General features: G+C 42.4%; 1 protein-coding gene across 1 annotated transcript; it reads left to right on the top strand.

Moving 5' to 3' along the window:
* Positions 1 to 17500: 17500 nt before the first annotated feature.
* On the top strand, positions 17501 to 64866 carry GREM2 (gremlin 2, DAN family BMP antagonist). Its single transcript, XM_077811863.1, has 2 exons — positions 17501 to 17567; positions 64359 to 64866. The coding sequence occupies exon 2, from the start codon at positions 64360 to 64362 to the stop codon at positions 64864 to 64866; it is 507 nt and encodes a 168-aa protein (XP_077667989.1). The 5' UTR covers positions 17501 to 17567; position 64359.
* The last annotated feature ends 7223 nt before the right edge of the window (positions 64867 to 72089 follow it).

Raw genomic sequence — 72089 nt, 5'->3', positions numbered from 1 at the left:
GGGCTAGCTCCATACTACAGAATGAGAGTGTGTACTAGGCTTGGATAACTCAGTCACTTTTCTGAGGGTAACTTCTGCAGCAGTGTCAGAGCTGAGCCATCCAACCTGGCTGCTAAGGGTTCTGTTCCTCTTCCCAGCCATTCATTTGAGCTATAATGTTGAGCTGAGCCAAATGAGCCTCCGAGGGACTTTTTCCCTCAAGGCTTTTGCATTATTTGAGGTGGGACTGCCTGATCCCTCTCTTCTGGGCCTCTGGGGGTTACAAATAGGGTAGAAAATGGTTGTAAATGTCCAGTCCTACCCAAGTCTTCTGATTGGCCCAATTCTGCATCCAGGTGGCTGCCTTCCACTGTGGTCTGGGACCCTTTGGTTTCCTTCTGCAGCTGAATTTTTAGCTTCCTAAATCCTTTCTGCACCTCATGTCAGTTAGCAAGGTCCAGATTGGCCAAAGCCTATTTGGTCTCCCCTATTTTGATGAAAAACTTCTGGTCTGTGGCAATCAGATTGCTGGTCGCTTGATCAATCCATTTTACCATTCCAGCCTCTGAATGTTGCAGCTGGGTTTCCCAATCTATCTGGGCCCTTTGTAGTTGCTGCTCCAACAAGGTTCTCATCACAGCCTGCAAGTCATCTCTGAGCCTTTTCTGGGAAACTTCCAGCTTTTGTTTTAGATCTTGTTTGAAGTCATGTTTAAATTCCTTTTTTTTTTTTTTTTTGAAGTATCCACCTCCTGTTTTAGATCTCCCTTTGATTTCTGCAAGTATGGCCATCATTTACGCCATCTTGGGTCAGCAGAAATACCAGCTCATAATTTCTCTCCTTGGAAACAGGATCTCCCCATTGACATGAATGGCTAGCCAATGTTTGGGGCCCTGGGTATGTTCCATTTGGAAGTAGAAATTGATGGAGTCTGGTATTTTCCTTGATTTACCCTTGGTTATTTACAAGAAATGCATAAAGTTCTAAGTCTCCAGGTGCAGGAGGAACCAAAAACAAAAGGAGAAGTTTCTTAACTTATGCTCCAAAGCTTCTTTCAGCCAGAATCCCTGACTTTGAACCTCTCTCTAGGCTTTCCTATAGCCATTCCCTGTTTATAGGCTGCTGCTTGGCCTTCTTGCTCTCTTCTGAGTCTTTTATTAGTTTCTTGTCTGCCTCTTTCCCAGCTTGATTTTTTTTTTTTCCCCACACACTGATACACCCACCCACCTAGTCCAAGGAATACCCAGTGGAGCCCTCCGCCTACATGGTACTCATTTTGGGGCAGATGCTATAAGGCTTTGTTTTAGGCATGGCCCCTTAACTATCTCTTACAGGTATGTTAAGTGAAGTGTGCATTCACACCTCACTTCCAATATAGTTTAACACAACCCCTAACAAGGTTCAACCCAGCTCATGACCATACTAGTAAAAATCCCATACACCCAAATAAATGAATAAAGTGCTAGGAGCTTTGAGAGTGAATATGACGGGAGTACACAAAATAACAAATGGTCTTGGGATACTAGATGGGGGATTTCTGTTCACCCTGTCTCATCACACAAGAAAAAGAGGACAATCAGTTAAAATGGATTATGTGCCTGGTGTTTGTAATATACAAGCTTCTGTGCTGTATTACTGAGCACCTAGGTTCAGGAGGAGCCTAATCTCTCCTGTGTTGTCTATTAACAGCCTCACTTGTCTTGTATGCCCATAAGCACCTTTGAAATGTAGAGAAAGGGCATTGTCCACATGAAGCCAACGCTGTCAGAAAATATTTCCCAAAACATTCAATTCCATGATCAAAATGGGGTAATGCCAACTTTAATTAAACTAGCCGGTTGAATTGCACCATTTGTGACATTAATACATTTCCCTTTCTTTTGTTTGCTGTGCATATTAAATTGCTACCACATGTATGCCATATTTCACAAATCTCATACAGGACTCTTGTCACTTTAAATTACCATGCAGTTAGGAGAAACACTACTTTTTATGTTTTTTGATTGTTTGTTTTGAGTATCCTCCCTCATTGTCTCCCTTCCCCTTTCCACATAATGCAACCTTCTTCAATGTCCCAGGGGCTCTCTCTGCAGTGGCTGATAAGCATATGAGTCAAAGAAACATGCTCCTAGTCCCAGACAACTGTAGTAGTTCCCAATGGCAGTAAGGCAAGGTGCAAGATAAAAGCCTAGATTGAAAGACAGCAGCTAGACAGGGTCTTTTATGAGGAGGTATTTTAGGAGGTGGTTCAGGGATGTAGCAGGTGGTCTTCTCATATCATTTCTTTATGCCCCATGGAAGGACTGGGGATGTCTTCAAGCTGTGGCAGCAGGTCCCAGTTTGGGTGGTTTTCTAGGGGCCAGTCCCTTTATGTATTATCTCCTTAAGTCTCTCTTCCTGTGGGATGGTCAGGAGTGTAGCAGCACACCTTCCCTTTTAGGTCTTCCTGGGAAGGCTTTCAAAAATCTGGTGTTTAAACCACTGATGATTTGAATCACCAGAAACAAGAAGCCAGGAATGGGATAAGAGGAAAGTTCCTCTGATGGATCAGTAACTGGTTAAAAGATAGGAATAAATGGTCAGTTTTCACAGTGGTGAAAAGTAAATAACAGCCTCCCCGCCCCCCAGGATCTGTACTGGCACTTGTGCTATTCAACACATTCATAAATAATTTAGAAAAGGGGGTGAAAAGTGAGGTGGCAAAATTTGCAGATACAAAATTACTCAAAATATTTAAATTACAGCTGCCTGTGAGGGATTACAAAGGGATCTCACAAAACTGGGTGACAAAATGGCAGATGAAATTCAATGTTGATAAGTGCAAAGTAAAGCACATTGGAAAAATTACTAACTATACAAAATGAGGGGTCTAAATTAGCTGTTACCAATCAAGAAAGAGATCTTGGAATCATCGTGGATAGTTCTCTGAAAACATCTGCCCAGTATATGGAAGCACTCAAAAAAGCTAACAATGTTAGGAACCGTTAAGAAAAGAAGAGAGATAATAAAACAGAAAATATCATAATGGCACTATATAAATCCACAGAACACCCACACTTTGAATACTGTGTGCGGTTCAGGTCGCCCCATCTCAAAAAAGCTATATTAAAATTGGGAAAAGTACAGAGAAGGGCAATACAAATGATTAGGGGGATGGAACAGCTTCCATACAAGGATAGATTACAAATACTGGGACTGTTCAACATAAAAAACAGATGACGAAGGGGGGATCTGAGAGAGGTCTATAAAATCATGAATGGTGTGGAGAAAATTAATTTGTGTTATCTAATTCTATACATAACACAAAAACTAGGGTCACCTGATGAAATAAATAGACAGCAGGTTTTAAACAAACAAAAGGAAGTACCTCGCACAATGCACAGTCAACTCATGGAACTCATTGCCAGGGGATTTTGTGAAGGCCAAAAGTATAACTGGGTTCAAAAGAGAATTAGAGAAGTTCATGGCAGATAGGCACGTTAATTGCTATTAGCCAAGATGGTCAGGGATGCAACCCCATGCTCCAGGTGTCCCTAATCCTCCAACCGCCAGAAGCTGGGACTGGATGGTGGGATAGAGCACTTAAAATTGCCCTGTTCTGTTCATTCCCTCTGAAGCACCTGGCATTGGCCACTGTCAGAAGACTGGATCCTGGGCTTTATGGACCATTGGTCTGACCCAGCATGACCATTCTTGGGTTGTTATAGTCTCAAAGCACCAGCTAAGCCGGATCAACACAATAACATCCAGGGTTGTAAAACTCAGGGGCTGAGGCAGAAAACAAGCAGGAAGTTAGGAGGAAGGAAGACACTAGGAAATATCAGCCATGGTGTAGCTGGAAAAAACTGCAAGCTTTCTAAAGCTTCAGTTTTACTTTTTCTTCTTTTTCATTTGTTTGAGCTAGTGCTGTTTGGGAGACAGGAAGCAAATCCACACACTGGACACTGTTTGTAAGAATCTCGCTCAATACACTTGCAGGAGGAAAATAATCAGGGACCTGGCTAGTTACTCACAGTTCCCAGAAAGAGCTACACTGGCCCAGTTCCTGTGGCCACACATGTTGCCTTTATTAGTCATTATATGGCCAGCAAATCACACATAACAGAGCTGGTTTTGCTCCCATATTGTGAGGTTATCTGGTCCTGTTTAGCAAGGTTCTTTGGAATCCCAGATGTCCCACCAGGTCCTTGTGATAGAGGAGGAGGATAAACTCTGTTCCCAAATGTAGTTCTGCTCTTTGGTGTCTGTCTCCTGTCTCTATAGCTAAATACCCCTCATTTCAAATATGGGGAAGGAATAGAATTACAGGCCCTACTCACCTTATATGAAGTCTCTTTCTTCTAGGGAGCCTATTGTAATCTTCACTGAAGATAGGCCCAAGCCAACATCCAGATTTCACAACAGCTTGGAGGAGGTGGGGATTTTAATTTTTGTTTTAACTCTTACAGTTCTCGAATTGAAGTAGAGTTAGGCTCTGGATGGGAGGCCTCCAAGGAACAGCTTGATAAGGCAGGCAGAGACGTTAGCTTGTGACATTGCACCGTTTAGAGAAGTATTGAATCAATATCCTGTGTGATGTGAGGGGGGGGCCCTGTGCTTGTTGGCAGTACCATTTTCTGAGTGAGACATAAAAGAGAGCCCCTGGCCATTTGTCATTAAAATTCCTATGGCACTTTTTCACAAGAGAAGGGTTATTAACCCAGTGTCCTGGCCTACATACATTCCAGTTTGGATCATTACTATTCTAGGTTTGTTCAGCCATAGTAAGAGCTCTAGGTGCTATGAGCCTCTTAAACTATCTTTTCAAAAGTGAAGGGTTTTCTAAAATGAGTTCATATTTTAATGGACCTCGTAAAACAGGTTGAGAAGTTCGCCCTAGGTACCTTACCTTCCTGCCATCCTGACACCTGCCAGAAAAGGGCAGTGAACATTGCTGACCCCACCCTGATTCCATCCTTACAAGTGAAGGTGTGGGTATCCCGCAATCCACATATCTCTTGACTCTCCCTAAGCCTCAGTTTCCCCCTTTCTTACCATGTTTTGTTGGGGAGGGGCGGAGTCCTTGATGATCCACCATCCTCTCCCACACTGCCTTTTGGGGCAGAAGGCTGCTTCCTCCTCCATTATATTATCTTTAGCAAGAGGGCTCACTTTAGGGAGCAGATGGCCTGTCCACCTGACACTACCATCTGGCAGAGGTGGGAAGGGAAATATTCCTCCTCGCCCTGGTGCATTGTGTCTTCAGCATTTATGTAGCAATATGTGCCACAGTGCACTAAGCTAAGTGGAAACCTCACTCAGGCTGAATGACAATCCCACTTGTCCTGGTCTTTCCTAGGCTGTGTGGAAACCCTGCTCTGGTTTTTATCTGGTGGATTGGGTCAGTGGGACTTCTTGCTAGTTTCCAAAGAGAGAAGATAGAGGAGGAGCAGTCTGCTGCTGCAAGAAAATACATAGAGGACAGGAGTTGGCCCCCCCCTGAAAAATCTTAGTGGTAAGAGAACAGGGCCATGGTGGTTGATGAGGGTGTCTGGCTGGAGCCAGGTCCAAATGTGGAGGTTGCCAGGATTGTCTCTCTTCTGCAACTGGGAATAAAGAAGGGGAGGATAGTGGACAAGGAAGTGCTAACAATGTGTGTGTTTCTCTCTCCTCCCTGTGAAGCCAAGAGGTTCTTCTTTTTCCTTCCAATTGGATGACAGAGGAAAGGCTGTGAGGGCTTGTGTACTTTTTCTTTAAATCTGAAGTCAGGCATGGGAGGGGCAGGGGAGGATTCTAAACAGAAACAGAGAGAACAAGAGACCCGGAAAACACCTTTATTCACATAAAATTATAATATATGCAGAAAAAGACATGAATCAAATAAAGCAAAACATATCAGAAGTGAACATTAAACACGGATCACTAAAGCACGATCACCCCAAGTTCACTCAAAATATTATTAACATATCACAGCAACCAAAAAGTGTCCAAGTTACAAGCCAATTTATAGAAAAGGTAATCAGGCTGCAGCTGAGCCACAATCAATGCGCACAACAGTTCTAGCACATCACACCACTTTACACTGGCCATTCTGTTCTGGTGAGATTTCAAAATGACTAGGTTTGCCTGACCCAACAAAAACTTAGCCAGGCAGGAAACCAGGCCAATACAAGCAGCATTGTATCTCATGCTGAGAACAAACAGGGGCGTGGAAAAAACCAGTCAAAACCACTGAAAAGCTACTGCAAAAAAAAACAATGCTATGAAGCTATGCAGGACCTTCCACTGCAAGTCACTGGAGCACTTCAGAAGAGGAGGTTTGTACAACATCCTCCAAGCCAGGGACACAGAGTCACCCAGAGACAGAGGGAATCATCCAGGCTGTACTAGGGAGATAAAAGAGGGTGGCATAATGCTGCACCATGACACACATGCCATAGAGCTACTTCTTGGTCATAGGTGTAAAAGTAACATTCACCAAACCCTTCGAGGACAACAATTTGCCTGGTTGTACAAGGAGCTCCTGCACAAAAGGGGAGTGAGTCAGCTAGTGAGGGAAACACCATTCTGTCCCGGAAGAACAATCCCTGCAAAAATTCTCTGCAAATACAGATCTTCCCAGAGCCATAAACTGGAAAATGACTGATCCAGTCACGTACTTTGCAGAAATTGCCAGGCATTAGATGTACTGTTGTAGACTGGAAGCAAATCTAGACTCGGTAATCAACCAGGTGCCAACAAAAATAGGCGGGAGTCAACGCTCATCCCTCCAGGACTAGGAAGGAGAGAGAAAGCAAGGGACGTCCTGGTCAGCAGGGAGTCAGAATATAGCAACCGCCAAACAGACTGGTGGTGACAGGGGGCCACCTTGCTGAATAAATCAGTGAGCTTTGGCCCTCTTCATCTAATGGCAGGAACAGCAAAAGCAAGGTGCAACCAGAGGTAACTATTTAAAAAACAAAACAAAAAATCCCACCTGGTTAATATGTGTCTGAATCTAGTCCATAAGGCCCAGAGGAGGGTTCAGAAATACTAGCTGCTGCCACAACATTGAGGCCACAATTTGGCAATCAAGTTATTGGCAATCAAAACCCATTCCCAAAAAGAGAGTCCAGGAAGGAGCCAGTGCCATTTCTACAGCAGCCTTGCATCGTTTCCTCAGCCCCCTTCCAGTTCCTTAATGTATATTATTCAGATCCGAAAGAGACCCCCCAACACCTTAATCCCAGTGGTGCCCCATTAAATTGTTGGGGCAACAAAGGGGGACCACTACACTGCCAAGAGCTCAATAAGATCAAATTGCTCTTAGCTCAGCTTATGGAGGCAGTTAAACAAGTGCAAAGTACCTGCACCTCACTATCAGATGTGATAAAAACTGAGATATCAGCATAGGCCTACAGATGTGGGAAAGCATCCATCCCCTCTGGCACAGAAAGGCCAGTCAGATGGCTTCTAAGGAGGTGCAGGAATGGCTCCAACCTAAGAGCATGCTCCAATCTAAGAGCATACACCATCCAGACAGAGGACACCTCTGATGAATGCCCCTGTGAACTGGGAAGCAGCAGCTAACATCCCCATCAAGCTTTAGGACATTAAAAATGTTTTTATGGTATGATAAAAAATATATGAAGAGAACACTGGCCCAATCCCAAAAGCTTCTATCATTTTAAAAACATGACTATGGTTAATGCTATCAAAAGATTTCTCCTGGTCTATTGAAACAAGCTCCACATATAGATTGCAAAGTTTGTTAACCATGAAAACATCAGGAATTAAAAAAAAAATGCAGTGGGTGAGAATACAGTATGTTTGACCAGGGTGTATTGCAGAGTCCAGACAGTCCTTCAGCCTTTTGGCTAAGACCCTAGGTAAAATCTTAGAATCAGAGCAGAGAAGGGAAATAGGTATCCGGCTCTGTAAGTCACAGATATCCCCTTTTGTGTGCAGCAGGGTGATCACAGCCCTGTTGCAACTGAGGGGCAGCTCTTTCTCCTGAGAACACTCCAGCACCATTAGCAAAAAGTCAGGACTGATAAGATGCCAAAATGGCTTGTCAAATTCAGATTCTTATTCCTGGGGGAATTCTGCACCAAAAATATTAAAAATTCTGCAACCAAAAATTAAAAATTCTTCACATATTTTGTCAAAATAACAAAATATCACACACCAGTTTCAACTGTTTTTGGTCATTTATTTCAAAATACCTATCAGCAGGTATGTCTGTAACAATACAGACAACAAAAGAGATTCAGAAAATGTTTTTGCCAAATAGATTCCTTATGAGGCATATTAACGTGTCTCTGTGCCCCCTCTCAGCCACTCCTCTGCCCATGTGGACCTGCACCTCCTTCCCTCCAGTGGCTCTGTGCCTCCACTCCCATTCAGCCCCTTTCCTAGTCTGTCCTCCCCGACCAGCCCTTATGAGCCTCCGTCTGACCCCCAATAGCCCCTCTCTCCTGATCTGGCATTGTGAAGGAGGCAGGCTCTTTCTCTTCCCTAGCTGAGAGTGGTTGTTGCATTCTATTGCCCCAGTGCCCTCTGCTGGGCAAAAGGCAGCAACTTGTAAGCAGAAGCTGTTTCTGCACAAAAAATTAAAAATATGCGTGGCTCATTAATTATGTGCATGTGCAGTGGCACAGAATTCCCCCAGGAGTATCAGAAGGCAGCCCCCTGAAACCTGGGCCTTGCCTGTAAAGAACTGCTGGACTGCAACAGTAAAGAACTGCTGGACTGCAACAAAGAGCTTCTGCAGAGACAACAGGGCATCCAGGCACCGCTGTTCCTCACCAGTCAGATGGTATAACCCCTGGTGCAGCGCCGCCACTGCCAGCATGTCACAGGCTTCAGGAGAATATAGAGTACTGTAAAAAGAAACTGCTGTTTTCCAGATCTCAGCAGGATCAGCCATCAGATGACCATGCATAAATGTTGATAAATGCAAAATAATGCACATTGAAAAACATAATCCCAACTATCCATATAAAATGATGGGGTCTCAATTAGCTGTTACCGCTCAAGAAAGAGATCTTGGAGTCATTGTGGACAGTTCTCTGAAAATGTCCGCTCAGTGTGCAGTGGCAGTCAAAAAAGTGAACAGGCTGTTGGAAATCATTAGGAAAGGGATAGAAAATAAGACAGAAAATATCATATTGCCTCTATATAAATCCATGGTATGCCCACATCTTGAATACTGCCTGCAGATGTGGTCGCCCCATTTCAAAAACGATGTATTGGAATTGGAAAAGGTTCAGAAAAGGGCAAGAAAAATGATTAGGGTTATGGAACAGCTTCTATGTGAGGAGCGATTAATAAGACTAGGACTTTTCAGCTTGGAAAAGAGAAGACTAAGGGAGGATATGATAGCTGTCTATAAAATCATATGTGGAGACTGGTGTGGAGAAAATGAATAAGGAAGTGTTATTTACTCCTTCTCATAACACAAGAACTAGGGGTCATCAAATGAAATGAACAGGCAGCAGGTTTAAAACAAACAAAAGCAAGTATTTCGTCACAGAATGCGCAGTCAACCTGTGGAACTCTTTGCCAGAGGATGTTGTGAAGGCCAAGACTATAACAGGGTTCAAAAAAGAGCTAGATAAGTTCATGGAGGATAGATCCACCAATGGTTATTAACCATCATGGACGGGGATGCAAAACCGTGCTCTGAAGTGTCCCTAGTCTCTGTTTGCCAGAAGCTGGGAATGGGTGACAGGGGATGGATCACTTGATGATTACCTGTTCTGTTCATTCCCTCTGAAGCACCTGCTTTAGCCACTGTCAGAGGACAGGATACTGGGCTAGATGGACCACTGGTCTGACCCAGTACGGCCATTCTTATCTTCTTCTCTGGCAGCCATAGGCAAAAAAGCTGCTGTCTGTCTGTAGACTTTTTTCTCCAACCCAAAAAAGAATCTTGTGGGAGTGTTAATTTCATGCAGCTGTGTAAAATGGGCCTGAATCAGGGCTCCTTGCACATTCTCTTCCAAGAAGCATCACGGGAGCTGGTGCTTCTCAGTTAAGGTTTGGTGAATCTACTTTGGCTTTCCCACATCAAGGCTGCCAGGAAGGCCCAAGTGGTCTCATTCGAGGGCAGTCATAGCCTGATACAAGGATTGCGTGGCAGCCTGGGTATACTGGTGGCAGAACAGTTGGATACGGACCTTTCTGACATCTCACCAGTGTCTCAGGGACTGAAACAGGGGCTTGTGCTGCTGCCAGCGCTCCCCGAACACAGCAAACATCTGGGTGAAATTCAAGTCCTGTAATCATTTGGTATTAAAGTGCCCGTGGGAAGCATGGGCAGGAAGACAGAGAGACACACTGACAGATGCATCATAATGACCAGACAAGTGAGTGGAGACACAGAAGACCAAACAAACATATTCACATTGGCCTTCATGGTATAAAAGTGATCCAGTCTAGCCCCTGAGGCCTGGTTGGGAGTAGCCTTCAATCAAGAGTACCGCCCAGCAGCGGGGTGAGAAAACTTCCAAACATCTACTAGCACAAAAGTCTTCAGGAGACAATACAGTTCCCTGGCTGACTGAGGGTGCGTCTACTCGTGGTTCCTGTCTAAAACATAATATACGGTGCAATTGCAATCCCCTGATAGGGTAATAATAGTATCAGGCTCATAGCCAAGCGTAGCATAGGAAAGTGTCTGCAGAAAAGAGGCACAATCTCACCCCAGATTAGGGACATACACAGTACAAAGATTAAACAGAGTAGTGCCAGTACATGTTTCCACCTGGAGGAGCGGCCCCACACAATCTCCTTCACAGAGAGGATCTGTGTCCCTGCATCCTGGAAACAGAGAACAGTTACCCCAGCAGTGACACGAGAGCCATGACTCAACAAAGATTCCCTGCCCCATTCCTTCAATCAGTTCCCCTGATTATCAAGGTCTGAATGTGTCTCTTGCCTAAGGACAACATCAGCCTGTGTCTGTCTGAGAAATTCAAAGAGTTGTGCCCTTTTCTTACCCTCCTGGCATCCGTTAATGTTTAGAGAGCCAAAGTTGAGCAGCACCATAGAGACTAGAAGGTCAGCGCCACACAGCAGAGAAACCATAGAAAGCGGAGGTAGTTTGAACAAAGCAAGGTTGATATATCTTGAACAATCACAGCACACTTCCTCAACAACTCTTTGAGATGGAAATGTTTCCTACAATCAACTGAGGTATATCTCAAGACAAGGACAGCCGAGTGTACAAATTGCTATAGATTGGGGAAATATGCCTCAGTCTCAACTCAGCTTGCCTTTAATGCTATCCAAAAAGTCACTAATCTCCTTCACCCCATACCCACCCTTCCCATCAAGCTGACTGGCTGGAACATCAGGAGTCAGAGAGAGCATTAAAAAGAAAAGGAGTACTTGTGGCACCTTAGAGACTAACAAATTTATTAGAGCATAAGCTTTCGTGAGCTACAGCTCACTTCATCGGATGCATACAGTAGAAAATATAGTGGGGAGATTTTATATACACAGAGAACATGAAACAATGGGTATTACCATACACACTGTAACAAGAGTGATCAGGAAAGGTGAGCTATTACCAGCAGGAAACCTACTGACCGCTATACTTACCTACATGCCTCCAACTTTCATCCAGATCACACTACACGATCCATTGTCTACAGCCAAGCTCTACGATACCACCACATTTGTTCCAACCCCTCAGACAGAGACAAACGCCTACAAGATCTCTATCAAGCATCCTTACAACTACAGTACCCACCTGCTGAAGTGAAGAAACAGATTGACAGAGCCAGAAGAGTACCCAGAAGTTACCTACTACAAGACAGGCCCAACAAAGAAAATAACAGAACGCCACAAACCCCACAGTTTTGAGTTCTGTTTCTAATTTGAACACATGGTGATGGAGCGGGCCCCATAGCATGCTCAATTTTCTCTAAATTCATTCTGCAATTTCATCTGGACATAGTGTTCTTCTGCATGTCCTGTCCCAAACTATTATGCAATGTTAAACAGTTGCTACATTCTACCCCAGAGATGGCTGTATTTTACTGGTAGTTGAATTATCAGTACCTGGGCTATAAGCCAAATTTCTTGCTGGTGTCAAGTGACTCAGCTCCATCAGAAATTCAAACGAGATACATCAACAATATGAGATTAAGAGTTGGCCCTGATTCAGCTAGATACCTAAGCATGTGTCTAACTTTAATTTTAAGCGTGCGTTTAGACCCATTGATGTCAGTGGAGCAATGCCAATTTATACCAGGGGAGAATTTGGATAATATCCTATATAAGGATAATTCAAGCACCACTGATATGAAGCCAGCATAGGGTAAAATTGATGACACTGCTTATGTGCTTAAAAATAGGCATGTGATGGCTGAATTGGGGCCTATATTACTATCAATTTGAGAGTGTACTGGCATAAGTATATAGCTGGGGCCCTACCAAATTCACGGCAATGAAAATCTCATCACGGACCGTGAAATCTGGTCTCCCCCCCGTGAAATCTGGCCTTTTGTGTGCTTTTACCCTATTCTACACAGATTTCATAGGGGAGACCAGCCTTTCTCAAATTGGGGGTCCTGACCCAAAAGGGAGCTGCAGAGGGGCCGCAAGCTTATTTTAGGGGTTGTGGTATTGCCACCCTTCCTCCTGCGCTGCCTTCTGAGCCGAGCAGCTGGAGAGCAGCGGCTGTTGGCCCCACCAGCAGCAGTGGAGAAGTAAGGGAGGCAATACCGCACCATGCCACCCTTATTCCTGCGCTGCTGCCTGCAGAGCCGGGCAGCCGGAGAGGGGCGGCTGCTGACAGAGAGCCCAGCTCTGCAGGCAGCAGCGCAGAAGTAAAGGTGGCCATACCATACCACGCCATCCTTACTCGTGTGCTGCTTCTGGCTGAGGCTCTGCCTTCAGAGCGGGGCTCCCGGCCAGCGGCCGCCGCTCTCCAGCTGCCCGGCTCTGAAGGCAGCGCTGCCGCCAGCAGCACCACAGAAGTAAGCATTGCCGTACCGCAACCCCCCCCTTCACTAACCTTGCCACCCCCTTCCCAACCCCTTCTTGGGTCAGGACCTCTACAGTTACTACACCGTGAAATTTCAGATGTAAATAGCTGAAATCATGAAATTTATGATTTTTTAAAATCCTCTGACCGTGAAATTGACCAAAATGGACCATGAATTTGGTAGGGCCCTATATATAGGTGTAAAATCACATACCTAAATAACATAGTTATACTGTTGCAAAAACTGTGTGTAGACCAGGCCAAAGGAATAAATATCATATCTTTTATCCTCATCAGCTAAAACCTGAGGCACCTGGCACTTCTCAATAATTGCTTTGCAAAGGAATAAAACTCCTGTGAGCACAAAATACTTAATTAGCCTTATGACTAGATATGCTGAATGAATAAACATGAATATGTGAGTAACATAAATGTTACTAACTGAGCAGATAGAACAGACAGCATTTCTGCTTGAAAAAGAAACAAGCCAGATAATGAAAAAACAAAAATTATTTACTACAGGCCAGTCAGCCTCACTTCAGTCCCCGGAAAAATCATGGAGCAGGTCCTCAAAGAATCAATCCTGAAGCACTTACATGAGAGGAAAGTGATCAAGAACAGTCAGCATGGATTCACCAAGGGAAGGTCATGCCTGACTAATCTAATCGCCCTCTATGATGAGATTACTGGTTCTGTGGATGAAGGGAAAGCAGTGGATGTATTGTTTCTTGACTTTAGCAAAGCTTTTGACACGTTATCCCACAGTATTCTTGTCAGCAAGTTAAAGAAGTATGGGCTGGATGAATGCACTATAAGGTGGGTAGAAAGTTGGCTAGATTGTCGGGCTCAACGGGTAGTGATCATGGCTCCATGTCTAGTTGGCAGCCGGTGTCAAGTGGAGTGCCCCAGGGGTCGGTCCTGGGGCCGGTTTTGTTCAATATCTTCATAAATGATCTGGAGGATGGTGTGGATTGCACTCTCAGCAAATTTGTGGATGATACTAAACTGGGAGGAGTGGTAGATACGCTGGAGGGCAGGGATAGGATACAGAGGGACCTAGACAAATTGGAGGATTGGGCCAAAAGAAATCTGATAGGTTCAATAAGGATAAGTGCAGGGTCCTGCATTTAGGACGGAAGAACCCAATGCACAGCTACAGACTAGGGACCGAATGGCTAGGCAGCAGTTCTGCAGAAAAGGACCTAGGGGTGACAGTGGATGAGAAGCTGGATATGAGTCAGCAGTGTGCCCTTGTTGCCAAGAAGGCCAATGGCATTTTGGGATGTATAAGTAGGGGCATAGTGAGCAGATCGAGGGACGTGATCGTCCTCCTCTATTCGACATTGGTGAGGCCTCATCTGGAGTACTGTGTCCAGTTTTGGGCCCCACACTACAAGAAGGATGTGGATAAATTGGAAAGAGTCCAGCGAAGGGCAACAAAAATGATTAGGGGTCTGGAACACATGACTTATGAGGAGAGGCTGAGGAACTGGGATTGTTTAGTCTGCAGAAGAGAAGAATGAGGGGGGATTTGATAGCTGCTTTCAACTACCTGAGAGGTGGTTCCAGAGAGGATGGTTCCAGACTATTCTCAGTGGTAGAAGAGGACAGGACAAGGAGTAATGGTCTCAAGTTGCAGTGGGGGAGGTTTAGGTTGGATATTAGGAAAAACTTTTTCACTAGGAGGGTGGTGAAACACTGGAATGCGTTGCCTAGGGAGGTGGTGGAATCTCCTTCCTTAGAAGTTTTTAAGGTCAGGCTTGACAAAGCCTTGGCTGGGATGATTTAATTGGGGATTGGTCCTGCTTTTGAGCAGGGGGTTGGACTAGATGACCTCCTGAGGTCCCTTCCAACCCTGATATTCTATGATTCTGTGATTCTATTTATCAACTCAAACTATTTTATAACTATAATGACCTTCCACAGGTTTTTGTAATCCTTGAAGGTATGTAGGGAATTTAAAGATTTTAAAAGAAAAGATTAAATAAGCACTTAAGCAGACACAAATAAAACAGACAGCTTAAAAGCTATTAAAATGAACTTGGGCTGAGGGGAAGCCAGTCAAAGTGCAAAGGAATTCAACAGCACATCAGTTGAATGGACAATGGGATAGAGCAGCACACGGTACACAGAGTCATGTTGAGTCAGAGGTTATTTTACCATAAGGAGTGCTTAAGTCAGATCAGAGAGCAAAAGAGATTTACTAAACTAAGATTGCTGTAGGAGACTCAGAGCATTTTCTCACTGCCAGGCAAGACATAAGGAAAAAAATCTATGTAGCGTCAATAAGCAAGATGAATGGGAACTGAGGGAGGGGATGGTACAATGGATCTTATCAGAGCAGCCTGCCAGGCTGAAAATTTTTGCGTCAGCTAGTGCTCATCATTTTCTGGGGGAAAAACAAAAACAAAGTACCAACCATCCATTAAGGTGGAAAAAAGTGGAAATGGTATCATTCATGCATGAGGATGATACGGTAAGCTTTGCTCAGTTTAAAGGTAGTTTGGGGAGAGTTGGTCCACAGAGGCAAGCACAGGAGGATCTGAAAGAGAAGTTGTTGCATTTAAAATGGGACAGTTCAGAACACTCACTGTTGTGTAACTTGGGAAATAAAGAAGAGAAAGGAAGATACTGTAATTTGAAACAGTCACATGAAGGAAGAAATACAGCTGTTCTTGAAGTAACAAGGAAATGTAAGTGTGAGCTGGGGCATAGAGATGAGCAGTGGCCACTGTCCAGATGTGCTGCTGATGTAACTGTTCCAGGTGCTGTCAGCCAGGCTGCTGGAAATGCATCTTTGGCTCCAGGCTCATAACTTAATTTCATCCATTGAGCGGAAGATAGGCAATAAATAAAATAATTAATAATAGAGGACCTGATGAATTTCTGAATTATTCCTGTTTTACAGTGGAGCAACTCCATTGAGTTCAGCGATACTGTAGCCAGTGGTGAATGAAATCCCAGTGTAGTTTTTTCTTAATATCTCTATTTTAAAATTTTCTCAGTACTTCTATTTCCTATATTTATTTTTCTGACTTTTGCCAGAAAAAAAACAAAGTTTATTAAAAAATTTAGTACACCCAAAAGAGACAAATGATATACCTACTGAACAGTGAATAAGGAAGACTATCCAACAGTCTGATCACTAAAGAGTAACTGCTGAAATAAGTGCTACAGAGGGCACCATTTCAGACTCAGCATTTTCCCACCGTTAGCATACAGGTGTATGCCAGGAACTCTATTTCCCTGTATTTCAGGTGCCATGGTGTGCTAAATTTGGGAAAATGGTGACTTTTAATGACAACCAATGCATCTTACTTAATTCAACAGCCCCAGTCAAGTGTGTGTCATAGCCTAAATTAAGGATGCATCTGTTATCACGGATACATTCTGTTCTCCCTAATTTTCATATGCAACTGTGCCAGCATGTTAACAGGAAATGTTACAACATCTTCCTGCACCGAGAGAACCCAAAACAACCTATTTATCTGTGTCGACTATACTCTTGTTTAAAAATAGGGTCATACTAAAGGCACAGGACTGTCAGTTTTCTCAGAAGAAAGGACTCAGAATTGAACCCAAAACTGTGCACAAACCCTGGTTGCAAAAGAATCCTACCCCACAAGCCACCGTGACCCATCCTGTGAAAGAAAGAGCAGCCCCAACATTCCAGCAGGAAGCAGGAGTCATTTCAGTTGCTCTGATGAAATAAATTCAGACCCAGGGAAGAAGCGCTTTCACATCATGGTTTCTTTTTCTGTGTAAATGGCATGATTTGATGCAGATTATAAATGGCTTCCTTTCCTTCAGTAAACAAATATTGGAATAATAGCCCAACTTCTACAAGGAAAGCACAGGTAATGAGGACTTTGTTCTGCCTCAGCTGAAGATTTCACCTTTTTATTCCCCAGGTAATTAGGCTCTGCAAACTTTTAATTTTACTAGTAAGGGACTTTTTAAAAAAAAACTCAAGAAAACTAATGTGTTTGAATGTCAAGCATTGCACACAATCACAATCTTCATGTATTCTTAACATTGCAGGTCCTTCAATAAAAGGAAGAAGATCTAAAGGGGCTGTTTTTCGGTGGGTTAGTACAGGGAGGATTTCCCTACAGAAACAGGAGGGCTTGGATTGGAAGTCTGATTTAAAAAAAAAAAATGGTAGAGCTGACCACAAGGTTGTAAATCCACAGCCTGGAAGGAGCAAAGCAGAAACACAGCAAGCCACTGAAGCGTCTGTAGCTGCAATGTTTGTGGGTTAGATGAGAAACAAGCGCTGAGTGGAGAGGGGGGCGGGTGGAGGCAGGGGGTGGCTGGTGTGATTTGTTTGGTGATCAGAGCCAATAGAAAGCTTAGTCTTTGATGATATCCCCACGCAGTGCCTGAGAAGATTCAGTGCTGAGCCTCCAGTGTTCCTTTCATATCTGCACCAAAGCTAGCCTGAGACCCTGCAAAGCAAGGCGTGCTCTCTTCATTCGCAGCTCTTTTAAATTGAGCTCTTATGGGCATCTGCAGCAGCCTGGTTGAGTCAGAACTGAAAGCAGCAGAGGGAGACCACACTTAATCACTCCATTGGATATAAAATAACCTCCAGGATACAGGGAACTGAAGAAAACCCCTCAGCTGGTTGCAGGTATGGAGATCATCATAGCTTATCTGAAGCAGAAGAATTTGATGTTAGTTACTGCATATTTATAAGGCATTGTTATTTATTTTGCAGGAATTATTTTTTTCCCCTTAAAGTTCTGTCATTTTCTACTCCTATTTAGAAAGGAGGAAAAAATACACCTCATCTCTTAATTCATCCTGCAGATTTGGAGGAAACAATACTTGTTCCTGTATTAAATTTGCACAGTTCAAGAAGAATCACAATAATCAGTGGGGGAAAAAAACAGATTGTAGCTTTTCCTTATTTTAAAGTGATTCTGTGTATGCAATAGTTATATCCTTGTGAAAACTTAATGGCCCAGTTTTAGCACATTCAATTTGAAATGATCTGCAGGGCAAAGTTAAGTAGCAGTGTCATCATTTTAAAGTAATAGCTTAATATTTTCTGAATATCATATATTGTGCTCATATGTCCTTTAAATGTGGCAAGTTCCCATGAGGCATGTAACTAAATTAATATGAGCAAGCTATCAGGTGCCTCTAGATCTAGGTTTTATTTTGAACAGGATTCTAAGATAAGTTAACTGCATGGCTTAAAAAAAATCCTTTGGGTTTAAGTATCATGAAAAAATCCCTAGCTGAAACCTGTGCCCCTTTGTACCTTTCTTTCTTTGCTTTGGGTTAATTATGGTTTGTGATTATGAAACCCCATGAGGGATCAGCTCCAAGCACAAATAGTATTATTTTTTTATAGTCATGAGTTAGAAATACATATGCAGTATTCCCCCCCCCCCACCCCCATGCGAATGAGGATTATACAAATACAAACCCATGTCTGTCCTGCAGTGAGATCGTGCTTGATTGTCTGATAAAGCAACAGAAATATTTGTATTTCCATACCTCTGACAAAATTGGAGTCCCAGGTCTTAAAAAAAAAAAAATTGCAATGGCATTTGGCTGAGCTACTCCTATTTTTAGTACAGGTTTGTAAAAGTGATTATATAATTTTATTTCTGGTGGATTTTAGAGGACAAAATTAACAGCTCCTAACAAGTTAAACCTTCTGTGTTCAAGAGCCCCCTTCCCCCATCCCCCCCAAAAAAAGCAAAAAAGAAAAGCTGAAGTTAAAGTCCTGTTGAACACAGTTGGCTGAACTTCAGTTTTAAAAGTTTAACTGCACAAATAACAGTGGAAAGAGTAGTTTCTGTAACGAAAACTTAGATTAGGAATCTAAACAATCCTGTTGAATAACAAGCAACAGGTGCAAGAACAAGCAGAATTCACTCACTGAGCCCTAATTAGCACTCTTCATATCAAAGCACTTCAAGGCTACTGCATTCAATACCACTATGAAATGAACATCACTTCAGGCTCATTTACTTCCCACCAATGTATATACGATATAGGTACTGTGTTTCTCTAGGGGATTTATTTTCTTCCTAATGTCTAAAGCCAGGAAGCAAGTACTGTCCAAAATATTTGTTAAAGCTGTCTGCTGTTGATTATATTTTTATTGTTAACCTTGAAGTATATTTCTTAGAATGCCTTCCTTTTTAAACATTAAAATTAGAGAGAGGTGGAAAATGACAATTTTTGGTAGCAAAAAAAAAAAAAAAGTTAGATTGCACTATTCATTTCTTAATTTAACAGAAGTAAGGTTTAGTGGTCAGCATACTAGGCTGAGATTCAGGACATCTGGGTTCCATTCCAGTTTGTGCCACAGACCTTGAGAAAGGGGCTTAATCTCTCCATGCCTCAGTTTCCTCACAGGAATAATACTCCTACTTCCATGGAAGATCCTGAATGCAGCAGCACCAGTGTGTTTTTGCAGCATATGAAGAGGGGATGACTGAGGACACTGAATGCCCTCGGAGTGTCCAAAGCCAATATGCTATGAGTGTTCTGTACATGTTAGAATAGAGAGGGGCTTAGTTGTAAAGACATGGACAATGTATCTGTGACTTTGTAGATCTGCTGGCGAACTTTGTAGATCTGCTGGAATGTTGCGTTTGGGGGAGGAATGGGGTAGATTCTACTCCCCGCAACCCTCATAGATTGCCACAGTAACCTCTTACACAATGCTCGGTCACTTGGGCTTTGCACAGGGAAGAGGATTTATCTGTTAATGACAGTTAATACTTCACACTTCCATAGGAAGACATCTAAGTGCTTATGTGGAGGAGTCAAATCTGATCACAATGAAGATAGAAAAAATGCACAAAGTGAAAATCCATTAACCTGCAATACAGGATGTAGTCCTCTGTATTCCAGACTTATACATTCAGTCGCTTCGGGTGCCCTGAGTCACTCTTCCATCCCTCTTTAAGATCTACTTAATTTGCAATGTTTATTATGTTAGAAGGGATTTAAACTATTTTGCTTCCGCTGCATCAGATGGAAAAGATTTGAATGAAAAAAATATATCTGAGATGTCCATTGAGCATCCAGGGACATACTGACTAATGGTGGCCAAAGCTAAATCTAGATTCCAAGGATAGAATTTATGAAGGTGTAAACCCACTAGACCCAGATAAACTCCATTTGGGGTAAACAAAACCACAGCAGGAGAAAATTATTTACAAACACCTGGTGGATTCCCCTGATGCTATATAGTTAAGGAGTCTGCAGGAAACTCTAAACCAAATCCTGTGGATCTATGGCTGAATTCGGGGAACTGCACGCCTCTGTGGATCAGACCCCACTATTCTCCTCCAAAACAGCACAACAGGATTATACATCATGGTGCTATTTGCTTCCTTATTACAGCTGCACATCTGGGGGAATCAATGCAGATCAGACAAGCATGGAGCCCTAGAAACTTGCTGCAGACTCTAGGCTCCCTTCCCAGAGAGCGTGGCTACCCCCTGGGTCTTGCTCAACTGTCCACCGAGCCTCTTCTTATGGAAGAGTTTTTGCCAGGTTAGCAGAACAGGAGCCTGCAGCTGTCGCAGCTGCCTTCTTCACATTCCCTGTCCCACTTCTGCACACACATCTCTTCCCCACTGCTAAAAGGGTAGAAAATTTGACATGAATTACTCTGGTCTAAGACTTTAGATGCATTGTCTGGCAGCAGGTAAATCTGCTAGATGACGAGCAATATAGTAAGAATTTATTTGAACAGTGATGTCCTGTGTTTGTCTTGGGAGTATAAAAATAGAATTTGGGATTGTGAGTGGAAGACTGACTAAGTGATTGTTGGTTTGCTTGTCATCCTTAGTCCATAGCCAGTGGTAGAAGCTTTTTAATTATATTCACTGCTTTTTAATTGTATTCCTGTCCCACCCTTCATGCAAGATCCTGCTGTTGGAGAGCTGGTGAGATATATTTTTTTCATACACATTTTTGTGATTTTTTTTTTTAAGTGAAAATTCTAACCTAACAAATATTGGCCAACACCCAAAAATATAAATTTGGAAATGTTGGAAACATTTGACAGAACACTGAAAATTTCTATTCAGAAATGTGCCATGTTGCCTATTGGAAGTTTACTTCAGTTGCCTCATACCCCATTCTATCCTACAGTCCAAGATCCCTGGCTGGACTATGTCACCCATGATGCAGCATGGCCTCCCTTCTTTATGAGCTGTTGCAGTGCACTGTGGGGGTTCCTGGCTGTAGCACATCATGAGAGATGTGGTCTGGTTGCAGAGTGTGGACCCTAGTGGAGAGTTGGGGTCATGAGGTCCTCCGAACAACAACTGCCAGAAGGCCCTGTGGTGGCATTTCAGATTTGAAAACTTTCAGTTTTCAGCCATAAACGCAAAACATTTTGGTTTTGAGATATTTGAGGTCTTTTTTTAAAAATGAAAACTGGATATTTCCACCAAAAATTGACCAGCCCTATTATTAGGGGACCAAAACCATTTTAATCCAGCAGCAGAGGACAGCTGTCACGCTGTGAAATAGTGGGTATAGTCTTTTCTTTAAAATATCTGTATTGTACATACTGTGCATATACCCTCCACTATATCCCAGGTATAAGTTGTTCATATAAAGCTGAGAAGTCAGTGCAGAGCCTCATAGTTGCCCTAAGAATGCCAGAATGACTGTACTGACTATTCCTAGGAATTATAATTCACTAATTGCAAAGTCATAGACATTCAATATGGGAACAGCTCTATGACTAGAGATCATCTGCTCCGTTCCCATTGTTCTCAGAATTGCTGCAGCCTGCTTCAGAGGATGCACTGTGCTCTCTTATAGGAACTATTTCTTGTAGTGTTAGTCTGCTTTGCTACTTGTGTATGAAAACATAACACAATCTACATTTAAATATCATAAATGGTGTAGTTACCTAAGCTACCCTTGCAAGACTATTCCACACGCTATTTCCATAGAAAGCCTACTTGTTTGTTCTTCCCTGGTCTGACCCCCCCCCCTTTTTTTTTTTTTAACATTGGTCTTTATAAGAGTGAGACAGGGACAAATGCGAAGTTATTGCTAAGGTACTGGAAGATTTAGCAAAGTCTGCTTTCCCTGGATACTGCATCACCATTGTCATATTAATTTTAATATGCACGTCATCTTCAAAGGAATGAAATAATAAACTCCTCTGCCATTTCAGATTATTTTAATATCAATATTTAGGAGACATTTATTTGAAGACATTCATCCAGTTATAAGGAAAACCAAAGGAAATTAAAATTCTAATATTCCAAGTACAGTAACCCTCCTAAAGATCAGTTATCTCTGGTTACAGCATACTAAGAAAGCAGCTCTAAAGACAGAAATGAGGATAATTGAAATACCCTAAGAAAAGACAGTATTTACCCCCAAAATTTCATTTTTTGAAAACCGCTTTCTCTAGTGTGTGATCACCACAGCACAAATATAACGTTCATGCTATGGATTTATCAGCAGTGCAACATTAAAGCTCTCTTCTCTTATAATTTATTTAAACAGTGAGGTGAAAAAGAACACAGAGAACACCCGAGAGCTCATGCAAAATGCTTAGTTGACTTTGTCTTGTACAAACATTGTTGACATGAAAAATATTATTCAACCCAGTGCTAGAACTGTGATTCTGAAGTCTAAAGGAACTTAATCTTATAATCCATTGAAAACTAGCTGCCTTTCTTTGTTTGTGTGGAGGTCTATCATGGATTACAACCCCGAGTTATCCTCTATGCTACCTTGCTATAATAATAGCACTTAAGGGTAGTAAAGCAATGTCTGATATTTTGCTTTCGCACTAATGAAAGATAAACAGAAGTGTTGTCAGTGTACTATAGAAATAATCCTGACAAGAAACAGTTTTCCCTGGTAAAGCCAGATCTTGCTTCCAGTGAAGCCAAAACCAGTTGGATTGAAATGAAGCAGAATCTGCTGCCCATAAACATCAGGACACTGGCCAATCTCCATGTGGATGATATCTGGAAACTAACAATGTTAAGATTTTGGTGAGCAGGTCAGAGAGGGGTTGTCAGAGGAGGCAAAAACTCATATACAAAATATATACCAACCCAACTTTCTGCTGACCTATGCCTTCAGTCCAGGCATGCGCTTCTTACATGACCCACCTCCTTTGTGCCAGTTTCTGACCTATTAATGCACTGGGCACCAGCAGCTGGGCATCAGGTTGGAATGCTGGTCCTAGGAACAAGGAGGTGTGTCAAATGAAAATATGATAAAATATGTTCAAATACATGCATTATTGGATAGATCCGTTTATCAGCCACATGGTTTTTATTGGGAAATTATCATTCAGATTTTGACTAAAAGTATCCCTGGTGAAAGCCTATTGCAGTTAGTGGGGCTTACACCGGGGAGAGAATTGACACGTTGGGCCTGATGGTTCCCTACTGATGACCATGGATATTTTGGCATAGACTTCAATGAAGCAAGTTTGGACCATTTATTCTTCAAATAATGACGCTTACAAATTTTAGACAAAGCTATAGGCACTTTATAAATAACATATGTAGACACAGAAGGAGAAATGTACTCTTTCCCAGACGTTTCGATCCGTCACTCTAAATTGATCCCGAAGTGAATTCCTAATGTAGAATTTATGACATCACAAGCCTATCTGTAACCAAAGACTTTAGATGTCACATACATAGATTATGAAAGAAAACTCATTTTAGTCAAAAATAGCAGGGAGACCAGTGAAAATGCTGGAAATGTGCAGTGTGTGTGTGTGTGTGTGTATTTGTTTTGTCTAAACCTTCTCTTTTCTGCAATGACTCCCTCTCCTTGCCAGATCACTTAAGACAGTTGAGCAAATGCAACACTTCATCCGAGATTGAAAAGTCAAAGGCAGAAGAATAGCTTCAGATCATGGACACTATAGTCCAAATTCACCCTACTACCTTAAATGAAATGATACCAGGTATGAATTTAGGTCTTTGTTTAAAATTCTAAGATAAATTCCACCTTTGTCTATCAGAAATTCATTCTAAACTATGAGAGATTTTAAATACAAATTGGACCAAAATAAATCCCTCTTGGCTTCCTTAATTTAAAAATATCCTCTTCTCCTTACGTTTCTTCTTTATAGGGCAACACTGAGCAAAAAGCTTTGTCACAGGCTGCTATATATGATTGGATATGGAATTTTGAGAAGGTGCCAGTTACTATCCTTTAATCCAGGTACAGCGCTTCTAGCTAGAAAATGTTGACAATTTCAGTGTTTCTGTAGTTGCCTTTAAAAATATTGTACATTAATACAATCTGGAATACTTATCAAAAATAATCACTCTGCCCTTTGTAAAATGTGCCTTGGTGTGTGGGTTTTTTTTTTTTTTTGGTTTAAAATGTAATATTGTCTAAAAATTAAGTTTCTTTGGAAAACAGTTTATTGTGCCATTCCAAGTCAAGCCACGTTCTGTGCTCACGGTTTTGTTTCAGACAAATATGATATTACAGGCAGAATTTTACAGTTGTTTGCCAGAGAGCTGCACTGTGTTTACTATAAGAGGATTAAAGGAAATTTGAAAGTCAGGGCTAGCTCAGTAGGAAATTGATATATGTACATTATGCTTGCAGGAACACTCTGCCCAGCTGTATTAGGAAATTCATCATTTTATTTATTTAGCAGTTCGGACTTTATCCTACTAACAGGTATGCTATCCATTTAAAAGTATGCCAGACTTTAAAAGGTTTAACAATATAAACATGATTTGCAGCATCTGAAGTATTATCCTGGCATAGCTCTCTCGTTTGTCTTAGAATTAGCACTCTCATATAGTAGACTAATAATGCTAGAAAACTCTAGCTTATGGATCTTGTTGCTCTCTATAGACTGTGGTTTAATTCCTGGCAGTGCTGCTTGGGTCAAGGATTGTAGCCACAGTCATAAACAACAATTTTCAGAATCTGAGTAAGCTAGACTAGGGTGTAGGTCCTTGGAAAAGATTTCCTGGAGGAAGCAGGAACAGCAATATATCTCCAGATCCACAGAGTATTGGCAGGCTGTTCTGTTGGGAAGCAATGGCTGTCCAGCCTTGTAGTTATTAATGATTGTTTATTTGTGCAATGGCCAATATGTGAAATAGAGAGTGAATTCTAAAAGAAAGATAAGGCCATAGGACTTCTTTTCTATTCTCAAATGCACAGTGTTAAGTCATCAAATGTTTGCATGTATAAATGGGCATAACTTTGAGAATCGGTAAAATGTGATTAGGTAAAATTCCTCAGAAATGTCCCACGTAACTTCCTACACACAAATCAGTGGTGATGAGAATGCAGAAACAAGATGATTTTAGCAGTAATAATAACTTTGGTTATGTAGGGCTTTTTCATCTCCCCCCCCCCCCCCCGCCCTCCCAATGCCCATGTACTTCACAAATTCAGTAAACACTTATTACCAAGTTTATTGCTAAGTACCCAAGTTGTCAATGGGCCTTCCCAAGTAGAAAGCACTATTATAAGGACAGTAGAATGACTGACTGTGGGATGAAGGCATTAATACACACAGGAATCTCCGCCCTGATGTGCTGCTTCTGTCCATGGTAAGGTGATTATCTAGCAAAGCAGCAGCCAGGCAGACTACTGGTTTACAGTGGATGCACTACGTAATGGTGGGAGAAGTCAGGAGAGGGGAGATCTTTTTGGTGATGGACAAATCCCTACTCTTGTGGAAAGTGCCATAGTCTCTTTAATGTCAGCGTATAGCAGATAGTAACCTGGTGGGGTTTTTTTAAGCTCTGTTCTGAACATTCCACATTCAGCAAATTGCATGTAAATCAAGGATCTTCCTTAGAGAACCAGGCCTGAAGAGACCTTCCTCAGTCTCAATAAGTCACTTGTAATAAGGAGAAGAATAACCTGATCTAGACTGATCATGCTCACCTGAAACAGACTCCGGCGATATGCAGAATCTTTGACCAGAGATGATCTTCCCCAGGTAAAGGTGAGGTTTGGGCTATTGATTCACTCTGACTGATCTAGGCTTTCTTGTCAAAATGGTTATCAAAATGAATGGTATCACACTAGTAACTTTGTAGAACTCTGGGCCATCAGAGAGGCTGCTCATGGAGATTGGAGGCCTCACTTTGATTTTTTTTAGTGAGATTGCTCAGATGAAGACAGAATGTTGTTTTCTGGTACTTGTAGGACCCTATTTTCTACTGCTTGGCATCTGATGTTCTGAATGGGGACTGCTGGGTGCTGTGCACATTTGAAAATCTGTATATCTAATGTGGGAACATAAACAGGAGATGAGGGGGCCTGAGCACTTTAGAAAATTTGGCCTGTGCAGTTCCACCTGCAGATTACAAATATAGGCAGCCACAGGTTTCTTTGATTATGATGGAGTGCTTCATATTTGAACTTTTCCATATGGCTGCATTTTCAGATTAAATATAGGAATGGCTGCAATCTGCTCCATTATGTGCAAATTGCAACCCAAGGCTCCGGCAAGTTGCCAGTTCTGCTCCTCCATCTGAACAAAATTGGAGCCTCTGGCTTTATTTACTCATAACTACATGTTTAGCAGTTGGACATGGTTGACAAAAGCTGTTATTGTTGCTGAATGGATAAGACATAAGGTACTTGAGATGTTGTCCAATCTTTTTTTAATAACGGAATTCAGGCCTCTTCAAAATATCAGTGTATTAACCCCAGCATTTCCCATGCTGCTATTGGCAGAAAAGCCTACACAAAAGTGACAAGTGATTTTAGTTTCTTCAATTTTTAGGTGCGCACAGGGAGACACTTTAAAGAAATCCATTTTCACAGGAAGAGCTGAGCACCCACCCATCAAGTGTTTCAAGATGGGCACCAAAATTTGAGGGACCCAGAATAACAAGTAATGTTAAAAAAAAAAAAATGTAGAACAAAAAACTAGATGTGAATTGCTAGCACTTGGCATATGAGGCTGAGATTACAATGCATGTGGTTGTTAATAGTAGCTATCCTCATATCCACTTTCAGTTACCTCCGTGATATAACCCTTCAGGTTTTACTAAGCCATTTGGCTCATAGGGGCCATCTACTGTTTCTATGCAATTGTGTTCTGTGCTAATGTTGCATAGTGAGGTACATGGGTAGCACTGGAGTTAGCGTTCCTTGTCTGATGTACCAGTTATATCAGTCAGCAGCAAAGTTGTTAATAGCTAAGAGACAGCTAGAGCAAAGATTTATACCAAGTGTTAAACACTTTAATAATGAGCAATGATATTTTCCTTGGTATCTAAGGCTCCAGTCCTGCATCAAGATGTGCAAGCACGTTTCCCTATAGCAGTGTGGAATCTGAACCTCAGAAAGATTGTTTGTGGTTAAGGTAGAGAGCTGAAACATAGAAATCTTGGGCTTTATTCCTTACTCTACTAGAGACTTCTTGTGTGACCTTGGGAAAGTCATTTATCATCTTTGTGGTTAGGATATGATACCCATTTTACAGCTGGCAAAACTATCTTTTAGAGACTTTGCGAGGCTAAATGCATTATTGTTTGCAAAGCACTCTGAGACCCTCACACAGAAGACACTCTCTAGAAGTGCAAACTACTACTATATCTCTGAAAACCACATTATTGATGAGCAGAGTTAGTATGAGAACAGGCCACTGAACCTATGTTGCTAGGCATGAAAGCTATTAGGTTAGAGTGGTTTGAGGAGGGACAAATCAAAGATTAACTTGACCAGATTTTCTGAACAACAAAACAGGTTAACTCTGTGATTTTTGTGTGTGTGTGAGAGAGAGTAAAATATAACTTAATGAGATGCCCTCCAAAGAACAAACATTCTGGTCCCCCATAACATTTAATATGTCATTAGTCATTTAAAAAAAAAAAAAAGACATTCCCTATTATCATCTACTTGTTAACTGATCACTGCAATGGGGTACATAGAACATACAAATAGGTAGGCACAACCTGGTAGGTATGTGGTTAAAAAAAAAAAAAAAAGTTTTGATTTACTAAAAAGCTTAGCGGTGTGGATATCCATGCAAATTTGTCAGGCTGCTCTAAATACTGGATAAATTTCATCCCTGTGCAGAGGGCCAGAATAATGTGTGCCTCCCTTAAAACCCATTTTATGAATTATGTTGAAGACTTAATTGTTTAAGTTATGTATGTGGCTTATGATGGACCTAAACACAGTAGAAAATTCCACCGACTATGTGCTGATCTGCTCTTCTCCATTATTAAGTTGTTTCTGATCAGATGTAGTCCAGGTTTTCCATTGTAGTTTGTCCTCAGTAGTCACTTATAAGATGTTTGGTTTTTTTGTACTAAGGTAAGTAGTACTAATATCAAGTTCTCTGTTTTTGGTGGTGATATAACATTTAGTACATAAACTGGGAATAAAAGTAATTGTTTTTAATGAACTACTATATAGTGTTCCATCTTTCAGATACTTAATTACAGGATATGTATACTTCACTATTCCACAAAATAGGAGGAAAAAAAGGAAGCTCCCAACTGACCATATTGTGTACAAACAGATAACTTTTGAAATCTAAAGCATATTCATCCCATAGCAACTATATAAAATCTCAGATTTTAATAGGAATTGTGCTGCTTTAAATCTGGAAAAATTCCATCAGTTTATGTGGCTTTATTGCAGATTTATACTGGTGTAAGATTGGAATCTAACCCCACATTTGCTTGAGACCAGTATAGATATTTTGAGACATGAAATTGCTCAGTGAAAGGCGTCCTAAGTAGAGGTGGTCTAAAGACCTGAAATTAGCACTTCTGACTTCTTTGAGAGTCACCTTATTTATAGTAAGATAAATGCACTTTCATCTTTATTTGCATGGAGCAGAAAAGGCATTCTATGGATAGCATGACTAGTCTGAAGTGTATGTTCTTTCTGGAAATCTCAGAGAACGTCTGTTTAAGAGGAGGTTAGGAAAATTCAAGGGATGCACATTTGTCCAAAAATGTAGGTTGTGTAAAACTCTCATTTACAAAAATCAAGATCAGCAGAACTGTTTCAATTTTTTTTAAATGCAGATGGCTTTTTTTTTTTAGAGTTAATGACCTTCTCTTGCAGTATTTGCAACCCAAACACTGTAATATCCAATCAGTGCCTGAGAGCCAGAAAATTAGTTGAAAATAAATCTAATTAAGCCTTGCGTTTTTAGACAAATGAAAATAAATAGAATTGCAAAAAGTAAACAAATGTGAAGAGTGAAAAACAAACTTGATTTTTACAGTTTTAACATTCTAAGGGGTTATTAGTAAGAGAATCCATTTATATACCAATATGATTTTAACCTGAGATTGTCCCTTTAGCATTTTAAATAAAATAAAACTACTCCACTCACTCCATCACTGAGCTCTTGATTCAGAGAGAGGTCATTATCCTAGCTGAACACATTTCCTAGGAAATACCTGTTAGCTGTCACTCACTTCTTTATTTCAAGATGTCTAGCTCTAAGTGGATATATAGATCGAACCACATCTAAAGATACGTCATTTCCCCCGGGAGGGAGAGGAGGCATACCCACCACCTGCCATTAGCTCACCAGTTCTTATTAATATACATTGATGAGAAAATGAAGTAGGATCCATTACTGAGAAGGCCTGCTTGGTTAGTGTGAGAAAAGAAAACTAACTCAGTTTTAGCTGATGATAGCTTTCAAATGGAGTAAGCTTTGGAAGTATTAATTGTGTCTTTTAGTTCTTGGCAGATGAGTCAATAGTGAATAAGTAACTTTATCCCTTAGGGATGATTTAGCTTTGTCACTATTTTGTAACCTTTGTCCTCATGCTGTGTTGAGACAGAGACTCTGTTTAAATCCTCTCATGATGTGCGACTATTTCACTGATATGGAGTCACAGTTAGGGGTGGCCAGCTGAAATAAAAGGAACGTTAGATTTTTTTTAATCTGCTTTTCAGACTGCAACTATTTGTGTTGGATAATAGCTGCAAAGAGGCTGGTTGTACATACGTAGCTTTCACTAGCTCCTGTTACAGGGGTACTCTCTGATACCTGCTAATGGCTTGGATCTTTGGCTACTTTCCCTGTCACATTCCTGTTGTTGTTTTCCTTTATAGGATTAGACCCATGTTGTATTAGAGAATCAAGTAGCAAAATATCGCCACCAAAGAATCACTACAACATCGCCTCTCAGTCTGGGTCACCTTCCCCTATCAGCTTACTTTGTTTACTTAAAATGTGTCTATTAGCCCTGCCTTCCGTGTGTGTCTAACTTCTAATAAAGGCTCCATATGTGGATAACTTAACCAAAGGAGCCTTATTGCTTTTGTGAGGACACAGAATCCTGGATATTCCAGACAGATGCATTTTGATGCTAGCACATCCTCTGAGCAATGTGTAAAGGCTCAATTTTAAGTCTGAGGGGATGCATGAGACTGGGCAGTGCATAAGGAGCCTTCTTCCCCTTTCTCCCACCTTGCTGTCCTGCACAGACTTTTGAGGTGGGCTAGTGAGCTGAGAAGGAATGGTGACTGAATGGTTAGGGGGCTAGCCTCAGATTCAGCTACCTGGTCTGCTGGAGGCTTCTGGTGTGAGCCTTGGGCAAGTCAGTTAGGCCAGATTTTTAAAAGTATTTGTGTTTCTCCACCTGGTGCTGGAAAGCTTAAGTGACTCGAATGACAGTCCTGTTTTCAAAAGTGTCTTTCAGTGAGACATAGGTTCGTAAGTGCTTAAGTCACGTTTGAAAATGGGACGTAGCCATCTAAGTGATTTTTAGGGCACATCTACACTACAGCCCTAAGTCGACCTATGTTAGGTCGACTTACAGCCACCACAGTAATTACTGCGGTGGCTGATGTCCACACTACCCTCCTTCTGTTGGTGGTGCATGTTCTCACCAGGAGCACTTCCATCAACTAAAGAGGGGCAGTGTGGGGAACTGAGAGCCCAGGCTGTCAGCTCTGCACCGCTCGCTGCTGGGAGTCCAGCTGCCCCACCCTCCCCTGGCTCTCCAGCGGGCTAGGGGTGGCGGGCAGTTTGGAGGCTTCTCACCTCCTGGCGGGCAGTTTCCAGGCTTCCCTGAGTGGGGAGCCTCTGGGCAGCAGCCTGGCTGAGAGTGGGGAAGCGGGTGTAGCCGGACTCTAGCTGCCCAGCTTTCTTCTCAATTTCCTGACTCCAGCCTGGAGCCATGAAATTGACAAGACAGCCGACGCCCAATGTAAGTAACACATTTTCTCATACCTCCTGTTAATTGTGATGGAAAATACATCCACAGCCTGCTTGGAAAATCCCAACCACAATTCTTTGGGACACATCCCTAATTTAGCTCCCTTATTATACATAAAACGCGTGTGTGAGAAAAGTCTTTCAGTACCCCACTGGCCTTTTGCAGCAAAGCTTGAGTCCAGCTGCTTGTTTCGTCATACTCAGAAGTAGTTAACACAATAGCTCTGAACCCACATTCTATCTTAGAGACCTGAACAAAATTCTTACAAGAGGCTGAATTTAGCCCAGTGTTGAGAGATTATCATGAGAGCTCGGACGATGTGGTTTGTCACTAGACCTCCCCAAAATAGAATATCCTTATATTTTATTCGTGCATTTTGCCATGGTTTATTTAAGAAGATTTGTATTTGAAATGTTTTCTCTTTACAGTCTGTATTTCAGAAAAAGCCATACAATGTTTCTTTGAATTTTACCCATATGTACTGTACATACAGTAGACAGATAGGATATTGTGTATTTACAGTATGGGGTAGCAGAGAGAACAGAGTTGAACTACAAGATCATACAAATTTCCATATTATACCCACGTGCGTGCCAGTCTCAATGTTTTTAGCTGTGAAATATGTTGTTAATTTTTTTGGCCTCATGAGGCACACAAATAACACAAGTCCTTTTGTAGAAGAAAGGACATCAAAGAGTGAAATGAACATATTTCTGACATGTCTATATTATAGCTCTGTGTTTAGAAAGCTTTTAAGTATAGTAGATGAAATATCTTTTGGACCATTGCACTTGTATTCATTTTCATAGTATTTGAACTAGTGGGGAATGACTGTGTTTCAATCTCTGTTTTGAAAAGAATATCCCTTTATAAATTAAAAAAAAAAGAGGCCCTGATTCTCAATTGCTCACTTCCTGTGCTGAACATAGGATAGAGCAGACAAAAGTGGTTTACATCATCTTTGCTTTCCACATATTCAGGAGAAGCCAGAGTCAGCCTAGCCCTAGTTGTAAGTTAGAGCTACTCTGATACTGCTTGTTTGGCTGTGTACAAGTTCTGGGAAGCAGAGAATTGGCAGAGCACACGGTAGTCTGGACGTGCCTCCTCCCTGCCGTTGGCCTGCCATGACATTCCCAAACTGAAGTATTTCATTTTGGGTCAGTTCAACATTGAACTGCATCTACCAGAGCTGCCACAATGCATTGTGGGAGTTGCAGTTTGTGTACCTCATCCCCCTCAGGTATAGGCTTGGTTCCTGGGCTGGGCCACATCTCCCATGATGCACAGTGATGATGGAACTCCCATAGTGAGTCACAATGGTTCAGCCAGAGGAGAGGCTGTACTGTATCCTCGGAGATGTAGTCCATCTGGGGAGCCCAGCCCACAAAGGAGATGGGGGCATGGGGTACCTGACTTACAGATCCCAGGAGGCTGTTTGCTGGGGTTCCCAAAATGAAATATTTTGTAAAGATTTTTCCCAAAAGAGAATTGAAAAATGTTCCTGTGGAAAATTTCAGTTGTGGAGAAACCACATAACTGTTGGAGATCCATCCCATTAGGTATTTTCATCATCCCTGGGGAAAATGTATCTTATTTTTCTGTATCTCTGCTCCTGGAAGGGACTTTTATTAGCTCATGGAGTAATTTCAGGTCAAACAAGGGTTGCTTTTTTGTGATGAGTAAGTGAACCCTTTACTTATGTACTAGCAGAGGCTGCTGGTGGGGAGTGGCAGCATAGGCAGAGTGTTGCCCCCCCAAACTTGGTGGTGGCGGGGGGGGGGTAACCAGATTTCTCCCTTCTATTTGGTCCTGCTTCCTCCCCATGGAGGAACATTAGGTGGGGGGGCCGAGCGGTGATGCCAGGCGCTCTGTGCATCCAGGTCAGTTTCCCTATGTGGGCTGTATAAGGGGAGGGCAGGAGAGAAGTTCCTGATGCCTCACAGTACAGCCCAGATGGGGAAACTGACCTGAACGCACAGAGTTCCTGGCATTGCTGCTTGCCACCCCAGCCCCCTATAGGGTTACCAACTTCGAAATGCAATTTTTTAAAAAAAGGCATCCCCCTCCACAAGGCAAGATTATTGCAACCAGAACTACAGGGCAACTCCGCAACACCCCACCCCCACAATAGCCACTTACAGAATCTAGAGAGAGAACACACACTGATAAGATGAATCACACCTCTTCTCGCTCTCCTGTGGCACAAACCTTCTCCCACACATGCACGCAGTGCTCTTGCATGCTGGTGGGAAGCAGCAATGCCAGGAGCTCTGTGGGTTCAGGTAACTTTCTCCATGTGGGATCTGTAAGATGAGGGCAGAGAGCAGCTCCCAACTCTCACAGCAGGGCTTCAGCTTGGAGCCATTACAATTGTAGTAGCCTAGAAAATAAGCAACTTGTCCCAGAAACACAGACATTCTAAGCAGCACTGGTAATATTGTGCAGTGAACATAAGATCTGAGCTGCTTCCCAAGCCTCTGTGCCGTGTACAGCATTGCCTGTGTCAAGCCCGGGTGAGCAACAGAGTGAACAGGGAAGGTTAAATGTGACTGGAATGTGCTTAGGCGGATGGGCAAAGGGGACAGGCTTTGGCGATGGATTTGTCTGAGGTGTGCATTACATGTTTATGTATCTCTAAAACCAGGAATACATGGTTTAGTTACATAAAAGTGCTCGGTTCTGTCCAACATTGTTTGTTCTTTTTTTAAGAGGTAGCTGGTAAACATGGCAAATGGCGAAGTTAAAACACAAAAATTAAGGGTGATTAAATAATGCACATAAACTTCTTTCTGATTTTAAGTTCCACTAACAAGCGGTAAATCCAGAAGTTAGACCTATATTATTAATAGCATTAGGCTCCTTGCCCTCCCAAATATAGAAATCAAACTACAGCTAAGAACTGTGGTAGGTTAATCCTGTTACTGATCAAGGAACTGAAGAGACCAGACGCAGATAAGCAGACGTGTGCAAGTATAATTTTTATTAAGAGGAAAAAACTTACAACCTGCATTTTTGCAAACTATGCTGAGAGTCTGATTCTGTTCTCACTTCTCCTTGCACTAGTTTCACATTGGTTTCAATTGACTTACTCTTTATTTACAGGTTTCAGAGTAGCAGCCGTGTTAGTCTGTATTCGCAAAAAGAAAAGGAGGACTTGTGGCACCTTAGAGACTAACCAATTTATTTGAGCATAAGCTTTTGTGAGCTACAGCTCACTTCATCGGATGCATATTTTATATATATACACAGACCATGAAAAAATATACATTGTAAGGAGAGTGATCACTTAAGATGAGCTATTACCAGCAGGAGAGTGGGGGTGGGGGGGGGGGAGAGAAAACCTTTTGAAGTGATAATCAAGGTGGGCCATTTCCAGCACAGATATGTGCCAGCAATGCCCCTCTGCCATGTACATTGGGCAAACTGGACAGTCTCTACGTAAAAGAATAAATGGACACAAATCAGATGTCAAGAAATATAACATTCATAAACCAGTCGGAGAACACTTCAATCTCTCTGGACGCTCGATTTCTGATCTCAAAGTGACTATCTTCAACAAAAAAAACTTCGAAAACAGACTCCAACGAGAGACTGCTGAATTGGAATTAATTTGCAAACTGGATACAATTAACTTAGGCTTCAATAGAGACTGGGAGTGGTTGAGTCATCATTATAGTAAGTGAAACTATTTCCCCTTGTTTATCATATTCCCCCCTCCACCCCCCCCCACCCCAGTTCCTCAGATGTTCTTGTTAACTCCTGGAAATGTGCTGGAAATGGCCCACCTTGATTATCACTTCAAAAGGTTTTCTCTCCCCCTCCCCCCCCCACTCTCCTGCTGGTAATAGCTCATCTTAAGTGATCACTCTTCTTACAATGTATATTTTTTTCATGGTCTGTGCATATATATAAAATATGCATCCGATGAAGTGAGCTGTAGCTCACAAAAGCTTATGCTCAAATAAATTGGTTAGTCTCTAAGGTGCCACAAGTACTCCTTTTCTTTATTTACATGGGTTTAAAGCAGACTCTGTCCTTTATGTATTTAGTTCTGAAATATGCTTCTAAAAAAAAAAAGGACTAAATGAGATTCCGCCATTTAGATTCCAGTTCAGGAAAGTATCCCTATTCAACAAAGCACTTAAGCACATGCTGAACTTTAAGCCCGTGTTTAAACCCCAGCGACATCAAATTCATCATAGTGCAGCATGTGCTTACGTGCTTTCCTTAAAGTGCAGTTATATGCTGAAAACCTAACTATGTGAAAATGGCATGTTCTTCTCCCCATGTGTATTTAGAATTGGAGTTGGCATTTGCTCACTTGACTAAAAATGTCTATAGTTGTGGCAGAGTTGTGCTTTGCAATGCAGCTAAGAGCGAGTGAGCAGAATTCTATGATGTCAGATGTATCCCCAGGAGAATTTTAAACTAGTTCCAACTATAAAATCTCTGCTTTTGGTGACATGTGAACCAGAAGGAATCTAGCTTGGCTTTCCCATCTCAGGATAGATTCGCAGGGCCAGCAACAGAAAAGTCACTGTACATTGAGCAGGCTTGACATTGAGAGCAAATGAATATGGCACCCCATGCTGATAGTTTTAAAGTCCCCTTTTCAGGGCAAAACCTGACCTTAAGGCTTGCTGAGATCTGTATCTTGTTCAGTGCTCATCTGGTGAGCAGAAGTGTGTGTCACTTCCTATTTGTCCATTCACCATGCCCCATCTTTCCCCTTGTGCAGGGCAGTCTCTAAAATCCAGGTAGTTACCAACGTCCAGTCATAAGAACATGAACACCACACCAATAAAAAAATGTAACACTGGCCACGTAGTGACATAAACTGTCCCCACCCATTGCTACGTCCTGCTTTGCTGATGGCTCACTTGGTGTTGGCTGTCAGTGATGATGAAGGCAGGTATCTCTCCTGGTATAGTAGCTGTATCATTGTTAATGAAACTTCAGTAATGCCAGGATAGCTACAGCATGGAAAGGAGCCTTGCGAGCTTCTACTTCATACCACCACCTCTTGAGGTGAGAGAAGCTGCATCCCTGAGGTGTGAGAAGGTAGTTAATAACCATTCCCTTCAATTCCTAGCTTGTCTGCTGAGACTGCTAATGATTCCTATCGTAGTGAGGATGAGTTCTTTTTGAGGTACTATAGACACTAGTCCCCTAGAAACACACCTGCCACCGCCATCTAATATCACATACTAAACCCCCAGGCTTAGTGTAGGCAATTGTCATTCAGTGCCACACACATAGGCCAATTCATAATATTGGTTAATTAAAAACAAAGTATGGGCTTTACCTGATGATAATGCGCTCCTTTGAAATGGGACCATTCAAATATGTTGGAATTTTGAGAAAATTAGCGTTAATCGTCCCTGTCAGGAATTAAAATTGATTTTGAAAGGTAGGAAAATTAAAAATAATACAAAAGGAAAAGGAGGACTTGTGGCACCTTAGAGACCAACAAATTTATTTGAACATAAGCTTTCATGAGCTACACCTTCTTTTCTTTTTGCGGATACAGACTAACACGGCTGCTACTCTGGAAAAAAATAATACAGTACACCAAAGGTGCAATCCTGCTCTCACAGAAATGAATGGCAAAACTCTCATTGGCTTTAGTAGAAACAGGCTGAGGCCCCAAAGATTAGGAATTTGGTAGGCATATTGTCATTGTTAGGGTGAGATCCATACTTAACTGGCAGCCTTTGCTGGAAAGATGATGTGGATGAGGAACTTCTGCAGTGTTTTAACTTTTAGAGCAGATTTTGCAACATTTGCTACAGAAGAACATTGACATAAATATGGGAAGGGAAAGTGACTTTCAATTGTGTTAAATATAGAATTTGCATCTGGCCCAGATGCATCTGTGGGGGGGGGGGGGGATGTCTTGCTTTTATTACGGTAAAATACTGGCATTTAGAAATACTGAATCATGTAATTAACATCAATTAAATCTTCTTGCACCAGTCTTTTCTTTGTTCTCTTGTTTTTGGTCTTTGTTCCTTGCTTAGGCTGTGGGAGGATAACACTAGAAGTAGAAGAGAAAGGGAGTAAGGGCTGATTAAAAGTAAGCAAAATGCTTCTTAATTGCTCTGTGTCCCAGGATATATTTATTGAGACATTTCAGCTGCAAGGGAAAGGTGCAACTTGGGAAGATCACTATACGGCATAGTTTAGATACATAGATTAAAGGCATAGTTTCAGTTACATCCTGGAACTAAAGGTGATAAAATCCTTTGAGCTGTATGAAGATATAATTGGATCCAAAGTACAGCTAGATAGATATTCTCCCACCTTCAACCTTGTCGGTGGCTGACACTGGCAGTCAGAAAGTCTTAATTGTAGTTCAGAGCTGATGAGCCTTTCCAGAAGCTGGTGAGATCTCCCAGCTAATTTAGGGCTCTTCACAAATCAAAGTAAATCAATTATTCTGTTTCAGCACAAAATAAGAAACAACAATATAGTGACCAGCTATGAATGTGCCATTTAACTCCTAGATTAGCTGTATTACAAACCTTCAGTGTAGTCACTGAATTCTTCACTTATACTGTACTTGTATTGCATCAAGAGAGATTAGGGTCAACTCTGCTTTGCTTAAATGATTTGCCTGGTACAGCCAATTTGCTGGAAGAATCGCATTGCCTCTGAAGAGTTGTACAAAACAGGACGTCAGTGTTGTGATGAATGTAATTACTGCATGCATTCAGAAAAGTTTGGATAAGCTTAAAATAAGCACCCAAACATGTTGTCTATGAGCCAAACTGAAGCTAAACCTTTGAGGTTCTCCCATCAATAAATTAAAAACCCTACACCAAATCCTCAACTGGTGTAAATCCATATTGCCCCCATTGGAAACTGAGGATCTGGCCCTATGTTTTAAGGCAAATATACAGAGAGAGTTTTTAAGGCATAACAGGAAGCTGTATGATCTATGTGTGAGATGACAGAGTGAGACATCCAATAGCGTTTACAGTGAAGGGAGATTGGAATGATCAGGGTAAAGAACGGGGAGAAACCAGATCATAGAATATCAGGGTTGGAAGGGACCTCAGGAGGTCATCTAGTCCAACCCCCTGTTCAAAGCAGGACCAATCCCCAATTAAATCATCCCAGCCAGGGCTTTGTCAAGCCTGACTTTAAAAACTTCTAGGGAAGGAGATTCTACCACCTCCCTAGGTAACGCATTGCAATGTTTTACCACCCTCCTAGTGAAAAAGTTTTTCCTAATATCCAACCTAAACCTCCCCCACTGCAACTTGAGACCATTACTCCTTGTCTTGTCCTCTTCTACCACTGAGAATAGTCTAGAACCATCCTCTCTGGAACCACCTCTCAGGTAGTTGAAAGCAGCTATCAAATCCCCCCACATTCTTCTCTTCTGCAGACTAAACAATCCCAGTTCCCTCAGCCTCTCCTCATAAGTCATGTGTTCCAGACCCCTAATCATTTTTGTTGCCCTTCGCTGGACTCTTTCCAATTTATCCACATCCTTCTTGTAGTGTGGGGCCCAAAGCTGGACACAATACTCCAGATGAGGCCTCACCAATGCCAAATAGAGGGGGAAGATCACGTCCCTCGATCTGCTCGCTATGCCCCTACTTATACATCCCAAAATGCCATTGGCCTTCTTGGCAACAAGGGCACGCTGCTGACTCATATCCAGCTTCTCGTCCACTGTCACCCCTAGGTTCTTTTCTGCGGAACTGCTGCCTAGCCATTCGGTCCCTAGTCTGTAGCGGTGCATTGGGTTCTTCTGTCCTAAGTGCAGGACCCTGCACTTATCCTTATTGAACCTCATCAGATTTCTTTTGGCCCAATCCTCCAATTTGTCTAGGTCCCTCTGTATCCTATCCCTACTCTCCAGCGTATCTACCACTCCTCCTAGTTTAGTATCATCCACAAATTTGCTGAGAGTGCAATCCACACCATCCTCCAGATAATTTATGAAGATATTGAACAAAACCGGCCCCAGGACCGACCCCTGGGGCACTCCACTTGACACCGGCTGCCAACTAGACATGGAGCCATTGATCACTACCTGTTGAGCCCGACAATCTAGCCAACTTTCTACCCACCTTATAGTGCATTCATCCAGCCCATACTTCTTTAAGTTGCTGACAAGAATACTGTGGGAGACCGTGTCAAAAGCTTTGCTAAAGTCAAGAAACAATACATCCACTGCTTTCCCTTCATCCACAGAACCAGTAATCTCATTGTAGAAGGCGATTAGACTAGTCAGGCATGACCTTCCCTTGGTGAATTCATGCTGACTGTTCCTGATCGCTTTCCTCTCATGTAAGTGCTTCAGGATTGATTCTTTGAGGACCTGCTCCATGATTTTTCCGGGGACTGAGGTGAGGCTGACTGACCTGTAGTTCCCAGGATCCTCCTCCTTCCCTTTTTTAAAGATTGGCACTACATTAGCCTTTTTCCAGTCATCTGGGACTTCCCCCATTCGCCACGAGTTTTCAAAGATAATGGCCAATGGCTCTGCAATCACAGCTGCCAATTCCTTTAGCACTCTCGGATTGAACTCGTCCGGCCCCATGGACTTGTGCACGTCCAGCTTTTCTAAATAGTCCCTAACCACCTCTTTCTCCACAGAGGGCTGGCTATCTACTCCCCATGTTGTGATGCCCAGCGCAGCAGTCTGGGAGCTGACCTTGTTCGTGAAGACAGAGGCAAAAAAAGCATTGAGTACATTAGCTTTTTCCACATCCTCTGTCACTAGGTTGCCTCCCTCATTCATTAAGGGCCCACACTTTCCTTGGCTTTCTTCTTGTTGCCAACATACCTGAAGAAACCCTTCTTGTTACTCTTGACATTTCTTGCTAGCTGCAGCTCCAGGTGCGATTTGGCCCTCCTGATTTCATTCCTACATGCCCGAGCAATATTTTTATACTCTTCCTTGGTCATATGTCCAACCTTCCACTTCTTGTAAGCTTCTTTTTTATGTTTTAAGATCCGCTAGGATTTCACCATTAAGCCAAGCTGGTCACCTGCCATATTTACTATTCTTTCGACACATCGGGGTGGTTTGTCCCTGTAACCTCAACAGGGATTCCTTGAAATACAGCCAGCTCTCCTGGACTCCTTTCCCCTTCATGTTAGTCCCCCAGGGGATCCTACCCATCCGTTCCCTGAGGGAGTCGAAGTCTGCTTTCCTGAAGTCCAGGGTCTGTATTCTGCTGCTTACCTTTCTTCCCTGTGTCAGGATCCTGAACTCAACCAACTCATGGTCACTGCCTCCCAGATTCCCATCCACTTTTGCTTCCCCCACTAATTCTTCCCGGTTTGTGAGCAGCAGGTCAAGAAAAGCTCCCCCCCTAGTTGGCTCCTCTAGCACTTGCACCAGGAAATTGTCCCCTACGTTTTCCAAAAACTTCCTGGATTGTCTATGCACCGCTGTATTGCTCTCCCAGCAGATATCAGGAAAATTAAAGTCACCCATGAGAACCAGGGCGTGCAATCTAGTAGCTTCTGGGAGTTGCCGGAAGAAAGCCTCATCCCTCTGGTCCGGTAGTCTATAGCAGACTCCCACCACTACATCACTCTTGTTGCTCACCCTTCTAAACTTAATCCAGAGACACTCAGGTTTTTCTGCAGTTTCGTACTGGAGCTCTGAGCAGTCATACTGCTCCCTTACATACAGTGCTACTCCCCCACCTTTTCTGCCCTGACTGTCCTTCCTGAACAGTTTATAACCATCCATGACAGTACTCCAGTCATGTGAGTTATCCCACCAAGTCTCTATTATTCCAATCACGTCATAATTCCTTGACATCACCAGGACCTCCAGTTCTCCCTGCTTGTTTCCAAGGCTTTGTGCATTTGTATATATGGTCCTTTCTGTAAGATGCAGAACACCCTCATCTTCCATTGACTAGATGGTGTTATAGGTGGGTTGCCAATGGATTGACCAGGAGTCTCTCTTGATCTCCAGCCTTGATCTCCCTGTGGCTATTGGAAGCAATCCGGGAGATTTTAATAGGCTGCTAAAAGTCCGGTTGGCCGCACAGCGGGGCTAAGGCAGGCTCCCTACTTGCCCTGGCTCCACGTGGCTCCCAGAAGCGGCTGGCATGTCCTGGTTCCTAGGCACAGGGGTGGCCAGGGGGTCTCCACATGCTGCCCCCACCCTGAGTGCCAATTCTACAGCTCCCATTGGCTGGGAACCATGGCCAATGGGAGGTGCGGGGGAGGTGCCTGCAAGCAGGAACAGGGCATGGAGCTGCCTGAGTCTAGGAGCTGCAGGGATGTGGTGGTGGTGGCTTCCAGGAGCAGCCTGAGGTAAGCACCGCCCAACTGGAGCCTGCACCCAGAACCTCCCTCCTGCACCGTAACCTCCCTGCCCCAGCCCTGAGCCCGCACCCCAGACCCCCTCCAAACCCGTGCCCCAGGCTCAGCCTGGAGCCCCTCCCACACTCCAAACCCCTCATCCCCACCCCCCTAGCCCAGACCCAGCACCTCGTGCCAAGGCCAAGTGAGGGTGTGGGGGGGAGGAGAATGTCGTGAGCGGGGGCATGGCCTTGGGGAAGGGGCAGGGCACGGGTGTTTAGGTTTGTGCGATTAGACCATTGCCAACCCCTATGTTATAACTTACTGAGCAGTAGTCTGCAGTCCCTCACCAGGATCCCTTGGTCCCACACCTCCACCACATCATCAGAAAATAACTCTTGCATACAACAAAGAGGTGGGTGTAACTGAATTTCTTCTCAAGTGCTTAAAACCTCATCCGTAACATTGCATTAACCAACCTTTGTGCAGTTCATCCTTAAAAAAACAGAACAAAACAAAACAAAAAAACAAAACACCACCCCATAGGAGACAAAATAACAGATGCGGTTTGATACAAAAACACATGCATATTACTCATGCTCCCTTTTGTCTGTAGAGGTCACCCATTCAAGTCCTGAGTAGGTCTAACTAATTGTAGCTTATGGAAAGACGACCAACTGAGCCAATTGATTGTAGGTTGGTAATAGCTAGTTCTTGTATGCACAGATTCTGCCTGAAGTGATATGATAGGAGCATGAACTATACCCAAATGACCCACATAACTGCAAATCCTGGGCCACCAAGCAAGACAACAGCATATGCAAAGGTACTAGTACTATCCAAGGCTTCTATCACATTCTGCCCATGTTCAGCAGATTCAGGCTGTCTACACTTAAAACGCTACAGAGGCACAGCTGCAGCTGCTGTACCAGGGTAGTCCTATAGTGACGGGGGGGAGGGTCTCCCATTGGCATAGGTAATCCACCTCGCCAAGAGGTGGTGGTGAGGTTCATGGAAGAATTGTTCCATTAACCTCGTACTGTGTATGCCGGGGGCTAGGTTGGCTTTTCTGTGTCTCTCAGGGATGTGAAAAATCATAGCTCTGCCGACATAGCTTTTCAGTGTAGACCAGCCCTGAGCAATCGGCTTCTTGTTTAATCCCTTTTAGATGAGTTTGTTTCAGTTAGTTATGAAGCCTCTCCAGAAGTGCATAGATGGCCAAGACTAAGATGCAGATATGAGGAATATAGTCAGGGGTGAAAGTAATAAAGTTTTACTGGTCCAGGCCCGGCTCTGGGCCCACGGAAGGGGGGCTGTGGATCAGCCTCCCCCAGCCAGCCCATCCGTGCTGCCTGGCCTGCAGCACCCAGGGCTCCGGCAGCAATTTAAAAAGGCCTCTGGCTCCGGCCGCTGCTGCAGTAGCAGTGACGGCAGCCAGGAACCCCAGGCCCTTTTTAAATTGCTGGCCCCAGGGCAGTTGCCCCTTTTGGGCCCCCCAACCTCCCCGGTCGGCGGCCCTACCAGCAGGGCCGCCGGGGTGGCAGGGGGCGGGGGATGCACTTTTAAGGAGGGTCCTTTGCCGCAGCAGCCCTTTAATGTTGCTGCCCTTTTTGCCCTCCCACCCCCCATCAGGGCAAAAGGGGCAGTGATGTTAAAGTGCTGCTGTGGGAGCACTTTAACGTCAGCTGGGTACGGGCTGGTATGGGGTGGTACCCGTACCGGCCCACATCGGCTCGCTTTCTCCGAATATAGTTAAATAAAGTTGGATTGAAGGCTTGCTTTATTTGGTATCTTAAAATTGGTGTGTATATGAATCTAGCATATAAAGTGCCTAAATACCTTTCAGGATCTGGGCCAAACTCCCAGTGAAATCTATGGGAGTTGAGCACCTAAATTCCTTTGAGGATCTGGGGCTGTCTCTCTTGCTGAAATGTTATGTCCATTGCTACCAGCTTTCTGAAATTATACCTATGTCTGTTTTTGCCTAATCCAAAATCTAGTTTACAATAACCAAAATGACTAGGAAAGAAATATGATTGAATAATTTGTAACAAGATTAAGAAAATTTAGCCTATTTTTCTTCTGGAATATCAGTGAGCAGATCATGTTTTCTTCCAGTTTATTGTTGTTTAAAATTATTCACTGACAAAAAATTCACTGGTTTTTGCTCTGTTTTGATCACCATACATTCTCTGTGAGCACTGGCTATTCAGATTGTGTTGGTTACTTATAACAGACTGGTCATGTATTTCAAATGGTATTTTTTGTCTTCCCTACTTTAATGTGTGTGAGATATTCAAGTGTGTATGGTATAAATTGATGACCTAGATTCATTGACTTCAAGGGAGCTATGCAGATATACCCTAAGGGTGAATTTCTGGTCCCACTGAAGTCAAGGAAGTTCTCCCTTTTACTTCAGTGGGGTGAGGATTCAGTGATTACACTACATGTCTGCAATATGGCTGATCCATGAGCAGTGCCCGCTTAAATGGCACACTTGTAAAGCTAGTCACTGTGTGATGGTTCCTTTATTTTGTGCTGAGGATCTAGCCCTTAAGTATTTTCATACGAAACTTTAATGCTTGCTTTCAGAGATATTCATGTCGGTAAACTTAAAATGCTCAAATGTTTGCCGAAAACAGACACAGAAGAGGCAAGGGGCATGGCTGAAGTGGATTCATTAAATATCCAAGGGAATATTTGCAGAACTCTCTGTGCTGCATCCGCTCAGTGCTACCAAAAGTGACATACACACCAAGTGGTTCTGTAGATAGTAGTTAGCAATGCTTATTTGTGCATGGGCTGCACAGCTGCTTCTTAGTCTACAACCACTGAAACCCACCTAGTATATTTATGACTTCAGGATCATGCCCTGCCATCTGAAACATTACTTTTATTTGTGTCCTACAGAATCCTCCCCTGTCTAATGTTTTTGTAATGACAGTGGTGTATCAACAATGATTAATTATTATATTTAGAATCTGGACACTTATTCAGCAGATTTAGTTCCCTTTTTTATTTAAAATGATCACTTAAATTATACAAACAAAAAACATGCTTCCCTTAGGTTTAGCAGTTGCTTATATCTCCTCTCAAAATGTTACGAAAGAGCATTTTTCAGTGGTATTAGAAGTTGTAATTGCGTAGATCAGAATGGTGCATAGCATGCAAAAACACATCAAAATTGCACTCCATGTAACTAGGCTATTGATAAAAGGCTAGCTCTTTGCATGGTGTAAATCAGCAGAGTATGGAGCTACAGTGACTTACACCAGCTATGGATCTGGCCCAAAGACTCTTATTAATAAGTGTTTTATTCAATCCCTGTTACTATCAGGGATTTAGCACTGAGCCAAATTAGGAGAAAGTCCAAAACATAACATCAGTTCAGCCCTTTTGTTTTTCAAATTGAAGTATAATTCCAAATGAGATTCTCAGTGCTTTGCTTATTTCTGGGGGACAGAGAATTTGTTTACTTTTGCTCTTTAATCAGATACATTTTCACAAAAAATAATGCTGTGTTATTGCGAGAGAAAATGATTAGCATTGTGATTACACTGTTAGTAAACTGTGCCACATACCAAAGACTTGCTAATCTGCCCACAGCTGTTACAGGTAGAGAGGGATTTAGGTGTTTGCCAGCATGAGGACAACATGACCATTTTTTGTTTATGCAATTTTTTGGCTGTCTGCTTCCAAACTCAGCGCAAATAATCATTTCGAGCTAGATCTGGGGTTTGGATCAGGCCTGTATACAATATACACTATTGCAATATGTGGCAGAGTCATTAGTGACTTTGATTTAGAAGTGTATACTAAATAGCAGCATGTGTTGCTTTTGGCTTCTTTACATCTAATCTATAGTTGGCTGTTTAGGTTACACTTATAGCCCACCCCCCCCCTTTTTTTTTTAATACTAGTTTATACTGCAGCTTTTATTTAATTCCTGCTTCAGCCCTTGGTAGCTTATGTCATAATTAAGGCATCGCCATCTAGGATGACAAACCCTAAAATTTAACTTAATCTAAAAAATGTATTTCCTTGGTCCTGATAAACGTTGCACTTTCCAGCCCAAGAACTGCAGCATTGCTAGTATTTGTGGTATAAAGCTCCATCTACCATCCAATGTATGTTGGTGGTGATTTCTGTTTTCTTTCTGCTGACAATCTGTTTTTGCTGACATTTAAGATCAAAACACATTCGTTTATTGGTTCCAGAACTTTAAATATAGTAGCCTTGGTTTTGAAGTGCTGTTGACCCTGGGTCTGATTCTCCGTTACACTAAGGACCTGGTATGCATCTCTGGCACTGTAAATAGCCCTATAGTGGGTGAAAGCAGGTCTCGTAGAATACCCTCTTCATTGGAGACCTCACTGGCTGGCATGGACTTGGTATAATTGTTCTAATACTGGTCCTGTGCCCAACTTCTGAAAGAAGAGATGGACTGGGAGTGTGACAGATCATAACTGGATCACACGCACTATACTAAGACTATGCTCTACTTCCATTGGCTCATTGGAGACCTGGAGCTGCCCTAACTTCCAGAGAAGGGGGTTGGGCAGGCTTCTGCATGGCCCTAGAATACAGAGAATATAAAGGAAGCTAAAAGCCATCTTGCATTCCACACCACCATTATTCCTGTCTCTTTTCTCAAGAACAGGAAAGGAGTAACTGAGACTCAGGCCTGATGTTTACAATATTGGGGGAATATTTTACAAATTCAACCTGAAAAAACCACATGTAAGATGCTCCAAAGTAGTCAATCAGCTTTACTGATGTCCTGTTCACTCCTCTTGATATATAAGGATCCCTCCAAAATTTCTTAGCTGACGTTTGATTTTTAACTTCCATACGAGCCGACACTGCCTTTCTGTTCCACCTGTTCCATTTAGCAATTGGCATGCTCTGGACTGTTATGTTTCTATTTCTGTACTCTCTTAAAACAGAGTGAGACTCATTTGCTCAGAACAACACAGTGGGTAGCCTCAAAGAAATTATTCTAGCGATATTGTACAATCTGCATTAACTATTTATGCAGCATCTACTTTTCCTTCTTCTTGAGATCAATCCTGAAAGGTCCCTTTAGAACTGTATCCACCGTCGCTCCCAAGTCACTCTCCTACTCAGCACTATGTAGAAAATGACTTTGTAAGGTACATAGAGAGATTTTAGAAAACGAGTAAAATTTCCTATTCTTTATAAATAGTATTCTTCCTTCCCCTGATCCTTCCAGCCCTCTCCAGCAAGTAACTATTAACAAAATGTCTGTTACAAATAGTTTCCTACAAAAACCTTAGAAATCCCAAGGCATTCTCCAGAATCCTGTCTCCTGGTGTCTTTCCCACAGAGGAACATTAAACAAATGGGGAGCATTATGCCTTCAGTGAAAGAAATCAACACAAAGGTAGCCTAACAGGAATTGAGGTTTTGTTTCCTGACAGCCCCTCTTAGTTTAGACATCATAACTCTTGTGAGCTCAGAATGACCAGGCTGCAATGTGTTAATCAAAGAGCTGGCTTTGAGATGTGTGTTAGGGACTCCCCAGCAAGCATATTGAGTCGCTACAGAAAGCATAATGAGCTCTCGCTATGGGAACTGACAAGAAGCAATAAACTTTACTGCAAGGGGCAAGAAAGGAGGAAGGTAGAGAATTGAGCAGAAAATATACATACAATATGGATACTTGGGGACAGAAGGGCCTCACTGATGCTGATTTGCACCAACTGAAGTCAGTGGAGCTCCACCAATTTTACTAGCCTGAAATCTGCCCCTTTATGTATTTCATATATTAAAAGGGTTGGTTTCTTCTTTTGCATTTCATATTTAAAAGGACTGCTCCACAAAACATACATTTGAATATGTCACAATTATAGGATGAACAAGATTCTGACTTTGCATTGGTGTAATACTGATGTAAGCCCATTCCTGGTCTCGGTTACGTCACTATAAATGATGGATGTGTAAATCTGGTACAAGTGAGATAAGAATTGGACCCATTGGCTCTAGTGGAGTTTCTCCTGATTCACATCGGTGTGAGATAGTCAGATCTTTAACAATGTAGGCCTCTTTCCTAAGTCCAAGGAGTTTGGGTACTAGGTGTTGGTTCAGAACCATCTGAACCAAGTTTTTAATAATGGCAGTAGTTTTTCTGAAAGTCCTTTTGGGAATTGCATGCTTGTGACTGGTGAGCAAGAGGGAGGATTTGCCAGGCTAGATACTAGGATAACAATCACTATAGAAATCCATCTATAATAACAGTTTTTTGTGTTTTTTTAATTTTCAGAGGAATAAAAGAGAAAAACACATTACTGCTAATAACAAAGTAACCTTCTCAAAGAAGAACAATTGTCACTTGGGGCAATTGCCAAATAGTATCAAATCGGAGTTGATAGATAACTTCCCCAATTAAATTGTATTAAATTAGAATTGCAACTCATCCAACCCTGATACATTTTCTAGCTGTTAGCCGGGAGTGCATGTTGCCTGGTGACTTGTTGTATGCCTGCTGGCCTAGGGTGTGTTATGTCTCCTTCTAGTGTGTGGTACCCATAATAAGCTTTTAGGCCCCCAATTCAGCAAAGCATTTAAGCATGTGTCAAATCAGGGCCCTAATTACTAGTGTTGTTCCTTTTGCTCAAGTGGTAGGAGTGGGGAACTATGGCACAAGACACAAACATCAGTCTTTTCTGGTGACCATGGATGGTGTTTTTATGTATATGCAACCATAATTCATTACACAATGCTACCCTACGTGTGACTTTGGTCCCCCCCTCCTTGAGTTCAGCCACTCAGTCAGGTTGTTTAATGATGAGGGGCGTGTGTAATCATATCACCCTCTGTTGGCTAGTCTCCATTAGTAGAAGAGCCTGCTGCTTACTGAAGGCTATAGGAGTTACACCTTTAGATCAGGTAGTCGGGGCTTGTGCTTTTGATGTTGAAGGTCCCAGGTTAGACCACTAGTGACCTTGGTGGCTATGTAGATTGTTACACTTCCACAAGTCTGCTGTTGGAGTAGTGTTATAACACTTCCTCTCTATTAGGAATAGCAAATCATGTACTTGCACATCTTGACCTACTGCATGAGGGGAAAATCCAATAACCAGGATGGGTGAACAGATTTTTTTCTGGCTCCGCACACTGTCAAACATAGGAAAGTTGCACAAGTATTTCCATTCAAAGGGGAACATTTTTCAACTACTTATAACTTTGAGTCTTATAGGCACATTCTAGTAGAATTGTTCTCAGTACATGAAGGGTTTTTCTTTTTTTCTTTTTAAAAGTTGAACAAAACTGGTTTTGCCATTATCTAGAAAGAAGAGAATGAAAAAAATACTTTGTTCCCAGGCCTCCTCAGATTTCACCACACTACCTTTTGGAGCGGGGAGGGACACCAAAAAGATCTATGTGCTTCATGGAAATGTATGTAAGATTGTCTCTGCAATTCACCAGTTGCATGGGATATGCAGCTCTGGATCTGCATAAACATGTATTCTATGGATTGACCCCCAGACCACCTAAGTGTGGCCCATCACAACCCTAAAGCTGGACTGTGGGGCAACCTAATTGAGGGAGTACCTGGAAGAAGTCTAGGTTCTGTATCGATACTTGAACATATTGAACAGTGCAGAACATTCTAATGCTATCTAGCAAATAGTTGCCCATGATGAAATTTCTTTGCTAATTTTCTTTCAAGGGGAAAAAACCCTAAGAAATTCCATACAGAAATCCAGAAAGTTGCAAAGTGAGAAACTCAACAGTCAGAAAATGAATTAAGGTTATATAGGTTATGACTTTGAAGGTCAGACTGGGTGATCATCCTGATCCTTCTGGACTTAAAAATCTATTAATCCTAACTCTTCCCTCTTTTGTACATGCATTACAATTTAGGGCCAGGTTTTCAACAGATCTCAGCATATTTGGTGCTGAGCTCTTCTGAAATTCTAGCCATAAGTGGGAACTACTGGGTGCTCAGGACTTCTAAAAATCTGGTCCTTATATTGCTGTCTAAATGGAAGCTGAGCTCTCCTGAGTATGTGGCAGTTGGCATCTTATTACATGGTGATACACTATTTCTCCTGTTATACAATGTAAGATAATATTCAACCTTAATTATTATGTTTTTGATAGAATATACAACTATAACAGAGATTATCTTGGCATTTAGAACTGAAGGCTGTACATCTTTTTCCTTTATATGTTGTAAAAAGCAAAGGTGTGATTCAGTCAACACTGTCTCTTTTTTTTTTAAGCAAACTCTTTCATTTACGTTAATCTGATCTGCCATGAAATTTGTGAGCTTGGTGATGACATTGACATGCATGAGAGACATCTTGCAGCATGTACAGTTATAACTGACCATTTGCAATTGACTTGACTAGACAGTGAAAGAAGAGTGAAGTCTAATCTCTCATTATTTGAGGTCATAACTTCGAATGGGTGAAAAACAGAAATCCGTCCAGCAGCATCAAGTTATTCCATGCTGAGTTGCTCAGGTGTGAGAGACGGGGGTTCTTCTATATTTTATTGTTTTCACTGAGATTGTTTGTTTGACAGTAAATGTTAGATATCAAGTTGTCTACAATATGTGAACGAGTGGTTTACAGTGCACAAGTGACTTGTCTGACTTAATCAGTTGTATGTGAGGTAACAGTTTCAAAGAATCTATATAAATTATTTAATCTTTCAATGTACTTGTTAATTTAAATATTAGCCTCACATTTACATAATTTATACAATAATAGCAGTGCTATGTAAATAGCATGTGTTCTTCAACAGTGGTTTAGGAAATATCCACCCAGCCAACCTATATCATGTTAACAAAGTGTGTAAACTAAAGAATTAGATGAGGCCAGCACTAGATCACACATACTATTCACTGCAGTCTTGTGGTATGATAGCTGTAGCCATTGGCACAGTCCCTGCAGCATGAAGTAGCATGAGAACAGTGCTAGACCTTGCCATGTAAAAAACTTAACCACAGAGCAAGGACTGATGAATGAATTCATTTTGGTTAATTTCCTACTTCACATTAACAAATAAGTGAAACAGTTACTCAGAAGTGACTGAGTTTCTGTGTTTTTAAATACTGTCTGCAATGAGAAAAATATGAGAGAGATGTTCGAACAAATAGGAAGGAAGGAATGACTCTTTTTTTTTTTTTTTTTTTTTTTAAACATGTAAAATATTTTTTGGAAAATCTGTACGTGTTGTACCTAATCTATGAACCTGAATCTAGCTAGCTATGCTATATTTTAGTGTGTGTGTGTGTGTGTGTGTGTGTAAATAATTAAAAGGTCCAGGGTGGGATATTACAAAATAAAAGCACTGACTCCATCACAATCATAAACTTCCATTCTTTCAACCACAAACTTCATATACTAGTCTTGAGATCTAGTGTGAAGTAGAGTTATATCAAAGGATCAAATCAATGATTTAAGCTCTTAGTCCCCCTAGAAAAGTCATGGTATTTCAGAGGTACAGTATATTCCTATCAATCTCTCAATAGCCAGGAAAAAGATACCATGAACCGTGCTTTTAACATAATTCAAACATGGGGAAATTTAAGAACAAGATGGGATAATATAAGAGCTGCATATATGCTGACATACTCACTTGCAAGCTTTACAGTGAACAGCCCCTCTCAGTGTACCCCAAAGCAATGGCAGTACTTGATTGAGGAATATTTTCTTCTTGGGTGGGGGGGGGGGGGAACAGTATTTCTTAAATTTCAAATTATCACCAATTCAGAGTTTCCCTCCTTATTAGCTCTCTGAGTCAAATTCTTGTCCCACTAAACTCAATGACAAAATTGGCTTTGATTGGACCAGGCTTTGGCCCTGCGCGTTTTAATGTGGCGTTCATGAGTAGTGCTGGCTTGACAATTTGGGAGGCCAGTGGACAGTTTATCCAAAGAACAGGTTCAGTATAGATAGCAGCATTGTGAACTCTCCCAGACTGCTTCACCAATACAGTACTCTCAATACCAGTACAGTACTCTCAAACCTGCCCCAGGAGGACCATTTCCAAAGGCTAAGGGGATGGCTGAGCCATTTACCCATTCAGTTTTTGGCCGCTGTGCTTGGGTTTCCAAGAAGGATGCCAATTGTCTTGGTGATCTCTCTATTTTACGAATGTATAGAGTTCCCATTATTGTAATATCTGAGGACCTCACAACCTTTAATGTATATGTCGTCACAACACCTCCGTGAGATTGGGAAGTGCTATTATCCTTATTTTATCAACAGGGAACTGTGGCACTGAGAAGCTTGAGCCTAGATTTCTAAAGGTATGTAGGCTATGCTCCGCTCAGTGTTGCAACACCTAAGTTTAATTTTCAAAAGGGGTTTAGGAACCCAAGAGCCTAAGTCTCATTGTAAGACAGTGGGACTTAGTCTCCTAAATCAGAGAAGTGTTCCAGCACTGAGCAGAGCACCACCTACATACCAGACCCAAAGTCACACCGGAAGTATGTGACTGACTTGAACACAGCTCTCTCCAGTTCCAAACTATTATCCTAAACACTGGATCATCCTTCCTTTCTGTGCACTGTGAGCATTCACCTTCTGAAAATACCAAGTGCAGTCACACGGCTAGCAAAAAAGAACATTTTTAAAAAATATTCTGACCAGCTGTATTAATTTAGAAATCAGTTTATTGATTCAGTACTTTCCTAACCCTGTCTCTAGTCCACTTGCCTTTCGTATTGTGGTCTGCGATGGGTGGAGCATTCTGCTTAACTCATTATTGCCTAGCTGTGTTAAACAAACTGTGGTTTGTTTGTGTTTTTGTTTGTTTTTTTTTTAAAGGCCAAGAGTCTTTCCCTATAATTATATAAATATATGTACAGTGCACAGAAATGAAACTTACTAAATCCTTGTACGCATTGGATATTTATCATCATGTATCAAGGATTTGATTTGAGAAAAAATGAAAGAATCTATTCCCTCCCTCAGTATTGCTTTTAAAGAGCAAATCTGTCTCACCCCAGGAAGTTGGAGCTCTTTAATTTAAGGTGTGGGCTAGGGGAATCCTATCTCTAGCTCATCTTCTAATAAATGCAGTTTTCTTTTTAGTGTCTACAGCTCCAGCCAATGTCAGGGGGTGAGTTACATCAGGGAAGCTTCACTCTATTGCTTTTTTTCCCCTTCAGTATACCCCAGCTCCTTAAGTGCAGAAAGGAGTGTTTAAATAAAGATGTGTGTGTTTGGGGGACAGTAATCTTCTCACATGGCCTCTCTGGACTGACCTTGCCCACCTGTGTTGTTAGACCCCAGACTGAGCTTGTGTGTCCTACCAACAACCAGACACTTTATATGTGTATAAATAACCAGCCTTAACTTCACCACAGAAATGGATTTCTTCCTCTAGAAGGTCTGTGCTAAGAGCAAGAGCTGAGGATCAGAACACGGAGGTGGGAAAGAGGACAAACGAATAAGGGTGTTTTTCTTCCCCCATCTTCAGAACAGGAAGGTGGGGGATGAAAAAGCTTGCCAGTTTGATTCTGCAGGACTCTTAGAGGATAATATCACCAGGTTGTATACAGGCTCTCATTCAAGGTCCTTTCTGAAGGACGTGTCCTTTTCCTGTGGTCAAGTGTAAACGTTAAGACCTGAATGCAAATGGTAACACCACACTGGGGAGATATCTGTTACCTTCTTGTGGCCTAACTACCTAGAAGTGTCAACTGGAACTCTAGGTGCAGCATTGCAGCTGTAGACAGTGGTATAGATCTGGAGCTCAATCACCTTTTGAACGCTTACAACTGGGTGTAGTGATAACTCCTATGAACAGTAATATTCAGGGAGGCTACTTGTGGTAGTTTTCATTTATAAAGTGAGCAAAGGGCTGGGCTGGCTACCCCAAGACAGCTCATCCAAACCTGGCTTCTGAACTTGGCCCATACATGGATTTGCGGGGAGAGAGCACCTCAGAACTTTTGAGATCACCAGTGCCACCAATGAACCTGGATGGACTCCAAAGGAGGCTATTTTCAGTTAGCCATATTGGGAAGGACACACATGCATTCAAATGGTCATTGAGATGTGCCATTAAAGTGGAGCAGGGAATTGTGGACCTGGCTCCCCAACAGGGTTAAAAGCGGCCTCAGTCTTCCTAATCAAATTAATGGGAAAACTTGAGAAGCAGATTGGAGAGAGAAGCAAGGGGAGACCTCTTTTACACTTAAAAGCTCTGACTCTGGAGCCAACTGCTTTTTTTCCTGGTCCCTTGATGCACATTTAAGGCCCGACTTTCAGCTGTGCATTCATTTCTTTTGGAGGCACAGGTACCTCACGCTCCTGAAAATCAGGGCCTCTTTTGCTTGTGAAGGGTGCTGGATTGACACTCTTGGGGACCCCAGTCCAGTCCCTCTTATCCACAGAACTGATATACCACAGGTAGCAACTTCTCGAACTAACCAATGTAAAGGATAACCTCCTGGAGAAACCACCTTCATTGGTGAGATGGTAATTTATTCTCCATACTTATTCAGTATGCAGTACCAGTTGTGGTGATGTGACTGTTTATCCACTAGAAACTGAAGCAAGGTCACTAACTGTAGGCCTTTGTGACCCCTCATATAGTGTCACTGCTCACGAGTGAATACAAATTACTTTAAACCAGTGGTCTAGAAATAATTCCTATTTTTTTCCCCCTTTCAATTGTAGATAACCTCTTTATGTACTACAAACAATTGACTGTTTCCTTCTTACTATCCCAGCACCTGCCCCAAACTAGTGGTGCTGAGCCATTTTTGGTCCCACCTGTTTGCATTCGGAAACAGGTTTGGCTTATAGGGTGGCACATTTTTTATAATTGTATCAACTGAGCTCTGAAGAGTAACTTTCCAAAACTCCTGAGCTTTTTTCTCTCTCCTTTGCAGCTTAAGAACTTTCATCTCAGATCATCATAGAGCGGCAGGCCCAGTACACCTTCATAGTCTGCAAAGCCCCAGATGTTGTTGTCTGACTCTTTCTTTTTTTTTTTTTTTTTTTTTTTTGTTGTAGAATAAAATGAAGGGTTCCGTTTGTTGGACAGACTGCCCCTTATGCTCCCCGGTGAGCCTTGCTCTCTTTCTTTCTCTTCCTCCTCTTGTGCACAAGCATTCAGTCTAGTATTCACCTGTCATGGATGAAACATGTTAACTAGCTAGCCGTGTAATCAGATTATTGAGAGCTGGCTTGGCCAGGTCAGTTGGATGCCTCAATACACTTAGACCAAACCAAGTGCTGGCATGAAGTGGAGTCTCGATATCTTTGGTCTCACATACTGTAGCATAAGGCTTCTCAAGAGTGATCAGATCTATCATCTTTCTATTTCTGATTCTGTTTCTTAAGCACGGCCAGCAGGATGCATGTACTGGACAGACAAGGAGATGCAGAATTTACCATTTTACAGTGGGGTTGTAAATGAACATGGGCTAACTTCTGCCCTCTACAGAGAATACACTTTTTCCTCTCCAGAGTTAAATCTGCCTCTGTCCACTTGCCATATGGCAGTGGGCCCAGAAAACAGACCTTTGAATATGTTGATGGATTCTTTACCCAATTGTCTGTTACCTAGCCAAGGGAGAGTTCCAAAGGACTGTCCCTGACGGACAACTCAGTTTCCAAACTCTTCTCGGTGAGGGTTGAGATGCAGCATAAAATTCCTGAAATAAGGCAACTAAGGACAGGGGCGCGGTCTCCTTCCAGGCAGTATGTTCTATGGGATTAAGCATTGTATTGGGACACAGGGTTGCTTGATTTCTAGTCCTGACTCTGTCACAAGATTTACTAGGCCAATGGCAAATCACATATTCTGTAAAGTGAGGCCGATAAAACAAACTTGAGATTGTTGTGAGCTTTAGTTAATGCTTGTGCGGCACTCTGAAGATTGCACTTACATAGCTGTTTACAAGTGATTACTACAAAGAACTCTGCCTGTAGTATTGATGGTAGAGAGTAAACTGCTCAGTAACTTTCCCTGAAATACCTTGCAAATACCAGTGCTATCTGATTTGATTATGTTTTCTGACATTACTGTTGGCTCTGGTCCTGCAAGAGCAGAGAAGTCTTGATCAAGTGGCTTATTCAAGGACAAATGTTTTAGCTGAGTCTCCCCCAGATTCCAGGCGAGTGAGTTTTTTTTTTTTTTTTCCTCCTCCTCGTTTGGCAGGAAAAGGAAGGCTAATGATGCTCCTTTAAATGAAATGAAATTTGTTGCATTAGGTTAGTCTAGACAAAGGAAATCAAACTAATTAGCAGAAAGACTGTAATGACAGGTCTTCCTACACTGCACATTTAAAGTACCTCATCCAGGCTCCTGTGGTTTGGTATGTATTCAGAAGGATAGCTCCGGTCTTCCTTCCCACAAAAGATGAGAAATAGAATAATACTGGGCTTCAGTTAGAGACATAACCATAATTCAATACTAGGCAGAGGTCTGGGGGCCAGGAAGGCTGCCATGCCAAGCTAATGTCATAAAACACATAATCCCAGTTTCTGCATGGCAACTGATCCCCCGTGATTGAATTTCAACTCAATAAGGGGCCCAGCTTATAAACTATTAAAATACAGAAAGAACAAATATTTACATTCTTAAGAAAACAAGAGAGGGTGAATCACAGAACAGAGCATTAATCAAAGCCACAATGCCCTAGGTGTGGGACAGCCGATTGTTGCCATCAGTGTGAACTGGGGGAAAACGAAGTTAGTTTCCAGTATTTGGGATGAGGGATGGGCTGTAGTACAGCCCCTTTTAAAACACCTCGCTAGACAATCATCACTTTGTTACCGACCCATCTTGGTAGTAAAAATGAATAAACTGCAGTTTCAAACTTTCTGTAAGCTTCAAGTCCTTTCACCAGGTCCACTGTAAAACTAGAGTGTGCATTTTCTGGCATTTCAAATAGTCTTGGACAGAAGTAATATTTGTACTTAGGTATATAATTACATTTTAATCTATATTTGGACATCCTATATAGCCGTGCATAATCTGTTCAGGACATGGCTCAAGCACCAAATGTTATGATCTACATCTGTTTTTGTATAATTGAAAAACATGACAGGAGAAAAAATGACTTTAAAGATATTAATATACGGATAGACTAAGTCACTCAGACTTCTTTAGAAGCCATACAAAGTAACTCTCAAACAAAATTTGGGTTTTTCACTCATGTAAAGAAGGAAGATAACTATTAAATTCCAACTCCAGAGTCTTTATCCTACATAGCAAGGAAAAGTTGTTAAGTAATATACCTGCTTAGAGTGTGTACATTAATATGTTAGGACTACTATATAAAATATTTGTAGTCAGTCACTCACAAGCTTTTGCAGGATGCAAATAGGATCCAAAAGTTCATCCAACCGGCAAGATACAATCACGCTTGCTAGCCATACTACCCAAGCTTATTTCTGCTGTGGTATCCTTGCACAATGATACTGCAACAGCATCAAAGGTTTATATATACTTTAAATAACTCTGCCTCGTAGTCTGAAAAAGAAAACTGTCTGCCTCACTCCTAAGAGGTACCAGATACTTCAACAATGGATGTCAATATAGGAATCTAGATAGCATATAATCTTTAATACACCTTTAATTATAAACCTTTAATATGGGTTTATATAGATTCTCATTCTGAGGTGCTGGGGCTGCTAAACACCCATAAGATAAAAGGTATGGATTTTCTAGCTCTTGTTATGCCAGAAGCTCAATCACTATAGATTTCAAGATTGTGCTGTACCAAGAAACTGCAAGAGGGAGGTAATGCATGGCTAGAGTAAAAGCCTTACAATTTTAAGTTTGACTTATAACTTTTTTAGTATGGTAACTTGTCATTTTGCTTTGAATAAAATGTTGAGGTTACATCATGTGCAACAATCCCATATATTTACAGTAGGGGATTCCTAGAGCATTGCAAACATTCAGGTGGTGGTTTAGTTATGTTAGTTGTTTGGTCATGTTATCAAAATGGGTGGTGATAGACGCCTGAAAAAAAGCCTCCCCTGGTGAGCTGAAACTCAAAGTGCAAACGCTTCAAAATAAAATAAACTTATCAAAGACACCCTTAAGCAGAGTCTTAAGCAGAACCTAGGGGTTACAGTGGACGAGAAGCTGGATATGAGTCAGCAGTGTGCTCTTGTTGCCAAGAAGGCCAATGGCATTTTGGGCTATATAAGCAGGGACATAGCCAGCAGATCGAGGGACGTGATCGTTCCCCTCTATTCGACATTGGTGAGGCCTCATCTGGAGTACTGTGTCCAGTTTTGGGCCCCACGCTACAAGAAGGATGTGGGTAAATTGGAGAGAGTCCAGCGAAGGGCAACAAAAATGATTAGGGGTCTGGAACACATGACTTATGAGGAGAGGCTGAGGGAACTGGGATTGTTTAGTCTGCGGAAGAGAAGAATGAGGGGGGATTTGATAGCTGTTTTCAACTACCTGAAAGGGGGGTCCAAAGAGGATGGATCTAGACTGTTCTCAGTGGTAGCAGATGACAGAACAAGGAGTAATGGGGGAGGTTTAGGTTGGATATTAGGAAAATCTTTTTCACTAGGAGGGTGGTGAAACACTGGAATGCATTATCTAGGGAGGTGGTGGAATCTCCTTCCTTAGAAGTTTTTAAGGTCAGGCTTGACAAAGCCCTGGCTGGGATGATTTAATTGGGGATTGGTCCTGCTTGGAGCAGAGGGTTGGACTAGATGACCTCCTGAGGTCCCTTTCCACCATTTCATAGAATATCAGGGTTGGAACGGTCTTCTAGCATAAAGGCCAGTGCCATTGCAACAAGATGGATACAGTACAGTGCTCGGATGACTTCATGCTGCTACTATGAAATAACAGCAGCACAGAAGTCTCCAAAGGAGAACTTAACTTGAGAAGGTAGCACTGGATCCTTTCTTCATACAAAGGTCCCTGACTGGGCATCTTTAGTTCAACTAATCTCCAAAATCAAATGGAACTAATAAAAAAAAAAAAGAAGAAAGTAGCGTTTTGTCTCCATGGCAAAGAATAGGAATTCTTTGCTTCACACACCTATTTTGAGTGCTAGAACTTGGCATGTTATTTCCAGATTTATTTTCTGTCTCTTCTTTAACAGAAGTACTACCTCATCTTAAATACTGAGGAAAGATTAACGGCTAAAGGTCTGAATATATAAATAACATGCATATATATTAAAATACATATGGCTATTTCATATAACTTCTCTCCTCATTCTAGCCCTAAAGCAAAACAAAGGTTGAAAAGTAAACCTCTCCATAATAGAGATCCCAAAATTTTAAAGTTGAATGGCTGACCTTAATTATGGCCCCATGTGCATATCCCTTTCGAGTTCTAGATATGAAGGCTAGAAGGGATCATCGAGTCAGACCACTTGCATAACACAGGCATGGTATGCATTAAAAGGATTAAAAACTTGTCAACTGATAGGTGTCAAATTATAATTGTAAACATGGAATCATCAACAAGTTGGTGTGTTTCCAGTGGGAGTCCTGCAGGGATTTGTTCTTATCCATATGCTAGTTAACATTTTTATCAGTGATCTGCAAGAAAATGTAAAATTGTCACTGATAAATTTTGCAGATGACACACAAATTAGGGGATGGTAAATAATGAAAAGGGCAGGTCACTGATTCAGAGTGATCTGGATTGCTTGGTAACCTGGGCACAAGCAGACAATGTGCATTTTAATATTGCTAAATATAAATGTATAAAACTAGGAACAAAGAATGCAGGCCATGCTTACAAAATGGGGGACTCTATACTGGGACACAGTGACTGAAAAATATTTGGGGATTGTGGTAGAACTCATGTTCAACTAATTATCTAGGTGTGATGCTGTGGCCAAAAGATCTAATGCAATTTTGGGATGCATAAACAGGAGAATCTCAAGTAGGAATAGAGGGTTTTTTCTTAACCTCTATATTTGGTACTGGGGTGACTGCTGCTGGAATACTGTGTCCAGTTCTGATGTCCACAATTCAAGAAAAATGTTGATAAATTGAAGAGGGTTCAGGTATGTATTTATAGAATAGACATTTATCATATCTCCTCTTCGATAAGCTAAACAGATCAGTCTTTTTTAGTGTTTCACTGTGAAAAGGTTTTCCAGAATCATTCTTGTGCCTCTTTGGTGAACCCTTTCAAGTTTTTCAACCGCCTTTTTGAAGTGCAGACACCAGAACTGGCCCCAGTATTCCATTATGCCCACACACAGGTAATTACACCTCTCTCTTTCTGTTTGTTGTTACCATTCCTATACATCCAAGGATTGAATTTGTCCTCTTAGCTGTGTTATCGCAGTTTAAACGTGGCTTCTTAAGATTACAGAACATAATTAGAGCTGAGCTGGAACAGGACTTTCTGTTCCCCAAAATATGCTGAAGATTTTGACTTTTTTTTTCCATTCAATAGTCAGTTTTGGGGAAAAAATATCTAAGGTGTTTGTGGAAGAGTTCCATGCCTACTCAGCTAGTAGACAGAGAGCCAGGCAGCCTGCCCACTCCCCTTCCAGGAAACGAGGAGCTGGCAAGGTTGGAAAACCACTGCCTGGGGAGCTGGGTCTTACCAGGTGAGCTGCTGAGGAGCAAGCAGGGGGAGCTGACAGGAAACTAGACATCTTTCCAATGAAATTTTGAAATCAATATGTTCCCACGTTGCTATTGCCAAATCAGTGTGTTCTGCCAGGAGAACATTCCATTGGAACATTTCTGACCAGCTCTAATTATAATATGTAAGCTGGAAGTTCCTAGATGGCTACATGTATTGTACTTGACTCACTACAGAGCTAAGTTGAATACTTCAATAAGTTACAAATAAATTAACCTTAATTATCAACTAACCTTTACAAGGGTCTGGAAGATCCAGTGCCAAGGGACCAGGAAGCCTACAGAGAGACAGATGAGCATAAATGGGTGACCTCTTGGTAAAAACAGTTATTGACTGCAATGGCTAGAATTTCACTGAATCTGAGTTTCTGTTAATAGCATTGTTCACGTCTTACAAATATATACAAGCTTAAATGCTTGTTCTCCTGGCAAGCTGCCACTGTAGCCCTCTAACAATAGAATGGGAGGGGTCTGGTGATGTCCCACCCTGTTAGAAGGTGTTGGAATGCCGCAAGTCGCGGCTACTTAGGCCATGCCTGCATTAGCACTCTTGTCAGGATAACTTTCACTCAGGGTGTTTTTAAAAAAAAAAAACAAAAAAACCCCCAACCAAACAAAAAACAAACCAAAAAAACCCCACATCCCTGAGCGACATAAGTGACACGTTGATGTGGACAGCGCTGTGCTGGTGTGAGAGCTGCTCCCGCTGACGTCGTTGTTGCCTCTCCCGGAGGTGGTTTTTGTGACGTCAGTGGGAGAGCTGTCTCCTGTCGGCATACAGCGTCTTCATCAGACATGCCGCAGTGGCACAGCTGCAGCGCTGCTTGTGTAGACAAGCCCTTCGTTCCTGCTAACTCACTGGAGTAGATACGGCTTATTAAACTTCTCTCTCCCTCCTCACCACAGATTCAAGAGGTTGGGGATTGGTCCTGCTTTGAACAGAGGATTGGACTAGACGGCGACCTCCTGAGGTCCCTTCCAACCCTGACGTTCTATGACTAGCCTTCTACCAAAGGGAGCTAGATCTTAGGAGATAGTCCTTACGCCAGGACTCTTGTGGGCGCTGATGGTAGCAGCCAACCTTGGGGGAGAACTCATTATGATTATATTTTTCTAAGTGATGTTTAACCTCTAATCAGTAAGTGTGACTTCTGGCAGCAGGGTAGGGCCTCCCCCCACACGTTATACCGTCAGACCTCATCTGACTTGGTGTTATTCCTGCAGTAGTTGCTCCTTAACGGCTGCAAAATGCCATGGCAATGAATAGCAAAGCAGGAGCCTGACTTTATGAGCTGTGTTTCCTGGTTTAAAGTCAGGAGGCTTTTTTATTTTAAAGGCAAATCACTAGAAGTCAAAACTTTGTCTTTCCACAGCTCACTTTTTTGTAGGGCATGTGATAGAGGCCTGATGGCTTGTTAGAAGGCAGGGCTTATTTTTCACGGGAATATTATGACTCCATAGATCATTGTAGCTATAAACATTTTTTTTAATCTCATGATTTATGTATGTTTCCATGAGTTTTTAAGAACCCAAAGTTGATCTAGTGTCCGCTATCTCACAGTTCCAAATTCAACACATGCAGTAGAAATGCAGCTGAACCAAAGACATCGGGCGCAATTCTTTTCTGCACCGAGACGCACGTGGCAATGGGTGGGGCCAGGGAACAAGTTACACCTCCTTGTTTGTCAAGGTGCCCTAGCTCCAGCTCTTATGTAAGTTACAGCATTGTAGGGGCTTCTGCTTTCACTTATAACAGCTGGCTATGGTCCTTAAGCAGCTTTATGCCCTCTGAGAATTGTCCTAGGGAAGCTTACCTCTGCTCTACTTTTATACTGCAGGTAAGAATGGTGTGAAGATGGGCTCCACTGCCTTTATGCTAATTGAGATTTTTCCCCTTTGCTGGAGGAATGCTCACCTGGCCAGTTGTGGCCAGATTAAATCCCCTTTGTGAATCTTGGGTGGAACGGAATTGGGTCTGAGGCTCTGGCCCATTATTGCCAGCTGCCTATATTCAGTGGACCCAGCCTATTCAGAAACAAAATCAACTTAACATTCACCATGTTACTTTTGCACCTATAGAGTAGGCTTCTCCAAAATGCTGCTGTGCTTTCATTGAGGTTTCTTTTCTTTTTTGTGGTGGTTACCTGGAATATATAGTGCATGGAATGTTTCTGTCACCAGGTTGTATGTACCTTTTTGTTTTCTTGAATACAGTTTGTGCTGCTTACAGTGCCTGGGTTTAAGAGGGAGTGATTTGCAGGTTAGCACGGCTCTGAAGAGGCACCCATGTGGTTAGAAATGTGGTGATCTAAAAGGATGCACAACACTTGGACCTCCTAGTTTAGGACAGAGCAATAGGGTAAGTGGAGTGGCTCTGTCTGTCTGACATGAAGTTGTAATTGTTTGTGGGGCTTTGTATGTGTCATGAGCCATGTGGAGAATGCATGTTCATAAACAACATGGGGATAGATTATTTCACCCATTACTGGAGTGCGGCTACAAGTGCACAATAATGTGAGATCAGTTTGAGGAAGTGTGGGATACCTATATCAAACTGAAACTAAATGTGGGACTGTAGCTATCTGATTAGGTTTTGGCTTGGATACCAGGGTTGACATCCAGTGGTCTTGGTGGTGAATCTGCAGAGAACCTTTTCCAAGAGTTTTATCCAGTCTTCATCTGAGTATTAATGTGCTGAATGTTAAGCATGCTGAAAATAGGCCATTTATTTAAAGCACCAAAGAGATCAATGGACACTTAGTACCTTTGCAAGCCAGTTTGTTTATTTGCTAATTTAGGGGGGTGTGGGTAGGTGTGTACGTGTCTCTACCAACTCCAAAGCCCAGCATCTCCTTATACCATACTGGATCATTTCAGTACTAAATCAGAGGAAACTGTCACTTACCACAATACTAATCTACTCTTGTGTCTCTATTGCCGTACATTTTCTTGTTCCTATTTCCTCAGAAATACTTTTGAGGGTGTTGTGAAGGTTTAGGCCTAACGTGTCAAAGGGAATTCTGTACAGGTGGCCTAACTTCCTCCTACAGAGAGTGATGACCTTCAGGAACATAAGACTTGCCAGACTGGATCAGATGACTGGTTCATGAAATCCAGTGGCCTGTCTCTAACAGTGGCCAGTTCCAGATGCAGGAAACTGTAATGGACAATTATGGAATAATCTGCTAACTGGGAAAATTTCTTAATGTCTCAGTTAGTGACTGGCTTATTCTTTGTAAAAAAAAGTCTTATCCATATATGTGTGCTTCTCTTTTAATCATACTAAATTATTCACCTAAAGGACCTTGTAGCAATGAGTCCAACAGATTAACAATGTATTGTACTTGTATATTTCCTTGTAATAGTTGTGCATTTGTTGTCTTTCAATTTTGTGGCCGCTTAGAGCCACTCGGGAATATATAAGTTCACTCTGACAGCAAAATACATAAAACCCCAGAAACTTCAGAAGAAATGTGAAGGAGATTATTCTGGTAGACACCGCTTGATAGCTGACTGTATTATGATTTGGAACTAGACTAGAATTGGAACCCCAAAGCTTGAAACAGGATTATATACTGTGAAGTCGCATTTTACTTTATTTCTTTCCCATCTGACTGGGGTTGCACAGATAGGCTTTCAGGAGATTGGCAGACCTTATTTGACCTGTGAAACTTAGCCAACTGGTCTCCCAGTTGTTCCTGGTGGGGAGAAGTTAGTTCAGGTCTAGCTTCTGTTAACTGATGGTTTGCGCAGTTTACCCATAAGGTGGCAAAATGATCAATTTATCAATGAGAAAATGGTAGTTAGAAGGTTTGGAAGAAGTAGTGAATTCTTACTGTAGGTGAGTCTTGGCCAGGCTGTGTCTCCCAGTGGCCAGAAACCCATCCTGCTGGCATACTTGGTGACCATTGAGCGCTAAAAACTAGCCGTTCTGCTAGGGAACTAAACAGATTTTAAATCTTAATATCCCAGCTCCATTAATAAACTATGTAGACTTAAATACAATGGAAATAAATCTGTATATTGGGCTCAATACAGGAGTAACTGGATACAATTCTGTGGCCTGTGTTAAGCAGGAGGTCAGACTAGATAATCTACTGGTCCCTTCATTTCTTCATTGCCATGACCTGTGTCCAACACTTGATGATTTTAGACATGATGGCAGGGATTTCTTCAACGGGGCAGAAGAAACAGACTTAAGTTATGGCAAATAGAAAACATTTCCTTTCTCCTAAAGTGAATGAAGAGTATAATAGCCATATCTACAATTCTTAGTGAACACTGTCTAGCTGCTGCTGTGATGGGAAAATATCTGTGCTGATAAAATAAAGGCAAATTGTGCTGAAGTGTTATGTCTTCTAACCGTCACTTATATTATTCTTGCAGGATGCTCTGGAAACTTGCCTTATCTGTTTTTCTGGTGGCGGCCTTGGTTAAAGTAACAGATACCAGGAAAAACCGACCTGCAGGAGCAATTCCATCTCCCTACAAAGATAGCACAAGCAACAACTCGGAGAGGAGGCAGCATCTGAACAAAGAAGTACTGGCCTCCAGCCAGGAGGCCCTGGTGGTCACTGAGAGGAAGTACCTTAAAAGTGACTGGTGCAAAACCCAACCCCTGCGGCAGACTGTCAGCGAGGAGGGCTGCATAAGCCGCACCATCATCAACCGTTTCTGCTATGGCCAGTGCAACTCCTTCTACATCCCCCGGCATGTGAAAAAGGATGAGGAATCCTTCCAGTCCTGTGCTTTCTGCAAGCCTCAGAAAGTCACCTCCTTCACTGTGGAGCTGGAGTGCCCTGAGCTGGATCCACCTTTCAGACTCAAGAAAATCCAGAAAGTCAAGCAGTGCAGGTGTATGTCTGTGAACCTCAGCAACTCTGACAAACAGTGAAAGCAAGTATCTGGCTACTGCTTGGCATCACCCCATCGGATTTGCTGCTGCCTCTCCTCTTCCCTGAGCAGACTCATTGTCTGGTTTTCTTTCTTCAGGATGCATCTCTCTAGCAGGGAAGGCTCACTTGTCATTTGCCTACTGGAAATAAAGCTTGGCCTGGGCTATGTTAGGCACCTTGCCATAAAACCTCAGCATATTTCCGATCTAATCATCTTGCAATTGAATCCTTAAGGGTGGAGCCGGCCTCTCCGAATTTGGGATTGATGATCATCTAGGTGAGCGATGGCTGAATCCAGCATTTCCCACTATGTGGGAAAAACCCTCTGCCCTACACTCCAGTCCTTTCTGTGGGAAGAAAATGTGTCTCGCTACCTTTCCGTCTCACTCAGTGTTCAGTCTGGAGCTTTTCACCTTCCTATTTAAGTGCTTGGTGCTGCCACCTGCGGCTGTGAGGTGCAGCTTTGGGATACAGTACAGTGCTCAAAGAAAGGGAGGGGCAGTGAGCCTGATCCAGGAACTCTCACCTTGGATGACGGAATGGCTCTGCACTCCTTGTCTGAGGTGGAGATAAGCACGGGGAGAGGGAACGTTAGGCCAGCCACAGCTCTCTCAGCAGCCCCTGCTTTTCCGTCAACAGACTGAAGATGGATTCTTGTGCTGTTGCAATTTGACTATATCACACACACAGTCTCTACGGCAATGTTTATTTTGTAACCTAGCTATAGTAAAGTTGTTTAAAATATTATTAGACCTAGCCATGTATATTTTTCTTGTGGCAGAATATTCCGAAGATTAGATTAAAGTGTTTTTGAGTAAATAGACTTGATTGCTAGGTCAGTCACCTGACATGAAACTGACAGGTTTTGAGTGGGCTTTCAGTAGATTCTGCCTTAGTTTGTTCCGAAACCCATCCAGTTATTACTGTGTATTTATTCCTGCGAGGGGTGGGTTTGCGGGGAGGGTATTAAAACAGTTGTAGGAGCAGTATTTCACTTAAGTTATTAAAGCATTGCAGCACAAAGGACAGATTGCAGTCATTGTTGCTTTGAATACAAAAGCTGCCTTACATATCAGTTTCTTCAGGTGTCGGGAGTGGCATCTTCCACACAGCGAATGGGAATCAAGTGACCTTTGTCACGTTGAGGGAAGAGTAGGCTAGCAAGTGATTGTCGAATGTGGTCACAGCTACAGAAATGAGAAAGGGTTCTGTTCCATCCTTTACAAATTGGGCAGGAATAAGCTGTTGTAACTACTGCAGCACTGTTGCCCCATTACATTTTTGATATAGGGGTATAATGAATCGATGGATATTTCAATTAGTTTAAAGTCCATAGTAAGTTACTCACTCACCAAACTTTAGCATGTTTGTATATTCAGTATGTTCCAGTTCAGATGTCTAAGACCAGTGGCTGTAATGTCTTCTCTTTAAATGCAGCAAGTTAATCAAAGAGCACACAAACTAATACAAGAGACTAATGTGTGACCTTGTTGCATGTCTTATAGCTTAGCATCTGCAATACTTCTGGGCTAGTGAAATCAGCCTGTGGAGCACTTCTCTGGCAACGTCTTCAGGAATGACCAATCCAAAGGGTTAAAAGTGTTACAAACTGTTGCCAGCTATGAGTTCAATGGCATAGTTCACTATTATGCGAGGCAGGCTGCTTTAAGAGGCTTTTGGTACTGATCTCTGCTAGAGCTCACCAATCGGTTTATGGGGATTGGCACGGGGAGGATGGGATCGGGTAGGTATGTTATCCCTACATTGTTACAGCTACATTGCATGTATTTTCTGCCTTGTTGTTACACAATGTCAGAGCTGCCAAGGGAGACTCCTAGTCTAGGGCTTGCTTTAGAGGCTGGTACTGCTACACTGTCAGCCATACAAATGGGCACTGCTGAATCTAGGTTATTGGGAGCTTTTTGACAGTAGAGAGGGAGTTTGAAATGCCTGCAACCCATTAGGGTTCTAGGATTATGAGTGTGTCCTTGAAGGAAGAGATTGTAAAGCCAGGCCCATGTGGTTAAAACTAGATAGAAATTCTCTGGGCCCTTCTTAATTATATTAACTCTACAAATTATTTAAGGAAAAAATATGCAAGAATGCTTATTAAGCTACACCCAAGCAGGGTTTCTCACCAACTTGCAATATGAATATGCTGCAGCATGAAGCTCCTCCTTGGGGCTGTTTGTATGTAAAAACTGAATAGAGCTTGTAATGGTTCAAACTGTATTTAATTCTTGTTTTATAAATGAAAACAAAAAAAATGAAGAAATGCTATAATTATTTTATAGGTGTACTGTTAAATTATAGAACAAATAAAGATACTCTAGGGTTATATGGATTCCAGGTGTGTGGGCTTTGCTTCTAACTTCAGAATCTCTTACCACTATTTTAACTGATGGTGTATTGGCTCAGTCTCCGGTTCTGCGAGGGCTCCATTTCGAATTTGCCACAAGACTCGGACAAAAGACTATATGTATTTGTGCTACCTTGGGAGCGTGTGGGAACAAGACAGTTACAACCTGCTCTTGAGTTACCTTCTTGCTTGGAAATGAGGAGGGGCAATAACATTCACTAGCCCTATGTGTGTGGTAAATAACATCCCACTCACAAATGCTGGTTCAGCTATGCTGGCCAATGACTTGTGAGGGCAGAGCTAAGGCTCCACCAATGGCTGGCCTGCCTGTCCACAGAGGCTGTCCTGTGTCATGCTTCAGCCTACATGGTGCTACCCACAATGCAGATGGCCTTTCTAAGGAAGTAAAGGGATGCCTTATGCACTTGCCCTGATATTGCAAGGAAGAGAGTGGCCAAGATTTCTAGTGATTGGGTTGAACTGGAGAGAAGATGGTTGCATAGCAGGTGTCAGGAGTGTGTCGCTCTCCCGCTGCTTGCCATTTGTCCTCCACAAAATAAATTCTTCCAAGTTTAACAGCCTTTGGCAAAATGTCTTTTATAATAGTCAGTTGGAATGAAACCAAACAGAGACTTGTGAAACTTACACTTTATAAGGGTTAGTTTAACTTCCAAAGTAAGATTTTGTGTGTGTGTGTGTGTGTGTGAGCCAAATACATTTTGCCTTCAAGATGCATCATAGAGCACCTTGTTCTAAGGTAGCTGTAAGTGTTGAGAGGGCTGCTTATTTCATTTAATAAACTTAATGATTCAGATCCTGCTTCAAAAGGGATGGGTCTTAGCTACTTGAGTGCAAGAAGAATCTCCGTTAGCAGAACTTGCATCTGACACACCTAAGTAGTCACTAGGGAATGCTGAGAAAGGTGGTATGTACCCTAACCACCATGCTACAGAGTCATTTTCCCCACCTGCCTTCTGGGCCAGTGATTATTCAAGTTGTTTTTATAAGGTAGAACAGCTTCACCTGCAGAAACTGAGGGAAAACCATCACCCGGGGTAGGGGGTCATAGGCCTGGGTTCAAGTCCCTGCTCTGTATTGGGTAGAGTCAAGGTTTGAACCTTGGTCTCTTCTGTGTCAGCACTTTAGCCAGTAAGTAAAGGTTACAAAGGGATACCTTTTCTCTCCTTGGCTAGGTGAGCTCAGAGCATGCCTACGGGATTAGGTTCCTTGGGTGTGATAGGTGGAGTGGGGTAAAATCTCATTTGAGAATCCTGTTGGGGCTTAACTGTGAGCTAGCGGTCAGGATTTAGCAGCTGAGCAGGGGTTTGGAGGATCTAAATTTGGGGTTAAAGAACCTAAATCCCTCTTTGGATGGATCTAGCCCTAGCTATGCCTTTCCAGCCTCCAGCTACCTGATAAGTGCAAAGATAATCCCTCTATCTTCCCCTGAGAAGTATGGGGAGAGCATGGCAGATCCTTCCAGATAAATAGAATAAACACTGGGTACCCAGCTGCACATTCTGTGACACCTTGAAAACATGCCATATAGTCATCATAGAATTATGGACTCCACAGGGCCCTGATTTGGGATTAATATGTCATTGCCTACCTCTTGGGTATATCTACACTAGAGTTTTGAAACATGAACTCATGTGGGATGAGCTTAGGCTGAACTACAGATTGCAGAGGGCCCAGAAGAGCCTTTACTCACATGCTAACTGGCAGTCCATTAACTCCAGGTACAAACCTCTACTGCAAACATGCCTTAGTTACTGTTTCAGGCTACCTGCAGCTGTAGGTAGGGGTGTGTGTGTGTGTGTGTGTGTGTGTACACACCCACATTCATCAGTTTCTCTTGCTTTAGGGGTGTTCTGAGAGCCTTAAAAGCACAGAAATGAGTGATATTAGTACTTCCCTACCTCACAGGGGAGGTAAGAAAACCAAAATATGATGGGGCTCAGACACTATGGTGATTACAACCATGTAAGTATTAATTTAAAAAAAAAAGTTTTGCCTCAGTTTCTTCATCTGTAAAAGTAGGTTTGTTAATACTTAGTTTTGTGAAGTGCTGAGATAGAGGGATGAAAGTGCTAAGTACTGTTAAATCACTAGACACATAGTCATTGAAGTACCATACGGCCTGAAGGTTTCAATTTGCAACGCAAAACAACACAAGCCTTTTATAACCACTTATAAAAGCCACACTGGAATTCTCATTCTCAGTGAGCCACATCTGTATATCAGGCATGGAAGCAATAATTTAGAATGATGCAATTTGCTTAAGTAAGGGGGCGTAATGCGCTATTCTGGTTTTGAAGCAAGGCTGGAACTTTCAGCTGCAGTGTTGCTGGTAAAAGAGCAGCCAAATCTGAAAAGCGTTACAACAAACCAAGCTGTGTATTTTTCACATCACTGTAGGGAAAAAAAAATCTGCCAATCATGATACCAGAGCTCACAACTGTACCTATGAACTGTGAGGATCTTAAGTTTATTCATGTTGTGTAGTACCATGAGTAATTAGGTACTACACCAACTTTTTAGTCTCATGAAAACCAAATGCCCCTTCCCTGAGGCCTTGTGCCCCACCCCCATCTCCCCTCCTGTCATGACTTGCTCTCCCCCACCCACTTTCACTGGGCTGGGGCAGGGGGTGTACACTCTGGGAGGGAGTTAGGGTGTGGGAGGGCATGCTGACCTGGGGCAGAGGGTTCAGGTGTGGGAGGGTGATCAGGAACAGACTCCAGCTGGGCAGGCTTATGAGCAATATGTATTGAAATGTAAAAGTATAGAGTACCTCATGCAGCTTTCACCATGAAAATTCGTGTGGGCTCCAAAATATTGCAAGTGACTGCTGATCTTGCAGCTAATGTGCCAAATTTACTAAGGCCTAGATTCCCACAGGCTCCCTGTGCAATGCCTGGGGAGCTTATGGGAACCTAAGAAGCCACCCCATGGCAGGGGGAGGAATGCTACATAAGCTAGCCAGTAGGGATGAGGCAAGGGTCTTAGGGCTGAGCCCCTCAAATGTGTTTAGGCACTGTTCACTAAGAGTTAGAGGCCTAAACCCCTTTGGGCCTAGGCACTGAAGTCCAGCACTGCACTCTGCTCAGGGTTCATAGCCATGCCTCCCCGCCCCCTTCTGGAGCTAGGTTCCTATGCCCTTTTTTGCCTTTATAACTTTTAACACAGACAGGGCCCTACCCATGAGGGCACCCCTAGTTTGAGGCTTAAGCATGAGCTGGGTTCAGGAATCAGTGCATATGCCCAAATCCTAACCCTTTATCAATGGAAACTTGGGTGTCTAGAGACTGAAAGCATCTCCAGGATTAGGCAGCAGCTGAACAGGGTTTTAGATATTCTGGCTTTAGAAGCTAGTTAGCTAATGTGGCAGGTGCCCAAATCCCTTTTGGCACTAACCCCTAGGTGCAAACCATTCCATTGACTGCAATAGAATTGTTCACACTTATGTTGGAAGCAACTGGCTTAATGTGTGCTCTTCGCATACCTACCCCCCCACACACACACACACAAAAGACAACTAAGTCCAGGATTTCTCACACTATCCAAAAGCTATTAAATGTGGGCACTCCCATGGGATGCAGAAGAGCCAGGTTCAAAAACCTCATGCTCCCTGATTGGGAGCAGGGACTTGAAGCTGGTCTCCCAGATGAGTGGTCTAATCGTCAGGATGTGGCATCAACCTTTATCTGGCCCAGTGAATATGTAATTATTTAACACAAAGTGGAACAGCTTCCACAGGAAAGATAGCTAGAGAGTGCCATGAATACCCTTTGCCTGGTGATCAGGGTACTCACCAAGGTTGCTGGAGACCTGGGTTCAATCCTTCCTCCAACTCAGGCAGAACAGAGATTTGCAAACAAACAGGTATCCCACATCTCAGGTGAGTGCTTTGACTACTGGGCAATTGGCTATAATTGGTCAGTGGAATCTCTCTCTGGTTTTTCACCAGAAAGGGTTGACCTGGTTCAGGGCCCTAGCCCCAGGAGGTTAAGAATCCTGAGCAGAGAGGAACCTTGATGTGGCCTGTCAGTCAAGGCTCCAAGACCCAGGTCAATGGGATTTAGCCTTTGGGGCCTAACTATTTCCCTTGTTTTCTTCATTTCACTGGTGGGTAGCTTCTTCAGCTCCCTGCTCAGCTTGCTGGCTTCAGAGAATCCTTTTCTTAGGCACCTAATGCTCCCCCTACAATATACGGGGCATTTAAGTCGAGGCTGATGATTCCACTGGATGACAAGATACCTACACATTAGGTGTTGCAATGCATGTTGGAGAGTGGCCACTAGTGGTGACTGATGAGAAATGACAAAGAAAAAAAAATCCTGGCTACCCTGAAAGATGCAGAAACTTCAGGGGAACTGGAGACAGTAGAAGATGAAGCACAATTTAGGGTTTAAGTGTAGCTGTCAGCAACACCTATCATTCAGCTTGCCTAAGAACAAGCGTGTCTTTCCCAGGAGCTGGAAATTGGAGTGACAAATACAGAGATACAGTAGAGATGAACACGTCCCAGGCTAACAAAACTTTAGCACTTTCTCGGTGAATTTGGCCCATAATGCTATATTAAAGAAACCCTCATTTCAACACTGCATTGCAGTGTTGATACTGAAGTGTGATAGGCTCCTAAGTACCTTTGAGGAGCTGGAGTATCTTCCATTGATTTTAATAGGGGAGTTAATGCACTAAATACCTTTGAGGATCTGTCCCTTAGTCTTTATTAAAAGGGTGAGGTGGGGTAATTTCTTTACTCAAAGTATTGTCCCCATCTCTAGCTCTCTGTTGATCTCTTGTGCTTACAGACTTTGCCAGAGACTCAATGTAAACCGAATAGTTTTGCACGTTAAC

The sequence above is a fragment of the Eretmochelys imbricata genome, chromosome 3, assembly GCF_965152235.1.
Source record: "Eretmochelys imbricata isolate rEreImb1 chromosome 3, rEreImb1.hap1, whole genome shotgun sequence".
In the NCBI taxonomy this organism is placed as follows: Eukaryota; Metazoa; Chordata; order Testudines; family Cheloniidae; genus Eretmochelys; species Eretmochelys imbricata.
The sequence above is the reverse complement of the archived record's forward strand: the minus strand, read 5'-3'. Positions and strand labels throughout refer to the sequence as shown.

Coding starts and splice junctions, on each gene's coding strand:
- GREM2 (XM_077811863.1), top strand. CDS start 64,360: ATGCTCTGGAAACTTGCCTTATCTGTTTTTCTGGTGGCGGCCTTGGTT.